This window comes from Lactuca saligna, chromosome 3, assembly GCF_052625555.1.
Source record: "Lactuca saligna cultivar CGN05327 chromosome 3, ASM5262555v1, whole genome shotgun sequence".
NCBI classification, from domain to species: domain Eukaryota; kingdom Viridiplantae; phylum Streptophyta; class Magnoliopsida; order Asterales; family Asteraceae; genus Lactuca; species Lactuca saligna.
In genome coordinates this window covers 216,297,574-216,361,706 of record NC_136419.1, presented here as the reverse complement: position 1 = coordinate 216,361,706, position 64,133 = coordinate 216,297,574, and the positions used below count along the sequence as shown (strand labels likewise).

At 37.6% G+C, this 64,133-nt stretch overlaps 2 protein-coding genes across 2 annotated transcripts; one reads left to right on the top strand and one right to left on the bottom strand.

The window, feature by feature from the left end:
* The first annotated feature begins 32,081 nt into the window (after positions 1-32,081).
* Positions 32,082-40,113, top strand: GC4 (golgin Putative 4). The gene is made up of 15 exons (XM_078986546.1): positions 32,082-32,515; positions 33,267-33,365; positions 33,896-34,003; positions 34,785-34,907; positions 35,026-35,164; positions 35,298-35,362; positions 35,529-35,696; positions 35,786-35,863; positions 36,523-36,660; positions 36,969-37,232; positions 37,315-37,380; positions 37,842-38,044; positions 38,138-38,192; positions 38,939-39,130; positions 39,659-40,113. Exons 1-15 carry the CDS (start codon positions 32,297-32,299, stop codon positions 39,878-39,880), a joined length of 2,139 nt encoding a protein of 712 aa, XP_078842672.1. The 5' UTR covers positions 32,082-32,296; the 3' UTR covers positions 39,881-40,113.
* A 5,704-nt stretch (positions 40,114-45,817) lies between these two features.
* LOC145037817 (Reticulon family protein) lies at positions 45,818-47,562 on the bottom strand. Its single transcript, XM_078986545.1, has 5 exons — positions 47,196-47,562; positions 46,809-46,989; positions 46,603-46,744; positions 46,438-46,507; positions 45,818-46,166 (listed from the first exon to the last, which is right to left on the bottom strand). Exons 1-5 carry the CDS (start codon positions 47,440-47,442, stop codon positions 45,997-45,999), a joined length of 810 nt encoding a protein of 269 aa, XP_078842671.1. The 5' UTR covers positions 47,443-47,562; the 3' UTR covers positions 45,818-45,996.
* Between the last annotated feature and the right edge of the window lie 16,571 nt (positions 47,563-64,133).

Here is a 64,133-nt window from a genome sequence, read left to right as displayed (position 1 = left end):
AAATCAGGCCACTCTAGTCCTAATATGTATACCTAGTCTACTAGCATGCGTATCATATCATATCATATCTCATAACACATATTGTAAGAGTATTTTGGGGATTTTTACCGTTCGGGCGCTGGCTGACCGTACACACTCTTTCTTCTTTGGTTGTCTCAAAATCACTTATCATTTATTTATTTATTTATTTATTAAAATTTTCTCAAATCCCCGGTTTGAGTTCAGTTACGCCCGAAGGTGTACCCGAATCCCTCAAACCAAGGCTATGATACCAACTTGTAACGTCATAAAATTTCAACCAAAAATTTTCATTTTTACAATCATCAAAACATGAGTAATAAGTTTAGGTTCCAATGTAACAATTTAATCACAACCGATTACATAACAAAAGATAACAAAATGGTTTCCCCGAGTGTGTGTACGGTCACACTGGCGCCTTCCCACGGTCCTCGCTAGTACCTGAAACACATAACACAACAACTGTAAGCATAAAGCTTAGTGAGTTCCCCGAAATACAACCTACGCACGTACGCCTTTCCAGGACTTGACCTTCTGGTCCATGTGTCTCAGGGGACTTTCGTCCCGACTGGGTAAACCTTCCGGTCCTACCCACGTCAACCTTACAGTCCATATGACCACGCCTTCCGGCCCATATCATGTTGCCTTCCGGCCCAAATCAAACATATCATACATGGCACATATAACGAATAACTTAACACACATAAGGCATATATATCATATCATATCCGACCTTCCGGTCACACAGTCAAAACCCTTCCGGGTACAGTATAGTGAGAAGACTCACCTCGTATGCCTCGCTAAGTCGCTAATTGTGAATCCTGGAATCACTCGGGCTCGAACCCTCGAGCTGCAATCCTCCTATGATATTATAAATCTATAATTATTACTTGTACCACAAAGGTGGACCATCCTTATCAAGTTAACACAGGTTGACTTGGTCAACAGTATTTAGTTAATTTGGACCGGACTCGACGAGTGCACAATAGTGACTCGGCGAGTCTACGCATTTTAACCAACTCTCAAGGTTTTTCCCCTTTGACTCGTCGAGTACTCCCCCGACTCGACGAGTTCCTCCTGGGCCTGAATCACAGGGCCACCGCGACTCAACTCGCCGAGTCCCAACCTGACTCGGTCCACCTGTCAAAACCTTTCCAACTCTCTGCGACTCACTGAGTCGCCCATAACTCGGTCAGGACTACACACAGGGTGGTCTCAAGGACAATCTTCAAGCGACTCGTCGAGTCTGTTCTTCAGACTCGGCGAGTCCATGCCATGCACCAGCTAAAACTGGCTTTTGCGGTTAGATCCGTTCCATACATACATAGATCTGGCCTTCCCAAGCTTATTTGTCACGTAAAGTCTCAGTCTTGGTTGCCATGCAATGCATACAAGGCTTATTTTGAAGAAACAACCTCTAATATGGCAAGTTTAGCTTCTAACTCAAAAGAATGGACATAAAGCTTGACATATGGGGTCTCCTGGACCTGCTAAGGTCCAGATCTAGGTTCCATATCTCCATGGGACCTCTCATACTTCCGATTCAAGCCAAGAAATGCAAGAAGAAACCCTAGATTTGGCACATCAACACAAAACACGAAGTTTGGCTCTAAAAATTGCCTCAAGAAGACTCCCTTGATGAAATAGCAACAGATCCAAGCTCCCCAACTCTTCAAGCTTGGTCCTCTCCCTCCTTTCCTTGCAATATCACACAAAATGATGAACAAATGGCCTCCAAACACACTCACAAGGGCTCACAGTCGTATGGGGGCTCTTAGGGTTCAAGGTGTCCGCAAATGAGGGCCATAAGGTCCTTTAAATAGGGCTTAGGACCGGAAAATTAGGGTTTCATTAAACAGCGCGGACTCGCCAAGTCCAGACGCGAACCCCCGCCCAAAACCGCGACCCGACTCGGCGAGTTCGACCTCCAACTCGCCGAGTCCCCTCACAGAATGTCAAAAAAATATGAAATGAAGGTACCTGGGGATCCGAGCTGTTACACAATGACACATTGGTCAAGCGCAGCTGCTAATCTTGTCACTTAGGAGCAGTTGTCATAATTGGGACATTTTCCATGAGGCGCTTCTGTCGGTATTGACCTTTAAACGCTACTATCATTGTCATAAGGCTCCCTATTAGGCGCAGTTGCCGATATTGTCCTTAGAGTGCAGCTGCTATGACGTTTACCGTAGATCTGAAACATCTACAGGTTGTGGCGCAACTGTCAGTGCTCATCTATAGGGTACTAGGTCCACTGCTGCCAATGTATACCTATAGGGCACCAGGTCCATGCTACTAATGTTCCTTTATTTCAGCTTTTATCCCTCATCACTCATCTACCCATGTTTTTGTTGGAATAGTGTCTAAGGCTGTAACTATATTCGGTTGTGCATGGTCCTTTTGGGTTGCCTTCACCATAGCAACTTGAAGGATGATTTGTTAAGAGAGAGTAAATATTATAAGAAATAATATTTAGCTATTTGATTAATATAAGTCATAAATTAATTGGTATTAATTTGGTGACTTAAAGAGATTAATTAAATAAGAGGGTATAAACTGTCAATTGTTTGATAGTTAAGCTTTAGACTGTAAATCCATTAGGGTTGACCTTGGACGGATTCTAGGAGCTTTAGGATAGCTCAAAATCGTCCATAGGGTTATTTATGGAATGAATTTGGATAGCCTTAAGAGAAGATTATCCAATTAGGGTTTAGAGTGAAACCCTTAAGGAGTCTACAAGTATAAATAGGCCCTTGGGATGTGGAATTCGTGTACAACCTTTCAGAACCTAAAGCAAGGAACCTCTGGCCGAATTCCATCCCCTCTCCTCTCTCCTAAATCATCTTGCTTGCTATTGGTGTTTGTAAACCATTAGAGGAGTGACAATTGTGACTCTAGAAGCTCCAAGACAACAAGATCAACAAGGAACTCAAAGGTATGATTCTAGATCTGTTTTAATGTTGTTGTTTAACCTAATTAGCCATTAGAAGTCTTGGATTCAAAAGCATGTTTATTAGAAAGCCTAGATCCAAGCAATAGGGTTTTGCATGCGCACATAGGAAAGTTCTTATGGCTAAAACCCAACAGTGGTATCAGAGCCTAGATTGGTTTTCTTTAAATTGTTGCTTGAATAACTGAAACAAACCTGCAAAATTCGAATTTTTGGGTTTTGTGTCACTGACTCGTCGAGTTCCAAGGTGGACTCGTCGAGTAGGCCTGACTCGGCGAGTCCCTTTGTGCACTCGGCGAGTCCAAGCGTCAGGAAGGGCCAAATTCGGGATTTCTTTGTGTTTATCTTATCCAAACTTTCCATAAACTAATTAGATCAATATGAATCCGTTTTCTTGATAAATATAAGTGTTATCTTGATCTAGTTAAAGGTAATTATCAACTAATTAAATATTTAGTTTCCTTATATGATAATTAATTAATTATTTTGATTATTTTTGGTAATTATCTTCAAAGAAATCAAAGATAAATCAAATAAAGATAATTAAGATATTAATTGTTAATTGAAATTATTTGTTATTTGATCCTCCATGTTTTAAATGTTTAAAACCTACCCTATAGTTTTGAAATTTATATTCGTGATTAAAAGTTCTAATTTAGACAACTTAAATTTCAATCCCTAGATTTTAAAAGTTTAAAATACAACCCTATACTAATATGATATTAATAGTATAATATATATATGTATAACTAAATGCTAGTCTTACCGTTAGTAGGCCTCATTCACGAAGCCGATCTATAAGGTGGGTATAAGGTTGCGGCCTATAAAATGGCGCTTAATGGGTGTACACTCACACCCACCGCTTGCTTGATTGGTGGAGGGTCGTTAGCCGAACGGGTAGGATAGGGCAACCTCATCCTCGCATTAAAAGTATAATAAAGAAATACGAAGTAACTAAACTTTCTTTTAAAATTTCCCAATCTTAGTTACTTTAGGAAAAGTGAATTGATGCAATCCCATGAAATTACACTTTGCACCTTGCTAAGATGTTAGTGGAGCGTGTGTGGTTTACCGGCACACTAATTGGTTCTAAGCGAAGGTGGCAAAGGGTGATTCATTGTTTATCATAGTTCGATGGAGCGTGTGTGGTTTACCGGCACATCGAATAGGTGATCGTAACAATGAAGGCACCATGTAAATTTGCATGGTAATTCACACCCGCTTTGTGATCCTCGGCATCCCAGTCACAAACAAGAGGGGCATATCGAGATTTAAACATGCCATTGAATAGTTCAATGAATCTCATCCGAACCTAGGAATTCTCAAAACACTTAGGACCAAAAGTTTAAGTTTTGTGTTGGAGAATTAGTGAATCGTCATTCACTTACCTTCAATTTATTTGCATGTTGGATTACGGCATCCCTTCTCTAGTATGTAAATGTTATTGTTGGATCCTAGCCCTAATTTTTCTTATTGGGTGATAATTAGGGATTCTTATTCTAATCTATCTTTGTCCTTTCTATAGATGTCAAACGCAAACAACGCTGCTGCTAGTTCTTTCACGTTGATGAGCCTTTGCCAAAAGGTCACCTTCGATGGAACGAACTTTGGCGAATGGATAAGATACATTCGCACCATTGCTCGCTATGAGGATAAAGAGTATGTCCTCGACGAGAAGCTCGAGAAAATCAACCCCGAAGTTGCTACTCCCGCCGAAATCACCGCCTTTGAAACCCATGAGCGAGATGCGACGAAAGTACATTGCATCATGATCGCCACCATGAACTCCGAGTTCCAAAAGTCCTACGAGGACATGTATCCATACGAGATGCATCAAGACTTGTTGGAGAGGTACCACCAAAACGCGAGACAAGAGCGTTACGAGATCTTCACTAACATGATTTCCGCTAAGATGGGTCATGGAGAATCTCTTACCGTGCACTTGCAAAAGATGCAAAGGTATGTCGACCGCCTTCGCAAGTTAAATGTTGACTTCGGCGAAGACTTGGCGATCGACATGGTGCTTCACTCTTTGCCTCCCATGTATAATCAATTTAGGATGACCTACCACATGAACAAAGAGGAGGTCACTCTAAGTAAACTCCAAGGTCTCTTAAGGGTTGCTGAGAGCAATTTCAAGGACAAGTCTGTTGCACCAACTCCCAATCCGTCTGCTGCTCTTGTCTTGGCTATTGGTCAAGGGAAGGGAAAGAAGAGGAAAGCTTCTTCAAATAACTATCGAAAGGTGAAAGCCTGAGATGGTTCCTCTTCTAGTGGGACCAAAGTTGATCCCTCTAAACCCTGCTCTAACCCGAAGGAGGCAGAGTGCCACCACTGCCACAAGATAGGACATTGGAAGAGAAGCTGCCCGGATTACCTGCAAGCCATCAAGGAAGGAAAGATCAAGCCATCTTTCGCAGGTATATATGCAATAAAATCTAACGATTCTAATCATGTTATTTCTTGGGTTCTTGACACCGGTTGTGGTTATCACATTTGTTCTAATGTGCAGGGACTAAGAAGAAGTAGGGATGTGGAGCAAGGAAGGATCAATCTAATCATGGGGATCAGAAGATCATCGCCTGTGACCAAGATTGGAGTGTATTCTTTAGTGCTTAAGAATAGTTTAGTTTTAGATTTGAACAATTGTTGCTATTCGCCAGAAATGGCTAGAAACATCATTTCATTTCATGGTTTATATAGACAAGGTTTTAGATTTTCTTTTAATAATGAGAATGGTTCTATTTTGGCTTATCTAAATGGTGTCTTTTACTTTGAAGCTATACCATGTAATGGAATATATGAAACTGTTATGATTGTTGATAACTTAGGAAATGATGTTTTGAATATTGATTCTTCCACTAGTATGGATAAAGCATCCTTGTGGCATTGTCGTCTTGGACATGTCAACAAGAAACGCATAGCCCAACTCCAAAAGGATGGAGTGTTGGAGTCATTCGACCTTAGGGAAGATGACACATGCGAGTCTTGTTTGCTTGGAAAGATGACTAAGTCACCCTTCACGAGCACTTGTGAGAAGGGTGAGGGTCTATTAGACCTAATACATACCGATGTATGTGGACCTTTTAGATCAACCACGAAGGATGGGAACCGCTTCTATGTGACCTTTACCGATGATTATAGTAGATATGGGTATATCTATTTAATCAAGCAAAAGTCAGAAACCTTTGAAAAGTTCAAAGAGTTCAAGAATGAAGTGGAGAATCAATTGGGCAGGAAAATCAAGATGCTTCGATCCGATCGAGGAGGAGAGTACCTAAGTCTTGAATTCCACGATTATCTCAAGGAGTGTGGAATAGTTTCGCAATTGACGCCTCCTAGGACACCGCAGTTGAATGGTGTGGCAGAAAGGCGTAATCGAACCTTATTGGATATGGTTCGCTCTATGATGAGTCGTGCTTCACTACCTATCTTCTTTTGGGGGTATGCCTTAGAAACTGCCGCCCATATCCTTAACCGAGTCCCTACCAAGAAGGTTGCCAAAACACCTCACGAGATGTGGACGGGGAAAGCTCCCTCGTTGGCACATATCAAGGTTTGGGGTTGCGAGGCTTTCGTAAGACGAGATACTCACGACAAGCTTGAACCTCGAAGTGAGCGATGTATTTTCATAGGCTACCCGCAAACTTCCTTTGGATATCTCTTCTATAGACCGAAAGATAATGTTATCTTTGTTGCGAGGAGAGGAGTTTTCCGAGAGCGAGAACTCATAAGCCAAGGAGACAGTGGGAGGCAAATCGAACTTGAAGAGATTCAAGAATCGATAGATGAAGGAACCTCTACCGCTGGCATTCAACCCGAGGAGGAAACTCCGGTTGAACCGATTGACGAATCCTTACCTCTTAGACGTTCCGATAGAGTTAGAGTTCATCCCCAGTTTTATGGTTTTCATATTACTACCGAAGGGGACACGTATATTAGTGATGGTACACTAGTAAATCTTGATGAACCTAATAGCTATAAGGAAGCCATGGCAGGCCCGGAGTCTGCGAAATGGAAAGAGGCGATGGATAGCGAGATCCAATCCATGTACGATAACCAAGTTTGGAATTTGGTTGATTACGTGCCCGAACGTAAGACCGTAGGGTGCAAGTGGATCTTCAAGAAGAAGACCGACGTGGATGGGAACGTACACACATACAAAGCGCGATTGGTTGCGAAGGGCTTTACTCAAACTCCCGGAGTTGACTATGATGAGACCTTCTCACCAGTTGCAAAGATTAAATCTATTAGAGTGATGCTAGCGATTGCCGCATTTCATGATTATGAGATTTGGCAAATGGATGTCAAGACCGCTTTCCTTAACGGAAAGTTGGCTGAGGATGTTTACATGGCTCAGCCAGAGGGGTTTGTGGATCCGAAGCATCCGAATAGAGTGTGTAAGCTTGAGAAGTCAATTTATGGACTTAAGCAAGCGTCTCGCAGATGGAATCTTTGCTTCGATGAGAAAGTCAAAGAGTTTGGATTTGTACGAAGCGAAGACGAATCTTGTGTATATGTCAAAGCCAGTGGGAGTATAGTAAGCTTCCTCGTTCTATATGTCGATGACATATTACTCATAGGAAATGACATCCCGACTCTGCAGGAGGTTAAGTCCTGGCTCGGGAAGTGCTTCGCTATGAAGGACCTCGGAGAGGCTTCTTACATTTTGGGAATAAGGATAGTAAGAGAAAGAAGTAAGAGACTAATTGGACTTAGTCAGAATACTTACTTGGAGAAGGTACTAAAACGTTTTAGTATGGAAAACTCAAAGAAGGGAGAACTACCGATACAAGGAAATGCCAAGTTGAGTAAGACTCAAAGTCCGAGTACCGAAGCTGAGATAGCAGAAATGAGCCGAGTACCATACACTTCCGCAGTTGGCTCAATCATGTACGTTATGACTTGTACTCGCCCTGATGTAGCCTTCGCTTTGAGCATGGTTAGCAGATATCAAGGGAACCCTGGCAAAGCACATTGGATTGCGGTGACGAACATCCTTAAGTACCTTCGGAGGATGAAAGAATGGTTCTTAGTCCTTGGAGGGAGTGATGACTTGAAGGTGCGAGGGTATAGTGACGCCAGCTTTCAGACCGACAGGGACAACTATCGTTCGCAGTCGGGCTGGGTTTTTACCCTAAATGGAGGAGCAGTGACATGGAAAAGTTCCAAGCAGGAAACCGTAGCTGATTCAACGTGCGAATCAGAGTACATCGCAGCGAGCGAAGCGTCGAAGGAGGCAATATGGCTGAAGAACTTCATCGGTGATCTTGGAGTTGTGCCGGCCATAAAGGAGCCCATGGAGATTTTCTGTGATAACGAAGGTGCGGTTGCCTTGACCAAGGAACCGAGGGATCATGGTAGATCTCGACATATCGACAGAAAATATCACTTCATTGGACATCGTGTAGAAGAAGGACAACTCGTAGTGAAGAGGATATCATCAGAAGATAACCCAGCAGATCCGCTTACGAAGGGACTGAGTAGGGTTAAGCACTTGCAGCATGCTAGGAGTATTGGGCTGAAGGATGATATTAGTATAGATTAGATAGTATTAGAAACGTATAATAGATAAATGTAATTAACATTTGATGATTAAATAAAGGAGTTTTATTTATGAGTAAAGTTACTGTCACATGTTAGTTGTTTAACTATTGTTTCACTTTGCATGTTTTGACTTCCAGAATAATTGAGTTTATTAGGAATAATCGAATTATTCAAATGGTCCACAATCGTTCATATGTTGGGAGTAGATATGAATGAAGATTGTCATGAATTGGTGTGTAGAATGTCTAAATGGTGTTAGACATGGCAAGGGTTGCTGCAACGTTCATGAGTGCTTATGAACTGGTTTTGAGCATTGGAATAAACCCGCGCTTGCTGGAATCACCTTATGGAATACGATATAAAAGGTGATCGCAAGATGATAATATCATATGGTCTTAAAACCTAGATATATGGTTTATTATTTGTTAATTGATTGTGCATTGATAATGCGAAAACGCATCAGTAACTTGATGTTATAAAACGCAATGTTGTGTATAGTTGGTTAATGAATAAGTAAATGCATATAAGTCGAAGTTTATCTGTAGATTTTATCTTAAGAGGATAGAAGAGATATCTTGGCCACTCGATGATTTGATTTGACTTTGTGCCGGGCCCGTTCAGAACTGAATTGATGTGTTCGATTAAGTTCTATGTCAAATAAATCGAAGATCGAGAAATCTAAATGCTAGACTAACCATTCCATAGGATTGTCAGCATGATATCTAACAGAGGACTGTACGATCCCTTATCTAAAGGACAAGATTGATTAGATCAGAGTTGACAGCGTCTTTGAGAGCTACGATTGCAAACCGAATTGTACTTGTATAGTTACTAGACTTATCCAAGTGGGAGACTGTTGGAATAGTGTCTAAGGCTGTAACTATATTCGATTGTGCATGGTCCTTTTGGGTTGCCTTCACCATAGCAACTTGAAGGATGATTTGTTAAGAGAGAGTAAATATTATAAGAAATAATATTTAGCTATTTGATTAATATAAGTCATAAATTAATTGGTATTAATTTGGTGACTTAAAGAGATTAATTAAATAAGAGGGTATAAACTGTCAATTGTTTGATAGTTAAGCTTTAGACTGTAAATCCATTAGGGTTGACCTTGGACGGATTCTAGGAGCTTTAGGATAGCTCAAAATCGTCCATAGGGTTATCTATGGAATGAATTTGGATAGCCTTAAGAGAAGATTATCCAATTAGGGTTTAGAGTGAAACCCTTAAGGAGTCTACAAGTATAAATAGGCCCTTGGGATGTGGAATTCGTGTACAACCTTTCAGAACCTAAAGCAAGGAACCTCTGGCCGAATTCCATCCCCTCTCCTCTCTCCTAAATCATCTTGCTTGCTATTGGTGTTTGTAAACCATTAGAGGAGTGACAATTGTGACTCTAGAAGCTCCAAGACAACAAGATCAACAAGGAACTCAAAGGTATGATTCTAGATCTGTTTTAATGTTGTTGTTTAACCTAATTAGCCATTAGAAGTCTTGGATTCAAAAGCATGTTTATTAGAAAGCCTAGATCCAAGCAATAGGGTTTTGCATGCGCACATAGGAAAGTTCTTATGGCTAAAACCCAACAGTTTTACCCAACATAATTTGTAGATATAAAATACTTTATACAATTTACATCATTTAAAACATGTATAAAAATCTTTCACCAACATAGACAGCAAATATTCAGACAATATGCACACATAGCACGTAAGTTATAATAAAATACTTCATATCTATGTGTAAGATGAAAGGGACCATGCACTCACCTGAAAGGTGGTGACTTAGTACTCGAACAGCGCTTCGATACTCTCAAAACAATTTCCGTCGATAAAACCTAGTACCAATACCACTAGGGTTTAGTCTAACGATAACCACGGCAAATTAATTAGTCTGACTATTATTATTATTATATAAGCGTTAATAACACTCAATATAACTCATAATAATAGCCCAAATAATTATTTTAAGGACCTAATAACATTCCTATAATTATTTAAAAGCTATATTAAAAGTTGCGTAAGCGTAGCACACTTACAACGAGTTTTATCGAAAACCGAAACTTAATTGGCGCAGCGTTTCGAAACCGAAAGACTCCTTTTTCTCGGGACTCCGGGAGCCTCAGGGCTTCCTTAAGGTGCTAGGGGTTCACCTAGACTTTAGGAAGGGTTAAAACCCTTAGAGAGAGAAAGTAGTGAGAGAAAGTGTGGAGAAAGGTGTGAGATTTCCGAGGGGGTTCGCATGGTATTTATAGTGTTGGAGCTGCTCGGATTACGTTGGGCGTACCGAGGCTACGCTGGGCGTAGTATCGGATATGGATGCCAACTCGCAGCTAGCTGTCTCGCACACCGGTGGGTAGGAAGCGAAGGTACGTTGGGCGTACTAATCTCGGATGCGGGGCGTAATTCGGGGGTGGCGTGTCGGTCATCGGATGCGAGACTGTGGGGAGCAAGTGAAGGCTAGGATCTTGCCACGTCATCACCAGCTTCGCAAACTACACTCTCAACTTCTAAAAATCGTAACTTTCACATACGAGCTCTGTTTTCGACGTTCTTTATATCCACGTGATATGTGCATATCTAGTGTGTATTAAGTATAGTTTTTTATTCATATATTAGCTAAATTATCGCATATTATGGACAAAAGGTACTTAAAAGTGTTAAATTATGTTTTTCAGTCCAAAGATGAAGCTCGGAAGCAAAAGGAAGCAGGAGAAGCGGTTAGGAGCTCGGGAATGGAATGAAGAAGAAAAACACTAAAAATGGCACCTACTCGTCGAGTCAGATAGCCTACTCGACGAGTCCGGTCGAAGAATCAGAAAGATAATGACTCGGAATTCCAGATAGTTATCGCAATACGGGGAATGTGAGAGAGACTCGACGAGTCATCACTTGACTCAACAAGTCGATTCGCTTATTTAAAGATAACTCCACAGATCAATTAGAGGGAGTTCTGGGACGATTCAGAAGTGTTTTGCTGCGATTGCGAAGCCAGAAAAACCCTAGAAGTCGACAAAGAAAGCTAGAATTCAATTCCGGTGAGTAATTAAGGCACAATTTCATCATTCTACTTATTCTTTTGTTTTATGAATATGATTAAGCAACTTGACTTTGTTTGTTTGCTGTTATTTACTTTAATTATGAACTAAAACCTTTAGACTTCTGTTTGGGGATACAAAGTTGACAATATGGTTTGATTGATTGGTAGGATTAATTTCAAGTTGGTGAATTGTTGTTATTTTAGCTTGCTAAAGAACCTTGTGTGTGAATAATAATTAATTTTCTGTTAATAGGAAGATAATTGATTAGCATGAACATCTATTGATTATCAACCTCATATGATATGTGACCACTATACTATATGTCTAGGATTAATGAATATGAAACTAGAATTAATAAGAAAATTGAGTAAATTCATGTGCAAGCTTGTAAGATGACCATCAAACAAGAGGTTAATTAAAAATAATAAATTAATTAGCTATTGCAAGTCTAACTTAACCCGAATAATTAATCTAGTAAATATAATTAAATTAAACAATTGGCCACTGTTTGAGTTAGTTTATTTGCTAAGGATTAGGGTAGTGAACATGAACCTAATCACTTGAATCGGTAACCAATGAAAGAATTAATCCATTGCACTATTACCTTGAAATCAACCATAGAGTTAACCAAGTTGAACTAAACAGAAGTTCCTTTCCAATTATTGAATCTAGTTAAGTCGTTATTTTCTAGTCTTAAATTAGTTATAGTTGGTAAGCTTCTAGTCTTGTAAAACTAGAGAAAAACCCCTATTTCTTAATTAATTTAGATACAATTAGTTTTTAATTTAATTTGTCGTTCCCTGTGTTCGATACCCTGCTTATTTAGCTATACCACAATTGATAGGTTCACTGCCTTTTGTGTGTTATTTGATAATTAAAGTAGGTTTAAAACTAAGTGAGTATTACACACATCAAATTTTTGGCGCTGTTGCCGGGGAACGGTTCTAAAATTAGCATTAAAATTCTAATTCAATCGATCATTTGTGTAAGATTCATCTTACACAAAGTTAATTTCTGTTTAAGTTTTTAGGTTAAAAAAAAAAAAAAAAAAAACCTGATTTTACCTTGGACTCGCCGAGTGCATTCGCCCAGACTCGGCGAGTACGACGCTGAATCAGATTTAATTTTTTTGTTCTTTTTACGCGTTTTCTGTTTTGTTTGTAGTTGTTTCATGACCCGAGGATCTGATATGCCTCTGGTTCCCCCTCTTGAAGATCCGGAAACCGCATTAAGAAGGAACAAAGGCAAAACCGTTGGAGAATCCGCTTCTTCAAAGAACTCACCACTCAAAAACCTCAAATCCGTTTTTAACAATAAAAGGAGCAGCAAATCAGGAGCATCCAGTGCATCGTTGATAATCGAAGACCCGATTCAAAAAGACACCGAGTACGAGACTGAGGAAGAAAACGAGCCCACATACGAGCACACATCCGAGTTTGAAGACGATTTAGCCACTGCTATGGCTAATATTGACGAAATCCCCATGGGGGAATGGAAGAAGAGGATGCGTGATGACACCGGCCCGGGACTTGTGCAACCCGCAATTCCCGCAACCGCTACTTTTGAGCTAAAGGGCCATATTCTCGCTCAACTCAAGGAGATTCCTTTTCACGGGAGAGATCACGAAGACGCCTATAAGCACTTGGATGAAGTAAATGATGTGGCAGATCACTTCAATGTACCCAATGTGCCTCGCGAGATCCAGCTTCTTCGCATGCTTCCTGTCACATTTAAAGGAGCTGCAAAAGATTGGTTAAAGTCACTCCCTCCTGGATCGGTCACCACATGGGCCAAGATGAAATAAGAGTTTATAGACCATTTTTGCCCACCTTCCAAGATAGCCAAGCTAAAGAAAGCCATTGCCAACTTCGAGCAACAACCCGAAGAATCTCTTTATGAAGCTTGGGAAAGGTACAAGAGCCTACTTAGAAATTGCCCACACCATGACCTTAATAGCCAACAAGAGGTCTCCATCTTTTATGATGGAGTTAATGTCACCACGAGGCAACTACTCGATTCACAAGGCCCGCTCACCAGAAAGCCACCTCCGAAAATAAAGGAATTAATTGAAGAATTCTCCAAGCATTCTAGAGAATACCAGAATCCGAGGAATGAAGTGAGTCGTGGAGTAGTGAACTCGGTGAATGATAGCATGGCGGCGGTAATAGCTAAACTCGATAGCCTAGACCGAAGAATGACGAAAATGGATCAAAAAATCCATGCTATTAGGGTAGGATGCGAAAATTGTGGCGGCCCCTACCTCACCAAGGATTGTGATCGAGACGAAAACGGAAATAAAAAGGCTAAAGTATTTTATTCCAGTGGCGATAGATACGATGAAGATTGGAGGAAACCGAAGAAGGAATGGCTCCCATACGAAGAATATAAAAAGGCTAAGGAGGAGAAATACAAACAGAGGGAGAGGGGATTCTATCAAAAGGAAGAGCCGGTGACGGAAAAGAAGGCCAGTTTAGAAGATATGCTCACAAGATTCATAACCGCATCCGAGAAAAGACACAATAATCATGATGCAACAATGCAAGAAACCATAAACATGTTGAGGAATCAGCAAGCATCCATTCTCAACATTGAGAAACAGCTGGGACAGCTTGCACATCAAGTGAATGAAAGAAGATCGGGTCAACTTCCGAGCAACACCGAACCCAATCCAAGAATGGAGAACGTAAGCGTAATAACCTCCAGCAGTGAAGGAAAATTTACAGAAGCACTAAGGATCTCCAAGAAGAAGGAAAAAAAGGTAGAAGAATCAGAGCCAACAAAACCCGATCCGACTCGCCGAGTCACTCCATTGGACTCGACGAGTCCATGCGAAATTGAAACACCTATCAGTTCTTCGAAACCTTATAAGCCTCCGCTGCCATACCCAAATCAAAGCCATGCCTGCAGAAAAAGTAGAAGCATACAGAACCTTCATGAATCATGTTAACGCTCTACAAGTTAATGTGCCATTTGTGGAAACAATACTTCAAACACCCAAATACTTCAACTTGCTTAAGGGCCTTTTTGCTGCTAGGAAGGATTTGGCTGAAGTCGCAGAAGTATTGATGAGTGAGCTACCTAAAAAGAAGGGTGATCCAGGAAATATTGTGCTTCCGTGCCAATTTGGTAATAAAGTCTTCACCCGAGCATTAACTGACTCGGGGGCAAGCATCAATATGATGCCTTTTTCATTCTTTAAGAAATTGAATTTACCAAAACCAAAACCGGTGAATATGAAGATCCATTTGGCGGACAAGACAATAATTCATCCACAAGGCGTTTGTGAAGATCTCCTTATAAAAGTTGACAAGTTTATTTTCCCAGTAGACTTCGTGGTAATTGATATGGAAGAAGACCCCGAAATTCCAATTATTTTGGGGAGATCCTTCTTGAACACCGCGTGTGCTTTAATTGATATATGTGAGTCTACATTAACATTAAGGGTGGGTGATGAGGCTGTGACATTTAAAGCTATTCCAGAAATTAAGCAAAAAGAAGAAAAGATTGAAGAAGTCTCAATGATCCAATTGGATGATGAGATATTAGAAAAAGAGCTTGCACGTTTGCTAAAAAAGGATCCAAGCAAGTTTGTGATACACTCTGAAGAAAAAGGAGATGTTAACAAGGACTTTGATGAATTAGAAAAGCTACTGGAAGGAGCCCACTCAGAAAAAACCCAAGAATTGATGGAATTCGTTCCGACTCGCCGAGTCACTTTAATGGACTCGACGAGTCCAGTCGACTTGGGCAAACACTTGGTCGACTTAGATCTGCTTGTTACTAGTTCTTCACATACCTTGGATTTCAATAATATACATGATTATTTAGAAGAACAAACAGCAGAAGGAGGAAAGGGAAGGAAAGTTCAATACACCGATGTAACATGTCTTGATACGGTTCATTTCGAGGATGGGTTAAGCACTGGAAAGGATGAAGAGATAAAGGAAAGGAGGGAGGAAGCTGATCACCTATTCACTACTAAACCTAAAGCACGGACCATCATGAAATGTGAAGTAATTAAATTTAAAGAGAAGGAGGTTCAAGAGAAGGTGAAAAAGAAGGGGGTAAAGAAGAAAAAGAGGAAAAGGGAAGCCCAAGCAGCTGAGGATGAGGCTGTGAAAAGGAAAATAAATGCATTAAAAAGGGCTTACAAGAAAAAGATCCACGCTTACAAGACCAAGTACAAATCACAAAAAGTTAGGCGTGCGTTCCCGATGGTCGGAGATGACGAAACGTAGATGGGAAGGAGTCTAGCTAATGACTCCTTAAAAAGAAGCGCTTGGCGGGAGGCAACCCGTTATATAGAGTTTGCTTTCTTTTACTTTTTAGTTTTTTTTATTATTTATTTTCCCTTCGTTTTTTGAATCTTAATCTTCCAAATCATCGGACATGTCTGCTTGAGAGTGTGTATAGGTTAAGTGTGGGGTGAAATGATTTACAATAAATAGCAAAATTTTGAAAATTATGCAATTTTTTTAAGCGACTCGCCGAGTTGACCACTACTCGACGAGTCCATATGGATTTCAGAAAAAAACATGACTTCGTGACCAGACTCGCCGAGTCTGACCACGACTCGACGAGTCGGTATTATTTACAGAAAAAAAAATTTGAAATTACTTTTACAATGGGTAACTAGGGTTTTAACCCTAAGAATCAGTTTTCACAAACATACTCGCCGGGTGCCGTCATTCTCTCTCTCTCTCAAGCATTCATCATTGTTCTTCAATTTTCTTTCAAATTTCTCAAGCCCAATCTCAAAAGGTAACAAATTTCTTCTTGTTTTCTGTTAAGAACATGATTATAAGGCCATCTATGGTAGCAATTGCATGGAAAACCCATTTTTGAAAAGTACTAAATTTTTAGGGTTTTGATTTTTTATGAATTATGTTGTTTTGAATGCTTATTTTGGCTTTAATACATTAATACTAAGTGCTTAGATAAAACCCTTGACAAAATTTCCAGGTTTTATGGTCTAATCTGCATCGACCCGTCGACTGACTCGTGCAGTTCGCGCGACTCATCGAGTCGTACCTGGACTCGACGAGTCCAGTCGAGTAACATATAGCAGAACTTTTTTTTTTTAATTATATTCTGTGTTTTCTGGGTTTTGTGTATTTGTTTTGCAGAAATCATGTTCAGAAGGGGACAAAGTTCCAGTGGCAACCAAGGGGATTTTCCATGGCTAAACTTCCCACAAATCGAGTCCGCTTCGACAATGCGGAAATAGAAGAAGAAGTTGGCTGATATCAAGAAGAAGGAGGTTTATGTGCCCAACCGGATAGATTGGGAGTGGCTGCAAAATGTTTGATATGAGGAGGAATTAACTCCTTACCTTTTGAAGGAGTTTCACCATGAAAGCGAAACAATGGTCTGTGACGGGTGGAGCCGGGTCTTCCGTATTCAAGAGCCGGTTTATTTGGAGCTTTGTTTGGAGTTTTTCTCCACGGTATCTTTCACCGGGGGAGTGGATGTTTATCACCCGACCAGCTTTAGTTTTTGTCTTGGGGCGAGTTTCATCAATGCTCTGTGGTGGATCTTGCCTGTCGATTAGGGATCTACGATCAGCCCTTGGTTTCAACACACATCTTTCGGGCCTTTTTGGCACAAACCCATATGGTGTTTCCCGAGGGAGTTATGAGTACAGGCTGGTAGAATATTGTTGGTAACAAAGTTTATATCCCAAAGTCTGCACAGGAAGGGAGCATCCGATCCCCAACACACCGCCTCATACACCGCCTTATTTCATCTACCATCAATCAAAGAAAAGATGATGACAAGGTTTCCAACCTCGATGTCTTCTATTTATGGAGCATCATTACACCCGGCGTCTTTTGCAACATTCCTTGGTGTTTAGCTTCATATCTCTTGGAGGGTGCGGTCAAAGATCGCAAAACCTCCTGAATTAATGGTGGGATGTTTGTCACCCGGTTGTCCAACTCATTCGGGTTGATGGACAGCGGTGCATGGAACTTCATGACATTAATCCCTACACCTCCGTTCAATCCCATTCTTTTCCGAAGAGCGAGGATTATTGAAGATTATGGAGGTGGCCATTATGTCATCCCGAATGATGACCCCGTTGTTGGTCCCGAAGCACCGGGAAGGAAGGTAAGATCAAGAAGAGAGCGGGATGTGGAGGATGAGCCGCCGGTGATTCCAGTTGAGAATGAAGATGTACCAATGGATTGGTACAATGTGGAGATGAGGCGGCTACAGGATCAAATGGCGTGGGGGTTGAATTTTAGCAACCAATCTCATATCCGACTTTTTGACCACTTCAATATCCCACATATTGATGGTGGAAATTACCCATTTATTCCGTCTTGGGATGAGGTGATTGGTGCGAGACGAAGTGGTGCCGGAGGAAGTGGAGTCGCCGCGGATGATGATGAGGAAGAAGATTGATTTGTGTTTTAATCAAACAATTTTTATTTTCTGTTTTGTTTTTTTTTTATTATTTGGTGTGTATGACTTGTTCAAGACTTTATTGTGTTTAATGATTGTATGCATTAGTTATTTTTCAGGATTGGATTAGGATTGCTTGCTTAGGAAGCATTTAGAGTTATAGCAAACGGGTGTTATAACAAGTGAAAGCGAGTCAAGGAAGCAGAACGTTAACGTCAAAGTGTCGAGTCCGGTCCCTAGGGGTATGAGCAATTGAGTCTAAATGTGAGGAAGAGTTAGAGAAGTTCTTAGAGGCTGAGACAGTTGCAAAATGCCAAATTTTTTTCGTTCAGTGGCCTACTCGTCGAGTGCACTTAACTGACTCGACGAGTCGCCTTGTATTTCCACATATGAGATGGCGCGTTGGTACTCGACGAGTCGACCATATTACTCGACGAGTCATTCATTTTTTTATACCGACGGACTGCTGATTTGATGCTGCCAAATGTACCGCTTGCTCACTTATTATTCCATATCCATTCTTGAAGATCTTACACCGATTTCCGCGTATTTGGAGCGACCCACACGACACGAGACACCCAAGGCATGGATGAGATGTTACCATGTCTAAAGTTAATTGAAGTTGGAGCTTAAATGACAGTGATCAACCTATCCACTGCTATCCAAGGGGAGTTTGTTCCAATTCCCTCTTTAGTTTTTTTTTTTTTTTTTTTTTTTTTTTTTTTTTTTTTAATGTTTTTATGCATAATATGCAATGAGGGCATTGCATCACATAAGTGTGGGGTAGGGGGTTGGTTACATAATAGTCAATTTTATAGTCAATTTTAAAAAATTTTGCATACCAAAAGTATTACTTAGGACTTAATTAGAAAATTTTGGTAAAAAATTAGGATTCCATGTTAGAATTGTGTTGATAATTGCATGAAAACCCAAATGTTTAGTTGAGCTTATATACGTTTTAGTGCATTTGTGGCTTCCTTATTCTAGTGAAATCATGAGACAAAAACACGACCTTGCTCAGCCTGAGGGATGCAATATGTTTAGCAGCCTAAACCTGAAATGTATCCAGGAAAATTTTTATCGTTAGCCAATAAAGGTTGAGATTGAGCGCCCCTGCTTAAGCATGTAGGGATTTGAGTGACAAAAGTGAGGTATACATGTAAAAAAAAGAGAGAATTACAAGAAAAGTTGTAAGAATTTTGGAGCAAATGAAGTGAAGATCTAAAGATCAAAATTCCAAGAAATCCAAAAAATTGAAGATACCAAAAATAAATCAATACAAGTTGGTGAATTCAAAGATATCAAAGATCAAATTATCAAGGAAGTGAAGAATTCAAAGAGCTCCATAGTGGTATCGAAAAGTTGTAATTCTAGAATATGTATGCTTGGGTTGCTCAATTAAAAATACCTTGAGGGTAAAGAGGTTTTCTGAGGATGGATTCGGAGGGTTGCATAAAATGAGCATAGTTCGGGGTGAGTGGACGAGTGTTTATGAGGATTGTGAGTATTTGGAGTATGGGGGGTTCTTTAGGAAAAATTTTAGACACAAATGCATGCGTTGCGGTCTTGGCATAATGGTTGGGTTAGATTGGAGTTGTCATACATAATTCTAATGTGTTAAAATTCAATATTGCTTGGGGGCAAGCAAAAGTCAAGTGTGGGGTATTTTGATATGTGCATATTTAGTGTGTATTAAGTATAGTTTTTTATTCATATATTAGCTAAATTATCGCATATTATGGACAAAAGATACTTAAAAGTGTTAAATTATGTTTTTCAGTCCAAAGATGAAGCTCGGGTGCAAAAGGAAGTAGGAGAAGCGGTTAGGAGCTCGAGAATAGAATGAAGAAGAAAAACACTAAAAATGGCACCTACTCGTCGAGTCAGATAGCCTACTCAACGAGTCCGATCGAAGAATCAGAAAGATAATGACTCGGAATTCCAGATAGTTATCACAATACGGGGAATGTGAGAGAGACTCGACAAGTCATCACTTGACTCAACAAGTCGATTCGCTTATTTAAAGATAACTCCACAGATCAATTAGAGGGAGTTCTGGGACGATTCAGAAGTGTTTTGCTGCGATTACGAAGCCAGAAAAACCCTAGAAGTCGACAAAGAAAGCTAGAATTCAATTTCGGTGAGTAATTAAGGCACAATTTCATCATTCTACTTATTCTTTTGTTTTATGAATATGATTAAGCAACTTGACTTTGTTTGTTTGCTGTTATTTACTTTAATTATGAACTAAAACCTTTAGACTTCTGTTTGGGGATACAAAGTTGACAATATGGTTTGATTGATTGGTAGGATTAATTTCAAGTTGGTGAATTGTTGTTATTTTAGCTTGCTAAAGAACCTTGTGTGTGAATAATAATTAATTTTCTGTTAATAGGAAGATAATTGATTAGCATGAACATCTATTGATTATCAACCTCATATGATATGTGACCACTATACTATATGTCTAGGATTAATGAATATGAAACTAGAATTAATAAGAAAATTGAGTAAATTCATGTGAAAGCTTGTAAGATGACCATCAAACAAGAGGTTAATTAAAAATAATAAATTAATTAGCTATTGCAAGTCTAACTTAACCCGAATAATTAATTTAGTAAATATAATTAAATTAAACAATTGGCCACTGTTTGAGTTAGTTTATTTGCTAAGGATTAGGGTAGTGAACATGAACCTAATCACTTGAATCGGTAACCAATGAAAGAATTAATCCATTGCACTATTACCTTGAAATCAACCATAGAGTTAACCAAGTTGAACTAAACAGAAGTTCCTTTCCAATTATTGAATCTAGTTAAGTCGTTATTTTCTAGTCTTAAATTAGTTATAGTTAGTAAGTTTCTAGTCTTGTAAAACTAGAGAAAAACCCCTATTTCTTAATTAACTTAGATATAATTAGTTTTTAATTTAATTTGTCGTTCCCTGTGTTCGATACCCTGCTTATTTAGCTATACCACAATTGATAGGTTCACTGCCTTTTGTGTGTTATTTAATAATTAAAGTAGGTTTAAAACTAAGTGAGTATTACACACATCACCACGCGAAGGTGGGAACGTACTCTACAACTTTTGTTTAGACTTCGTTGACAAATTTTGACTCGATTTTAAATTTTATATTTTTAACAGACCGGGACAGGATTGGTCCGTTAAATCCTCATAACTTCTTCATCTGACGTCCGTTTTCACCCATATTTTTCTCGTTACACTACTCTTAACGAGATCTTCGATTCTCGTTTAGGTTGTGTCGGCTAAAAACCGCTCAATCTAATATTCGAATTTCGGGCTGTACACTGCTAATCCGAAACTTCGAAAAATCATAACTTCTTCATACAAAGTCAGATTTGGGCGTTCTTTTTATCGATGTTCTTAGTTTAACATATTTTACGACTTTTGTTTAGATCGCTAAGGCTAAATCTCGCTCTATCGTAAATTCACTATTTACGCTTCCCGATATCGTACCGGTTCCGTCACGATACTTCAATGGGTCATAACTTCTTCGTTATAACTCGGATTTCGGCGTTCTTTATATGTACGGAAACCTTGAGACATATTCTACAACTTGGTTAAGATTATTTATTCTAAATAATCTTTTGTCGAAAAGTCGTTTTCGACCCCTATTGCCTCTAAATTGATTAGCCCGGATCTACTGGCGTTACAATGTGATCTTGAAGTTTTTGAGGAGAAAGAAGAGTATATCAAGAAGAGGAGAAGGAGGCCAAGCATTTTTGTGACATCTCAACATTTTCCTTGATGTATAGCTCGTTTCCCCTCTGTTTTCAAGCTTGTAGTCCCTAATAGCTTCATGAAAGTCCTTCTTGAGCCATTCTCCAAGCTTGTTTGTGCTTTGTGGGTTGTAATAAGTTGTTAGCATTTAGATCTAGGCATGATTTAGTCCCTGGAGCTTGGATCTACTACCTTTATGGAGTCGTATTGCATGAAAGTCCTAGATATACCCCTTTTGGTGCACTTTGAGCCCTAAAACCTTCATTGGTGATTATCTACACGTAAAGTTGGAAACTTTACGTGTAAAACAGGCCCTAGGAACCCAGATCTATGAATGACATGGACTGGATTCAAGCAAAATCGCGTGTATAGTTTTTGATTAGGCAGACTCGGCGAGTCGGGTCGCGAGTCCCCAGGTTGTTCCCATTTTCGTGTTTGTGAGTTGGAGTAATGAGTTATAGGGTATGACTCAGTGGGTTGGAAGCCAGACTCACTCATGAAGTCACTCGGCGAGTCAATGCCATGACTCAGCGAGTTCATGGCAATCTTCTTGTATCAAGAACAACTCGGCGAGTTGTTCATACAACTCGGCGAGTCACAGCTTAGAGTGTTCTTCGGATGAAGGCGAACTCGGCAAGTTGTTCATACAACTCGGCGAGTAGAGGACTATTGGACTTGGGTATAGAGAAAGGGACTCAGCGAGTTGGCAAGCCAACTCGGCGAGTCTGGTCAACTGGCAGTTGACTGTGACTTTACTCATGACTTGTTAAGGGTAAATGGACAATTTACCCTGAGGGCGGTTAGCAGTATTTGACTAAGTGTTTGGTGGGAATTACAGCCGGAGGATTTCTGGAGCAGCAGCAGACAGACAGATCAACAGCTACTATGAGGTGAGTTACCTTCCAGTAGCGGTGGGTCTAAGGCCACAATGTCGGCCCACCAGTAGGAGATGTATGATAGATGATTGTCTTTGTGATATCATCTAGGTTTGCTACTACCTCATATGTTATATGCTAGCATGATATGTTGTATGTGATAGTAGTAGAGTTCGGTTGTTAGGACCGAAGGGTAGTCAGACACCCCAGATACGTCTGACAGTATATGATGATATGTTTGCATGCTGGCTTTTTATGTTACATGCGGTAGAGGTAGTAGAAGGGGACTAGTCCCCGAGTTTGGTTGCTAGGACCGAAGGGTAGTTCAGGCACCCCAGATATATTTGATAATATGTTATGTTATGATATATGTGATAGTAGTAGTAGGGGGTGAAATAGTCCCCGAGGTTCGGTCGTCAGGATTGAAGGGTAGTCAGCACCCCAAAATGGCTTGACATGGGTAGTCAGCACCCCATAATGGCTTGACACGGGTAGGTCGGCACCCCAGAATGGTCGTACCGGGTAGGTCGGGCACCCCAATAAATGCCTGGCAATATGTATAATATGTGATTGTATGGTATGCGGTATGATGGGGGAACTCGCTAAGCTTCGTGCTTACAGTTTTCAATTTTGGTTTTAGGTACCTCTTATTCGAAGGGGAAAGAGTTGGCGCGGTAGTAGCCCATCACACACATGCTCTGTATTCCGCATCATGAGATCTTCCTGGGGATTTGTACTCTGACATTATTATGTCTTATGAAATGTTTTTCAGACATGCAATATCTTTATAAAATGTTATGATCAATAAACGTTTTAATTCGAATGTTTTGCTAAATATATATTTTCAAAAATGAAATTTTTGGCTCGTATTTTTGGGATGTTACACAAGGTGAGGAAAAGGGATACTAGTGATTTATATTAGTATATTATAAGTTCTAATATATTAATATATAATCATATTATTTAATTAGTATTGATCAATAATTAATTTATAATTAATTAAGTGATCAAAATGAACTGATTAACTATGGACTCTTAGATATGTATGTGTGATGGGTCAAGTTCATTTAGGCTGGGCTAATCTTTCATGAATAGTCCATTAAGTGTTTAACCCATGGATCATATGAAATGAATGGTCATGGGTTTAACCCTAATCTCCACACTAAATTTAGATGTCCTTGGTTGGTGAAATAAGCACTAGTGTATGTACACAAAAGGGGAAGGCCGATTTCACTAGAGAGAACCAAAGTATCCTTATTCTAAAGGTTATTCCAAGTGTTCATGGTGTTGTGTGAACCATTTGAGGTGTCACACTTGGGGCACTAGGCACTCAAGCTTCATGAAGACAAGCTACATCAAAAAATGTATGTATTTCTATCTAGTTTATTATTCAAGTATCAAAAAGATTATATGCTAGTTAGGGTGATACCTTGGAATATTCATATTTGCATGTATAATAGAGAAAACATAGATCCAATGTATTTAGGTTTGCATGTACACTTATGAGTGTTAGAATGCTCAAAACCCAACAGTGGTATCAGAGCCATGGGTTGTTTTCTGTTATATTGATGCAAATGTTTTATTTTCAAAGTTGGAAAAAAAAGGAAAAAAAAAAGATGACGTTTGTCAAATTTTAAGATAATTACTTGTTTTTGTGAAAACTAATTATTTGTAAAATTTGAATAAGTTGTTATATGATTTGAATTGTGTCAGTTTTAGTAAAAGATAAAATGATATTATTATTTTATTAGTTTTAAAAGTTTGATCTAAAGAGTTTTTTTTTAAACCTCCATAAGTTATGTGTGGCATCCCCATTTTCACGGTCAGAAAAAACCGATTTGTTTATGCTTTGTTTTATAAAATCAGAGTACTCTTTTAAAGAAAACAGTTGCGGAATTTGTTCCCAAAACAAGATATGATAATAACTTATCAAAACATTTCTCGAATAGAATGTATTTTCATTTAATAATAAAACCTCAGGATGTCATGTTCCGATACAGACATATAAGCATAAACAAAACTTACATTTAATTACACAATTGATTTATATCTCCTTTAAATCTCTCTGTGAAATATGTCTTCGTATTAATACCTGTGATACAAAGAAAACTGAGTGGGTCAGATTTGGGAGTCTGGTGAGCATATAGGGTTTTCATCCCACAATGTTATATCATATATTTATAAATATAGAACATTCAAACTTGTACAATTTCACCATATAAAGGCAACTCTTATCTCACCCCCATCGATCCTCACAACGACACGATCTAAACTCTCGTATCTAAAGTTTTCCTCTTTACCCGATCCCTACTCACGGATCTAAAACTATCATCTTCACCGATCCATACTCACGGATCTAAAACTAACCTTTTTCCCTGATCCATACTCACGGATCTAAAACTAACCTCCTGATCTGATCCATACTCCCGGATCAATAATTGTACCCAATCCATACTCCCGGAATAAGGACAATTAACTATACCTTAATCCTGATCTGATCCATATTTTTCTACCGGATCAATAACTGTGCCCAATCCATACTCTCGGACTAGGGATAATTAACTATACCTTAATCCTTATCTGATCCATACTCCCGGATTAATAATTGTGCCTAATCCATACTCCCGGACGAGGGACAATTAACTATACCTAAATCTTGATCTGATCCATACTCCCGGATCAATAACTGTGTCTAATCCATACTCCCGGACTAGGGACAATTAACTTAGTCTTAATCCATACTCCCGGACTAATAACAAGTTTTATCTCTTTACCTGATCCATACTCCCGGATCTAAAACTAACCTCTTGATCTGATCCATACTCACGGATCTCATCTACCCATGTCCTACCCAACATATTTGTAGATAAAAATATATATTTTTATACATAGTTTAAAACCTGTATAGAGTTCTCATTCAATACCTATTCCACATAACAGATAAGGCACACCCACATAACACGTATTTCATAGAGAATAAATCAGATCTATGAGATAGAAGAAAGTGAATATTCATTAACACACATAACAACAAAATTATACACATAACATGTACTTCGTATAAAATACTTCATAATTATGCGTTAGAAAAAAGTAACCACACACTCACTTGATTACAAGATGATCGGACAACACTACGACTTGCAGTAGTAGTAGTACTCGACAGATCTGGAAGATCTCCACAAAAACCGAACTTCTCGCGGGCAAAGCTTCGGCTCAAGAATCGCACTTCTCGGGATCTCGGGATTCGGGACTCGCTTTGGGTCTCGGGATGATATCGGGGCTTCAGGGGGGGGTTAAAATAGGGCTTAGAGGGTGTATCGGGAGTGGGAGAGAAGAGATAGAGCAACCAAAATCAGCTGACCCTCGATTTCTATTTATAAGGTCATTTTTCAACTCTCACGCCGTGAATTTTAAGTTCTTACGTCGTGAATTCAATAGTTATTAGGTGCGTCATCGCCACTTGCGTCTGTCAGGCTCCAGAAGTCGTAAATACTGAGTTCACATCGTGAACACTGTATTCACGTCGTGAACTCTGACAATTTTGGGGTTTCGCGCCCCGAACTACAAAAATTTATAACTTTCGCATACGAACTCCGTTTTCGACGTTCTTTATATCCACGCGTAGGTGAGATTATGTTCTACAACTCTCATTTAGACTCCGTTGGCTAATTTTGACTTTAATTTAAATATATTATTAATATGTTATTTTTAGTAGGCCGGGACAGAAAAACTTCGTTCGAAATTCATAACTTCTTCATCTGAACTCCGTTTTCGTCTGTATTTTTATCGTTAGACTACTATTGATGAGATCTTAAATTCTCATTTAGATTGTTTTGGCTAAAAACCGCTCGATCTCAAATCGAGTATTCAGGTTGCATTCCGCTAAGTCGAAACTTAGAAAAATCATAACTTCCTCATACGAAGTCAGATTTGGACGTTCTTTTTATGCACGCTCATGGTTTAACGAACTCTACGACTTTCGTTTAGATTGCTAAGGCTAAATATCACTCTAACGTAAATTCACTTTTTTACATCATTTAGTGTCGTGCCGCATCTGTCACGAAACTTCGACAGGTCATAACTTCTTCGTTATAACTCGGATTTCGGCGTTCTTTATATGCACGAAAACCTTGTAACATATACTATAACTTAGTTAAGATTATTCATTCTAAATAATCTTTCATCAAAAATTCATTTTTGACGCTTATCGTCTCTAAATTGACTAGCCAGGATCTACGGACGTTACATTATGGATATGAAAAGGTTTTAAAAAAAATGATTCAAAGTTTTATGGATTTACAAAATTTGGTATTAATGTTTTAAAGAATTCCATAACTTATTCTTAAGTTATGAAACATGAAAAGTTTCATCATAAAACAAGCATTTAACTCCATAAGTTATGGATTACCAAAAGTTTTATGTTTCCTTGATTTATGAGTTAGTTTAGATTAATGAAAAAAAGTGTTTTAGTTGTTTTGAATCTTAATTAATCTATAGGTAGTTCATAAAATGTGTTTTTGTAACTTGTCCTCAAGTTACATAAAAGGTCACATTTATGAATCTTAAAACTCATAAAAATGTCATAGGTTACATAAAAATGAAGAGTTTTTTCCATTAAATAATATTATGACTCCATAAGTTGTCCTCAAGTTATAGGTGTTTAAGAGTCACTTCTTTAAAAGTGTTATTAAAGAATAAGAGATTACATAAAAGATGAAGAGTGTTCATTTTAATGAACCAATAAACTCATAAGTTATGAAATGAAAAGTTTTGAATAGTTTCAAAACTTGTCCTCGAGTTTTGGAATTTGTAAAGTTTTCCCATGAATACTTTAATTCCAAATTAAGCCCTTAGAATTTTAAAAGTTAAAATTCAACCCTTATAATTTATATTATTATAAGTTAATAATATTTGTATATATGTATAAGAGCAAGTTGTCTTACCATTAGTAGGCCTCATTCACGAAGCCGATCTATAAGGGGGGTATAAGGCTACTGCATATAAAATGACAGTTTAATGGGTGTTCACTCTCACCGACTGCTTCCTTGACTGGTGGAGGGTCGTTAGCCGAACATGTAGGACAAAGACTATAATTCTCCCTTCATTAAAAGTATTAATGATAAATACTAAGTAACTAAACCTTTATAAATACCCAATATTAGTTACTTAGGAAAATGTGAATTTGATGTTAATCCATAAAATTACACTTTGTACTTTGTTTAAGTTGGTTAGTGGAGCGTGTGTGGTTAACCGACACACTAACTCGTATTTAACAAGGTAGGCAAAGGGTAACTTAATGTTTATCATAGTATCGGTGGAGCGCGTGTGGTTAACCAACACATCGATTGGGGGGTAAATATTAAGGGTATCAAGTATATTTGCATGGTTATTCACACCTTGTTTTGTGATCCTCGACATCCCAGTCACAAAACCTGAAGGGCACACTCGAGATTAAAACATGCCATTGAAAAGTTCAATGAATCTCAAAAGATTCTAGAAGTTTCAAAACCAATTAAAACCTAATAATACATTTCGTTTATCTTTGTGGAAATTGGTGAATCGTCATTCATATACCTTTAAATATTCTATAGCTTGGATTACAACATCCCACTTCCAAGTTATAAAATATTGTATTTGGTCGACCTAGCCTTAATATTTCATATTGGGTGTTATATTAAGGACTTTAAATCAACTATCTTGAATATCTCCCAAAAGATGTCTAGTTCAGAAATCTATGATCTTCCCAAATCTCATGAAACTTCACTTCCTCCATCTCCTCCAATTATTCTCCCTAACCCACAAGTTCAAGGTCATTCAAGCCCTATTGGCAAACAAAGTCTATGTGCGGTTTCATCTTGGAGATGAAGTCACATATTGACAAGCCGGTGAGTTGGGTGTCAAAGCCTTAAGAAAGTTGGATGTTCAATCACTTTCTAAGTCACGTAGTAAGTTCCTTTGTGACTCCTATGAATCAGACTATGACAAGACCCTTAATGATCTTATCTATTTGCTTGGTGTTGTTGAATCAGAAATGAACTGAAACACTAGTAAAGAAAATTTTATTAGAAGATCAACTTCCCAAAATTTTATGGACATTGACAATGATGACACTAGAAATCCAGAAAAAACATTCTCTTCCCAATGGAAAGGGATCGGCCATAGTCAATTCGGTTGACCAAATGGTAAAGAGAAAGGCTAAGTTTGAAATAGTCCCATATGCCATTACCAAGGGGTCCATATGGTTATATTTCCAAAGGAAGGGGCATTGATTGCGAAGCAGCCTACTTACCTGAAAGATCATAAAGGTTGATCAAGTCAAGAATATTGACTCTACTTTAGGTAAAGTCCACTATCTAACTATATTAAGTTTATATTTTAAGATTCTTGTTACATGATGTGACTGGGTCACATGTTGATGTTTTAAGAATCAAAGAAAAGTGAAGAAACTTAAAGGAAGAGTACGCTGAATCTGATTGTGAAGATCAGATTCTTGAGCTACTCTTAGGAGTTACGATAGATTGCTAGGAAACATGTAACAGTATAGTTTTCATTTAAAGTTGCATTGTAAGGAAAAGTTTTTTCCGTATTTTATAAATAAATAAAAGTTTGTTTTACTTTCTTTTTTATCTCTTTGCAATGGCATTTATGGCTCAACGTGTACGTCCAAGATTGCATTTTTATGAACATACAACTCTTATGGTCCTGAAATATGATAGATCTAGGCCAATGGAGACCATTTGCTCATAAAGTCTCCATCTTGGGACCTAAAACCCTAGAAATTGGTCGAAGAAGCACACAACACAAAAGACAATGCAAGTTTTGAGCTTTTAACATCATGAAGAAGCTCCAACCTCTGAAAAGCTCGGATCTACTCTTTCCCACAAACTTCTAGCCTCCAAAATGACCTATTCTTCTTCTCCACCACCTTGAAATGACACTTAGAAGCTTAAAATACCAACACACTAGCTAGAAACGAAGGAGGACTCTCTTTTAGGGTTTCACTCTCTGGAATGGAGGCTAAGGTCAAGGCCATAACATTCCTTTTATAGTGCTTAAGCCCCAAATTAGGGTTTGCACATAGGCTCGCTACGCCCAACGTAACTCTGGGTACGCCTAGCGTACCCAATTGAATCTGCGTCCAAATTAAGCGCGCAAGTACGCGCAACATACTCCTCTGTACGCCCAACGTACTCACAAGCCTAACTCTTTCCTAAAGGGACTTAACTGACAACTTGGAAAACGAAGAAGGGCTAATTAGCTTTACCTGAATTTCGGTATGTTACACATTGACTTAGTGGACTCGGCGAGTTGTTCTTGAGACACGATGAGTCGGGTAATGGTTCCCCGACCTTCATTGTTTTGAGGAGTCTGGTTGAGTCCAGAAGGGGACTCAACAAAAATGAATGTGACCATAGACCTGGAAATGATGGGACTCGACGAGTGTATGAACAAACTCGACAAGTCCAAGACAATCTCCCAACCCATGAAGATGGACTTGACAAGTTGTTCATACAACTCGGTGAGTCATAGACTGAACACATTCTTATGAGGGAGATGAACTCGACGAGTCAAGGGTGAACTCGGTAAGTCGGTTGAAGATGGTCCCAATATTATGGTTAAAGGAGAACCCATCAAGTTGTTGCTAGACCCGACGAGTGGAGTCGGGGGTTGAATCATTTTGGAGGAATAGGGACTCGACGAGTTGGTAGAGTAACTCGGTGAGTCAAGTCAACTGGAGGTTGACTTTGACCAAATTTGACTTTGGCCTGGATTTGAGTTTACCCTTGTAGGGGTTGTAAGTACGAATTGATAACTTAGAAGAGCTGTTGTGTAGAGATTGAGGAGTCGAGGAAAGTTGATTTTCATGCCGGGGACAATTCAGACACTACGCGACATTGAGGTGAGTTACCTTCCAATAGAAGTGGGTCTAAGGCACCAAGGCCGACCCACTAGTAGTGATTACAATTGAGATGATTGTCTTTGTGATAATTGTCCGATTTACTATTACTTGATATGTTCTATGTGCCAATATGCTATGTTCTATGTGATAGTGGTAGTAGGAGGGGAATAGTCCCCCGATCGGTTGTTAGGACCGAAGGGTAGGTCGGACACCCAAGATATGTCTGACAACATGTTTATGATATGTTATTATGTGATAGTAGTAGGGGGTGAAATAGTCCTTGTGACCGGGTGAGATAGACCGAAGGGTAGACAGACACCCCATAATGGTCTGACATGGGTAGTCAGCACCCCAGAATGGCTTGACACGGGTAATCAGCACCCCAGAATGGCTTGACATGGGTAGGTTGGGCATCCCAGAACTGCCCGACAACATGTATGATTGTATGGTATGTGGTATGATGGGAGAATTCACTAAGTTTTGTGCTTACAGTTTCAATTTTGGTTTCAGGTACCTCTTAATCCAAGGGGAAGGAGCCGACAGTGTAGCAGCGCATTACACACACATGATTTCCGCATTGAGTTTTTCTAGGATTGTACTATGATTTTATTACTATTAATGATATGGTTTTGAGACACATTACGGTTTATAAATTGATATGACATTGTCAATGTTTTGGGTAACCTATTTTATAAGTTACTTAATTAAAAATAATTTTTTTGGTCTCGAAAACTGAGATGTTACATGACACATGCATGTATCGCTGTATACCTTGAACCCATTGATTTGAATGCTTTTTTGGCCTCATATGTACTACTGTACATTTCGTTTAATTCTGGTAACATATTTTTGATCAAAACTAATAATTCTGTAAAATACTTATCTGATACTCCATACTTACTCTTCAAGTTGAGTAGTTGTATGATTGCAAATAACTTTGTGAAGTTAGGACACCCTTTATATGGGGGCTTCTCAACATCTCCTATCAGTTCTCTAAACTTGTCAACGTCCCCAAATGAAAATTTCTTTTGTAGCTTCAACCATCTCCACTGTTTCTGCAACATATGTTGACATTTATCTTGTGAAGTCCGTTGATTCAACAACGTATGATGTGTCCATGACAAAATCCTCTTTATAAACATAATTACTTGGTGGTTCCTCTTTTTCTCCAAGTTTAGTCCAATTCGTGTAGGTTTGATTATTTCCACTGTTTAATATGTAAGCATCTTCCACACCCACCGAATGAGATATGTGATTTACACATTTAATACACGGATATGAAATTATTATTATTTTTTTTTTTTGTATCTAGATGATCGATATTCTTAGAAATCTTATAATTGTTTACTGTATATTTCAAAAATTCTACAACACGGTTTATATAATTTTTTTTTTTTTTTTAGATCAAATATGAAATAAAATAAAACTATTAAGGACTCGTCATGAAACAAAATAAACAAAATTTTTAGATAAGACTGTTACGTTTCCCACTTTCAACAAAAACTCAGTTAGAGACCGAATAAAATACAAGGACTATTTATATATTTATTTTTCTTAAAAAATAAAATAAAATAAAATTCCTCATTACTTACCTTAATGTTGTTATTCATCGGAGTAAAGACTGTTACGTTTCCCATTTATCAGATCTACCGAACGTTCGTTTGATAGCCGAAATCCGACCTCTGTATCAAAAACACACGAATCTTGCTTAATCTCACCGACAATTTTGCTCGAATTTCTCGTTTGGAAATCTTCACTAATAAGTTTTGATCATTGTTCGGTTTTTGATCTCGTTTGATCGGAGGAGATACGATGTGGAGCACGAATCTTGCGAATTTGAAAGAAAACCTAAATAAAATCGCATTGGATGTTCACGATGATGACGATGAGGATGAAGCCGATGATTATGAGAAGCTATCGGAGATCCCTAATTCTAGAAACTCTTCGTTTTTTGATCGGAGAGTTTCTCTTAATCATAGTCGTAACTTTTCCCCCATCGCCAATGGTCTAGATTCGACTTCTAATTCAGAGGTGATTGCAATAAAACTTTGTTGTGTGTCAAATTGTATGGTGTGCGAGTTTTGTTGGTTTAGCTAACTCTGAGTTGGTTACGGTTTATTTCTGTTTGAATTGATTTACTACAACATCTGTTTCTGTATACACATAGTTAGGGTTTCTGAGAGGGTTAGGTATCTACAGCCTTGTGAACTTCGATTACGCTTGTGAGTGAGGTTACAGTCGAAAATCTAGTTGATGTGCTCAGAAACGGAGGGCATTATGAAAATCTCCTTGCTTGAATACCATGTGCATTTTGTTGCCTTTAGCTTGTTTTGTTACTTGATGTTTTAGGTATGAGTTTACACCCTAAATGTGTAGCTTGTATTTTCTTAAATCCATGGCAGAATAGCAGCATAGTAGCAAGATTTGAACATCCCATTGCAGCATTCCATGTGACAGTTTATGGGAATGTTAGTTCTATAATGGTAGTTTGGATCTAGCAGGTGAAATTTCTTGCCGGATAGATTGCTAGTGATTTGGACTGTCACAAGTGTTGAATCCATTGTAAATGCTATGGCTTCTCGAGTTCACATGAATGTTGTAAAATAGAATCCACAGTTTCCTTGAATGTTGTTAAATGCTATAAGCTTATACGCTCCTGAATTTCTGCACATGGTACAGTTTCATATGTATATCTTGTTATGGGCATTCTGTGTCACTTCTCTGAAAAATCGATTTTCTTAAGCAGACGTGCCTTTTGTGTTTAAATCATTTCATATTGCAGATTGAACAATACAAAGCAGAGATCAAGCGGCTTCAGGAATCTGAGGCACAGATCAAGGCATTATCAGTTAATTATGCAGCTTTACTGAAAGAAAGAGAGGTACTATTTTGTTTTTTTTGGACTTGTTGTATCCAAACTACCATTACATTTAAAATAGTATGGTCTAGCTTGTTACGTGAAGTCTTGAACTGTAGTATGTCATGTAATCCATGACTAAATGATGTGACATGGTGGATAGTGTTAAATATTTGTTTCTTCACAAGACCTAATCTTCTCTTTCATAAGCACCCATATTTAGGATGTGTTTTCTTAGGGTGTGTTTGGTTTGATGGAATGGAATAGAATGGCCAAGGTAATGGAGTAAATAGTGTTATGGACTGGGTCAATGGTCATTACATTCCATGAAAGTAAGGAATTACAGTTAACAAATTGAAAGTAATCAGATTCCTTCAGGAATGGTCCATTCCATTCCATCAGGCTAAGCAAGCAGCTTTTTTATTCCGATGGATTCTCTACCTTAGTGTTTTACCACTCCCTTGTTGTTAGGGTCATCTTTTCACTTGTATTTATTTGTGAAATTACTTTACTTTTAAGAGACTTTTAAAAAGTGATCATTGTTCCATTCACAGGATCGTATTTCTAGATTGAATGATGAAAACAGTTGGTTGAAGAAAAACCTCGATGCATCTAAAAGCGAGAGTTTGAAGTCTTCAGCAAATAGCCCGAAAGGGTCAAAGGTAACTTTATGAGTTATGATTATTTACTTCTTTGCTTTCTTTAATATGTTAAGTGATACAATTTATCTATTATATTGGCTTTTAGTATTCACAACTGTGCGTTTAAATATATATATATATATATATATATATATATTTATTTTCATTTTTATATACCCGTTTAAATATATATTATTTTCATTTTATATGAATAACTAGTTTCTGGTTGTTTTTCTTTGAACTTTGAACAATTATTTAAGTTTGCAAATTATTTACCTAAGTCTAAGCATTTTTATTCCTTTATGTGAAGTTTGAAATTTAAATGGTTCAACCTGTTTATCTTATATATCAAGTTGGGTTTGGAAAATTTTAACCTATTTATATAAAACCCGAACACAACCTGACCCTAGCCACCTCTAGTTTTGAATTTGAAAAACCCGATTATGTTTTGACTTTTGGTTATTTTGTTGGTTTTTTATTAATCTTGTTTTCTTTCGTTAACGATGTTGATATGATTAAAAAAAGAAACAAGTAGTTCACTAAAAGTTAATACAAGACTACGTAAAGGCATGTTCACTGTTTTAATTTTCAATCGAAACTGTAAAGACATGTTCATTATTTTAATTTAAAAAATGCTTAGTCAGTTAAAGTTATGCATAAAACGGCATTTGGCTTTGTTTTTTTTTTGCACACACATGGCTCACCCATTCTTTCTTGCATGTTTTTTTCTTCATTTTCCTGATTTAACCTTTTACTTTTAAGGGTAATTTGAGTAATTTGTAACTTAATTAATTGATGGCAGAAAAACCGTTCATTTGGAAAGAAGGTGGTGCAAAATGGTGTGATGTTAAAAGAAGATGCATCAGGAAATGGAGTTTCACACTCGAATAAGAATGGGAATTCAAGCAGTGAAGGCAATGAAAAGGTAACAAATAAATGCTCGTACACTTGTGTTGATAATTAAAGTATGCATCCTTCAGTTTCAGGTAGTAAGTACATAATGAATGAATGAATTTAACGACAGATATATGAATAACTTCTAGGAGCTATCTGATTTGCTGGAGGAGAAAAACAAATCTCTTGCAAGACTTCAATTAACACATGACCAAAAAATAAAAGGATTACAAGAGGAACTTGATAAAGAACGTGGAAAGCTGGCAAGTTTGCACTTCAGATTCCAAGGTATTCTTGTCTAATGCTGGAATTGAATTTTGACTAAGTTTTTTAATTAATAGGCACAAACTTTATATTGGAGTTTTTTGACATTTGCTCTTTCATTAATTGGATATTGTCTGATGCCCTAATTCGTTTCTAGAGGAACAGAAGTTGAACAGATCTTTCCAGGATGAACAGAATACCTTAAAGGCGGATAAAGAAAATGTAAGGTTTATATGTATTTATTTATTTAAAACAAACAATAGTATATAAATAAATCGTTATATAGCATTACAGAGTAATGAAATTGAATTCCATTCCATTTCCTGCCAACTAAACATGTGAAAGATTCCAATTCCTTTCTTAAATGAAATTTGTTTTCTTTTTGTAGATGCTCACAGAGATGAATAAAATAAGAGATGAGCTGAGCAGAAAAGTATCTGAAATAAGACATTTGCAGATGGAATTAAACAAAAAGGAAAACACTGAAGCAAATGATGCTACAGAGCGTCTTAAGAGAACAGTGGCAGCCCTTGAAAAAGAGAACATTGATCTCAAGGTAAAAAAAATTTCTTTAATAAAAGGACAATAATATATATATTGTTTATTACTTCTCATTATCTTTATACATTTTGTTTTCTTTCATAGATGGAGAAAAAGGAACTCAAGGTTGCTTTGGAAGTTGCTAATAAATCTGCAGCTTTAAATTCAAATGGTGTACATGAGGTTGGTTTCTTGTTAGCTTTAACACCATGGTGCAAAAAATATATTATTCACTTTTTTTTTTTTTTTGAGTAAAATACAAAATGGTTTGTTGTCCCTGTGCTTTTGGTTTTTTACCATGTTCAGTCCAAAATTAAAACATTTTTCAATTTTGGTCCTTATTTTAAGATTTCATATCCATTTTGGTCCCTGGGAATTTCTGATATTGGTCATTATTTCAACTTTTTGTATCGATCTTGGCCTTTAATTCAAGGTTTCATATCGATTTGGTTCTTATTTTAAGGCTACAGGGACCAAAATGATATTAAACACTGTAAAAATCAGAAAGCAGAAGGACCCTTTTTTGTAATTTTGAGTAAATTAGAGAAATGGTCCTTGTGCTCTCTGATATTTTACATTGTTTACTCTAGTTTTAGTCTTTATTTCAAGGTTTCATATCAATTATGGTTCTTGTTTGAAGTTTTTAAGTCCAAAATCGATATGAAGCCTTGAAACAAGGACCAAAATTGAAAACTATTTCAGTTTTAGTCTAAACACGGTAAAAAACAGAAATCATAAGGACCATTTCTGTAATTTACTCTTGAATTTTATTTATTTATATATATATTTATGCCGGACCTACATTCTATACTTTTATACAACATGTTTTTTTAATGCTTCAGGTATCAGGAAGTTTTCCTGGCAAAGAAGAAATGGAGTCCTCTTTGCAAAAACTGAAAAAAGATCTGAAAGAAACATCAAATGAAAGGGACAAAGCATTACAACAATTAAACCGGCTTAAACAGCATTTACTGGAAAAGGTTTTTATTTTTTTCTTTTCTTTAAATCTTAAATCTAATAAAACTTTTGAGTGAGTTACATATTTTGGTCATTCAGTATAGCTGATTTTTCACTTTTGGTTTCTGAAAGTTATCTCTTGCAGGTTTGGTCCTTATTTTCAGTTTTTATAACGTTTTTGGTTGCTGTTAGCTGTTACAAATGAAATGACTATTTTTGCAACCAAAATTGCAAAAATCAGCTATACTCGGGGACCAAAATGTAATTTACTCAAAAAAAAAAAAACAATCTACAGATTATACTCACTGGATGACTGTTTAATTTTGTTTAGGAGTCTGAAGATTCAGAAAAAATGGATGAAGACAGCAAGATAATCGAAGGGCTACGAGAAAACAATGAAATTTTAAGAGCTCAAATAAGACAATTGGAGAGATCTTTGAATCAGGCGGAAGAGGTTAAGATGATAAATAGCAACGAACTTTTGAAGTCCAGGGAAATAATTAATGATTTACATAAAAAAATAGATGCGAAAAATATCGAACTGTTAAATCTCCAAACTGCCCTTGGTCAGTATTATGCTGAAATAGAAGCCAAGGTAATTTAGTTTTTTTTTTTTAAAAAAAATGGTGTCACATGTTTGAATTTGTGTTTATCGTTTCTACTTGTATATGATACAGGAACATTTGGAAAGGGAATTGGCTTCTGCAAGAGAAGAATCTGCTAAACTTTCTGAGCGTTTAAAGGTTGGTTTTAGAGTAGGTTACAAATTTGGTCCCTGTGGTATACTCAAAATCACAGATTTAGCCCAAGTTCCACTTTTGCTTCAAGTTTTCCCTTGTGGTTTCATTATGTTTAGGGTATGGTCACTATTCAAAAAGCACCGTTAGAACTTATCTCGCAAGGGCAAAAAGGTCATTTTACCACTCTCTCCTACGTGGAGATATATAAAATGACCTTTTTGTCTTATGTGTAACGCATGTGACAAGTTCTGACAGTGCTTTTTGAATAGTGTCGGTTAGAGGGACTGTATTTGCAATAAAATGAAACTACGAAGCAGTAACAAAAACACAACATGGACTAAACATGTGATTTTTGAGTACACCACAATACATGGAGTAAATTTGCAATTTACTCTTGGTTTTATATCTCATTGTGTACATGATGTTATTGGTTGAATCTAATTTACCGTTTTGCCCTCTTCCAGGAGGTGTATCAACAAGTGGAGACAACAAAGCAGGAAAAGGAGGAAATAATGGAAAAACTTTCACATGCTGAAAGAGTCTTAGCAGAAGGAAAAGGGAGAGTGAATAAATTAGAAGAAGATAACAGCAAACTACGCCGTGCTCTTGAACAAAGCATGACAAGACTTAACAGAATGTCAATGGATTCTGATTTTTCTGTTGACAGGTCATTATTATTATTTTTTATTCATTTTCTTTCACAAGTATAATTCGTTAAATATATTGTATTTATATGAATGACTTTGTGTGTTGACTGCAGGCGGATTGTGATCAAATTGTTGGTGACTTACTTTCAGAGGAACCATAGTAAAGAGGTATGGAAAATCTCTCTTGGGTAGTGTTTGATTTCAAGGAATGGAAATGAAAAAAAAAGAACCTGTTTGTTTAGCATAATGGAATATAATTCCTTCAGTTTTGTTTACTTTTATTCCTTTGTAAGGGGGTATTCTTTTGTTATTTTTATTACATTCCATCATATGGAATGGTGTAAAAGATGCAAGATAATTCCTTTTTATGTATGTAAATCTTACGATATTTTTTCCAACCAAAACATAATCTTTTTTCCAAGTTAACCATTTTAAGTTTATATAACGAGTCAAAATGGTTAATTTGAAAATTACTGTTGAAACCAGATGTAACAATGGTTATTTTGGAAAAATGTCTAAAACTTTTATGGTTTGATCGGAGAAAATAAAGTATTGGCGGTTTAAACTACATAAGTTCCCAAAACATTTTTTTTTTTTTTTTTGCAAATTACCCTTTTAGTTGCAAGTTATTTTGGTTTTTACGAGCTTTTATTATGTTCATTATTTTTTTGCACATAAAAGTTATTTATAATTAAAATAATGTAATAGTGTGGAGTTTATCTACATATAACATCAAAGATCAAAAGTTCATTCCATTCCTACATGCCCACCAAACATGATGATGGAATGTAATGACTCATTCCATTCCATTCATTAACATGGTTATTCATTTTGCATATATATATATATATATATATATATATATATATATATATATATATATTTTGTGTGTGTGTGTGTGTGGGTGGTTTTAGGTTCTGGATCTTATGGTACGCATGCTAGGATTCTCTGAGGATGAGAAACAGAGGATCGGGGTCGCTCAGCAAGGAGCAGCAGGCAAAAGTGTTGTCCGTGGTGTTTTTGGTCTGCCAGGTCGTCTAGTTGGTGGCATGTTAAGTGGGGCCACATCCGAAAATTCTGCCCACATGGCAGCAGCAGATAATCAAGTAATTCTATCCCCCCCTCATTTTGCCCTCTTTCTTTTCTTTATGGTTAAATATTGTGTTCCGTTTAATTTTGTAGCATTATTTATATCTATTCAAATAAACACCGTTCAGTTTTCAACAGCTCTTAAATGAACAGTCATTTTTAATTCAACATTATTTTAAACAGAAGGGTAAAATGGTCATTTACTTGCTTTCATTCGGTCTAAAACAAGAAACAATTTCTCTGTGTACAACACCTACTCCGGACAAATAAACAGTGGTTTATAATTTCAATTTATAACACTTGTTAAAATAAACAGTCATTTGTTATTGTGCTTCACTTCTAATTTGAAGGGTAAAATGGTCATTTAGTCTTCGCTCTTTATAATTTATATAGACTATGTTAAACATTTCTATCAACAAGTAAAACAAAATACAAGTATGTTGCTATTATGGGTAAAAGATAAAGTACATTGCTTATATAGATAGCAAGAGTAAAGTAGGTGGTGTTATGGTTATGGAGTAATTGTAAGTTTGTATGTTTTCCAGTCGTTTGCGGATATGTGGGTTGATTTTCTATTAAAAGAAGGTGAAGAAAGGGAAAAGAGAGAATCCTCCTCCTCTCAAAACAATGTTGATGGAATTGGAGTTAGTATTAGTAATCCAATTCCTGCAAACCACATTTCACGCAATTCCGAGTTTTCAACAGTTCCTCTCGCATCACCAGACAACAATCCAAGTAGATTCTCAAGACAAATTCCAAGATACTAAAGTAAGGATTTTGGCTTGTTTGTTTGTGTAGTTTTTTTTAGTTACTTGCTTACATATGATATCTATAGTTATATATCCATGTTCATGTTCAATTTATTCTTTTGATTTATAAATTGTGAGAGTGTCTTCTTGATAAGATGATGATGATGATGTTGCATACATGAAATATGCTTATTTGTAGACTTTGAGAATATATGGATGAATTCCATTAACCACTTTTAGTTTCCCATAAATATTAGGGTTGTTAACATAAAAGCACAAAAAAGTGTCATTTGGGTTTTAATCAAGTCTTTTCAACCTCTTGGACCGTTCAAAATTTAAATCAAAATTTACGTAACAATTATATATTTTTTACTCTTTTAGATTTGTGCTACTTCATTCACTTATATTTGACTCTTGTTAAATGATACGTAACCAACTCACCACTACCATCCAAATCTAGAACATATTCGAGCCTTAAAGATGCTGCTTTATCGATAGATATCTTACCGAAACTCTCTTCCTTTATTCGTAAATTGTGAAACACACACAGATACTCAGCACACATTTGTATTGGGGGTAAGTCATCAAGCTATTTGAGATAAATCTATCTTGTTGCTGCTACACATGAGATCTAATACTAGTAGGAGGTGCTCTCTTGAACTTTATCTTCACCTCCACTCTATTTACATTAGAGTTTTCCCTTCAATTTGAGAGTTATACCTCCTAATGAAACCTCTACCAAAAACTTACAATAACTCCATCAACCACTTTTCCTTTCATCAATATTCGATCCCTCTTTTTAGCTTACAATCTCCCTTCCTTCTTGTTGGATCTCTCTCTCTCTCTCTCTCTCTCATGATGCACACAATGACGCATTACTCAATTATTATTGAAAGCATCATTGAAGACACATGTCTTTTTGTTGTGGAAAGATGTATTTTATAATTTGTATCTTATCTGTATTTATCGTTATCGGTAGAATAAATGTCATGTGTCGATAGGTTATATATTGTCTATCGAATATGATGTATAGTTTGGATGTGATATCTAGAATAGGATGTAGCGTTCGTAAGATGTGAGATAAAATGTCGTCATATTCGATAGACAACATATAACCTATCGATACATGACACTTATTCTACCGATAACGACAAATACAAATAAGATCTCTCTCTCTCTCTCTCTCTCTCTCTCTCTCTCTCTCCACTTGACCCCAAGTAACTGGTAGGCCGCTTCTTAAGTCTGAAAATGATATAATTGACATTTAATTTTGACTTTAATGGTCTAAGAGGCGCAAAAAAAAGTTCAGGGACCAATTAAACGGAAACATGATATATATATATATATATATATATATATATATATATATATATATATATATATATATATATATATATATATATATATATATATATAACTTCACTCTTTTAAAAGTTTAAATACTTATACTTTAGGGTAGGCATGCAAAAACCGTTTTTTTTTTTGAATCGGACCGGTTCAGAAAACCGGTTCGGTTCTAGTCAACGTAGTCAAAACCGGTTCACCCCCAAACCGGTTCACCCCCAAAAATATCCGAACATATGTAAACCGGTTCAGCAAAAACCGGTTCAAAAACAGGTTCAAACCGGTTCGACACAAATAAGGTTTTCTAATTTTGTTTTTCTTTTTGGCTAATAAGTGTAAAATAGGAATGGTTTTTTTTTTGTTTAGATTATATTGCACTAGAGTGTTATAAACCAAATTTTTTTTTGTCTTCACATTAGGTGGATTTAGGAATTGGGGGATTGGGAAGGCTTATAAGCCTTACATATATACACACACATACTGCACGTCCACGTCCATATGGACCATTTTGCCATAAGGTTTTTTTTTTTTTTTTTTTTTTTTTTTTTTTTTTTTTAATAATAATATACATATGTTTTCATGTATTAACTTTTTTTTTGGTTTTAAATTTTATGTTTGTGTATATGTAGAAAAACATAATGTATGTAAAAAATTGTTCAACTTGAATCAACACATTTTTTGGAGCAATTTTCAACATTTTTTTCATTTTTTTTTTTGTTTTTTTATATTGGAAATACATAATACAACTTCAAACATAAAAACAGAAAACATCCAAATTGTCAAACTAATACATCTTCAAACATAAAAACACAAAACATCCAAATTTTTTTTGTTTTTGTTTTTTTATTCGTCATCCGTCATGTTGTTGCGTAATCCTCTCTCATACTCGATCTCTTCTAGAGTGAGTGGCACCGACATTCCCATCGTTACTTCTTCCTCATGTACTCGTGCTTCGGCATGCAACGATGTGCCTTCTAGTACTTCAATGTCTTGTATCCTTTCCACGCCATCAAGGTAGCATTTCAAGCAAATGCACACTTCCACCGACAAAGGGGTTAGTTTTGTTCTTCTTTGTGATATTACCCTGCCACTAACAGAAAAAGCCGATTCCGAAGCTACCGTAGAAGCTTGGGAGCTTAGTAGATCACGGGCCATAGCGGCTAGAATCGGAAATTGGGTTTCCTTTCCTTTCCACCAAGCCAAGATATCAAAATTTTCAAACTCTTGAATACTCATTTGAGACAAGAAATCAGAACCAATGTACCTCCCGAGCTCGCTACTTGGGGTGTTAGACCGAGCTCGTTTGAAATTTTCGTTCCTCAAAGTATTATAAAGCCTAATTGTTTCGTTATTTTGGTGAGAAGTGGATTCGGATGCCCCCGTATTTTGCATCATGTCATGAATGCTTGTTGAACCATATTTTGTTAAATAAACTTCAAACAAATTTTGAAAAACTTTGTTAAATTTTGAAACTTCCTTTGATGCATAATCCATGTCATCATCCATTAAACCCAAATCGTAACAAATATTTTCAATTAAAGTCTCAACCCCCCAACATTTAGAGCCGGATTCAAAGCGGCGGAACAAGTAATAATGGGAGGCATTTCTTGAAAATATTTTTTTAACTTTGCTTTCATCGGTTTCATCATATTAGCAAACATTGTGCTCCTCATTTCAAACTCATTTATTTTCGCACATATTAAAAAAATTTGGTTTAAAACTAAACAACTTGTAGGATAATAAACCCCCGATAAAAAAGTAGTTGCTTTTTTAAAAACATCAAGCATGTCCGTAACAAGTTTGATAGTATCCCAACTTGATTCCGGATAAGCCGTAACCTTATTACGGTCTGCAAGGTTGTCATGAAACATTTTTAAAGTATCTTTTTGACGTAATGCACATTCAAACATTTTGCAAGTGGAGTTCCATCGGGTATTATTTTCCCAATTCGGACCTAAAAAGAGGGCATTCGCATCGACACAAAATTGCATATAATTATGATATCGAGCGTTACTAGAACTAAAAATATCTTTTAGCATATCTTTGAAACCATCTTTTATAGTTTCAATGCTAGTTAGTCCATCTTGCACAACCAAATTAATGATATGTGCAACACATCGACTATGAAAAAAAACACCATCGCAAATTGGTTTATATTTTAGTTTTAGTTGTCCAACCGCCACGGTGTTGTTTGAAGCATTATCAAAAGATATAGAAAAAATCTTTCCTTCAAGTTTATAAGTTTTGATCACACAATCTAAAATTTTAAATAAATTTCTACCGGCGTGCGGGTATTCAAACAATTCAAACGTAATCGTACGCTTCATCATTACCCAATTAATTGGATTAATCCAATGAGCGGTAACACAAAGGTACGCATCGGGTGAACCGTGAGGAGCCGTCCAAACATCACAAGTTAAATTCACACAGGTTTCTAAAGATTGAAATCCTAAAATCAATTCATTTTTTGCAAGTTTCCACATATCAATACAATCACGTCTAATAGAAGTACGACTCACATGGCAATATCGTGGTTGGAGAGTATCTTGGATGAGTGAAGTCAATCGTTTGTTGTCGAAGTGGTCAAAAGGCAAACATTCTTGAATCACGAACTTCGCCATCCTATCCCGAACTTTACTCAAATCATAACTCCACAATGTTGCATCATTCGTCATTGTTGTTTGATTATGTCCCGGCCCAAATTTCACCACGGAGCATCTTTTTGTCATATGCGTTTTCAATATCGAATTCCCTTCTTCATTAAAAAAAGCAACACATTTCTTGCATCGCGCTCTTTTTGTACCGTTCGACATTACACACAAATCATAGTTGCACCAAATAGTCGGATTTCTATTTGTTTCTTTGATGCTAACAACGGTAGGATTGTTTGATGAATCTCCAATACCAATGGAAGCCGAATCCATTGTTTGAATTAATAGCGTTTTTTAAAGTAAGAGGTTTTTTGAGGTTTGGTTAACCCAAAACATCTAATAGCTATTTATACTATCAAATATTAGGGAATATGGCCAAAAGAGACCAAAAATCGAGTGTCTAACAGCCATAAACGGCTATATAGCCGTTAGAATAAGACAAAAAAACGGTAATATGCAAAACCGGTTCAAAATCGGATCAAAAAACCGGATCAAAAACCGGTTCGAAACCGATCCTAACAGTCACATTATCGAATTGGTTCGGTCCGGCGATTCGGTTCATCGGGGGTTCGGTTCAAAGCTGAACCGGTTCGGAGGTAAACCGGTTTTCGGTTCATTGACCGGTTCGGTTTGTGAACCGGTTTTTTTTGGTCACTGTCTACTTTATGGTGTCATTTTGTATTTTATCATCCAATATTCTAAAAAAAAAAGTAATTAGCCTAAAAAGTCAAAGTTGATAAAGTTCACATTAGACAAATGTAAAAAAATTTTTTTTTTTTTTTACGGTGATATTACAAAAAAATATATATTGGAAAGAATTTTATAAACTCGATGAAATTAATGTTAGTTTGAGTAGTTTTTTTAAAACTTTTGAATATGTTAATTTGAATTTGAAGACGGTGTGGGTTTTGGATTAAATGCCAAAATTGCCAAACAGAAGAAACTAAAAGTGAACCGCGTGAGTGTAACTGTGACGGGATACAAGCAGTTTGGTCGGACTACGGGGCCAAAAGAGGGTCCCGGTAATTATGGATTTATGTTCTTTTTCTATGAGATAGACACTCACTTCTTTTTAATATCCATTTAATATACATAAGAAAATTACTATCACTTTGACATTTTTTGAGTTATGGTTTAATAATTATATGAAAATAATTTCTATTATGATTATTGTAACCTTTATTTTCAATGATTTGTTATTTACTTATACCATATTATATGTATTTTATGAAATACCACCTTACTCTGAAATGACTTCAAAATTTTTTGTTTAACTTGTTATCCACATATTATGTAGAAAGTCCTTGATGTCATATAGGTTAACGAAAAATCATGCTAGTTTTAGCACTGTTAAACAGAAAATATAAGGTCAATAATGGTCTTAGTGGAATTGTTTCTTTCAAAAATGGATGGCTTGCATTGACCGGGATAATATAATGGTTAAATACGTAAAATGAAAGTAAAATACAATGGCTTTTATATTTATTGTCTTTTAAAGAAAGATAAATTATCTAGATATTTATGTCGACTTTTTTAGAAAGTTTAGCCACTATATTTATTTCGATCAATTATTCTTTTTAAATCTACTACGACAATTATGACCCTAAAGCTAATATAACTTCTCATTAACTTACATAGCACAGTAATGGCACCATAGTCCATATATGCTTCCTAAAATAACACCTAACTTTTTAAAATGGTTTCTCACTTACCAATACCTAACATGATGTGTATAGTATGTTAAACCAACAAATAACAGGTTATTTCAAGAAGAAAGATGCACATATGTATCAGATATCATATCATATAGATAATAAAAAAAGCCATTAAACTTCCAACAACAATCATTGAATTACTTAAACCGCAAAAAAGATCCAGAGATAATGACTTATGCATATTGCTCTAAAAATATCAACATTGACATTAAATCAAGAAAAGCAACATACTTTGTGAAAGCTAATAACAAGTTAAAATGGTCCCACATGCACATTAGAATCTTTTGATCAACACAAACATGAGTTAACTTAGTACATGATGTACAAACAAACTCTCACTACTAAACCATCACAACAAACACACTAACCAAAATGAAAGCGCAAATCACATACAACAACAAACAACAACCAAGAACCCTAAATCTCAAGCTCTTTTCTTGTCTTTCAATGGCCCTCTTGGGATTCTACTCACAACCTTTGCATCAAACACTTTGTATTGTTTCTTAATCTCAATCATTGCTTTTTCTGCAAACGCATCCACTTGATCCTCGTACTTCTCGTATACAACGGGAATCGTATGTAGAAGCACAAATACTGTTTTCCCAAAACAAAAATTCAAATGATTTTTTAAAATATACTCAACAAAATATAGCAATGTACTTGAGTAATTCCATTCATTTGTTTATTGTAGCATCCGAAAAAACAAAATGAGGTAAAAAGTTGGAACTTTAGTCAAAAAGAAACACCCGTATATAAAGACATGTTTGCAAGTCTTATATTCAATTTGTTCATTTAGATGAAGATTTGGTGGGAAAAGATGTAATTAACATGGTTATGAGAATCAAAGAAGAGATATGGACATTACTTATATAGAACAATGTCAAGAAATTGCACCAACTCCCAACAATGGAGAGAACCCAGAGTCCAGCAACAACCTGTCCCAACAGTATGAAATTAACAATCAAGTTAGCATAGAAAGAGGGAAGAGGGAGTAAAACTAAAGGCATGAGGATCAAATCAAACAACATACACCAAGAAACTTCTTTAAATCCCTTCCAGATGCAATGTTCCTAAGCGTGTCAAGACCCTGATTCAGTTCATTCCTTAACCCAGCAGCAATCTGAAGAAACTTGTCTTCAGGAATTCGAACTTCAGGGATACGTGGAGGAGATCTGTAGTTAAATCAGTCAGTAAATGACCCTCAAAACATGATAATCTAATCAATAAAAAGCTTACTTGTTGATGAACTTAGAAGCATTGGACCACAGGAAAAGAACTGCAAATGCAAGGATCAAAAAATGGCAAACCAAAGTAAGCAGATGGTACTCCAGCAATTCAAAGAACACCCACACCGCAGTTGCACCACCGAGTACACTGGCTGAAATTTTCTTGTTTCTCCATAAGAACACATCAGCAGCTGCATAAAATCATCACAAAACAAGAAATTACGAGAATAGAGTAAACAGTAACTAAGTTTTGTCTTTGAAATTAAAGTAACACTATCAAAACAGGAGTAGAAACCGATAATTTCCTCTTAACATAGCAAAAATCGACAGAAAATCACGAAATCAAGGAAACTTATGAAAGCAAAAACTTAAATAGTTACTAACTATTTCTACTTACGTTTTCCACCACCGAAAACCTTGTGAACCGGCTTCTCCCTACCAAACAATCGGTAGATCTTCGACTTCATCGAAGAAGTCGGCGACGGAACATCATGATGCTTCTTCTTCAACTCATCATCGTGCTTCTTCTTCTTCTTCTCCGTATCAGAATCCGACGACGAAGAATCGTCTCGCTGAATCTTCTCTGTAATCTTATCCATAAACGACTCACCTTTCTGCTCGATTTCGTCTCCGTACTCCGCCATATCGCTCAAAACCTCTGATTCAGAACCCTAACTGTTGAATCGATTGATTTTTCAGCAGCAACAAATGTTACACACAGTAACTACACACAGTGAATATAGCTATGCCAGATGATTTTGCCCAAATTGGTAACAGGTGGATGCGTGAGGGATTATATACGTGTACGAACTTCGAGAACAGAGTACCCGAGGCTGAGGCTCGGATACAAATAAAAGTATTTGAAAAATATGTAACGCCGTTACTTGCCGTTAAGTATTTACTTTTTTCTTTTTTGGTAAATTAATGTTATAATTGTGTGTGTGTTTTTTTTTTTTTTTTTCTTTCTGTAAATCAATTTTTTTTGACAAAACTGCAAATTTGGTCCTTGTGGTTTGCAAAAATCTTTGGATGGGATCCAAAAAGTTTCCAGCTTGCACAGAATGTCCAAAATTAAGGTTTTTCTGGGTTTTTGGTCCTAAACTTAAGAAATTCTTGTAGTTTTGGTCCATGCAGCACTTGAATTGACTGTTTTGCCCTTTAAATTTCTTTTTTTGTATTTTTTATATTCTATTTTATAAATATTAATGCAAAAAGGAATTAGGTTGGTTCATCGCATCTCTCTCTCTCTCTCTCTCTCTCTCTCTCTCTCTCTCCCCACCCCATCGGAGCCCTCCCCCATTCTCTTTCTTCTTCTTCTTCTTCCTCCTCCTCATCTCTCTCTCTATCTCTCTCTCTCTCTCTCTTAAAATAAAACGCCATGGTTGGACTTGTATGATTTTTTCTTGCTTGAAAATAAAAACAAATCCACATAAACCAAACACATACACATACATTCCAGATTACTAATCGTTTCTGTCTAAAAGCTCTTATTAAAAAACCCAAATATGTGGAAAAAAAAGAGAGCTTGTGTTTCATCTGGGTTTTGTTTTGAGGTTGTGAAAAATTCCAACTAAACACAATCACCAACAACACCAAATTCCCCCAATTGATGAGTTGATGATGAGATGATGAACTGGTAACACAGGCATCGATGATGAGATGATGAACTAGAATATGAGGAATGCACACTAATTCCCCCATCCATTCTTCTTCTTCTTCTTCTTCTCACCTGCACACACCGTTGTTGAGTTCCAGCTATCAAAGTTTTCATTTGCTCCATTAGTGTCGTCATCATCATTGCTACTTCTTTGAATCAGAACCCTAACCTTTGGTTCAACACAAACCTGTGTAAGGGATTCCATATATGTTGTTCATCATCGGACAACCACCATCAAAGAAATTAGGGCTCTTAAGAAGTAAGGGTTGATAAGTAACATAAATTGAAGCACATTTCCACAAATAATCAAAGATCTGACATCTGGGTTCAATACACATAGTGAAAAACTGAAACACACACACACACACTCGAGAAAGAAAAAAATGGTGTAAACTCGATTGAAGAAAAATTAACTTGTGTGTGTTTTCTTTCTGATTTGCAGGTCGTGTTTATGATTGTGGTGGTCGACGGTGGTGTGTCCATGGAGAGAATATGGTGAGAAGATGATGGAACTGTGGGAAGAATCGATGGAGTAATTGGGTTTTTGGTCATGGGATGAAAGAGAGAGAGAGAGAGAGAGAGAGAGAGGTGGATTGGGGTCTATCTTTTTTGTTTTTTATTTTTATTTCATAAAGTATTATAATAAATACGAAAAGAAAATATAAAATTGAAATTAAAAGGGTAAATCAGTAATTTCAAATCTTTTTGGACCAAAAACCTAGAAAAACCTTGATTTTGGATCTTCAGTGCAAGCTGAAAACTTTTTGGACCCCATCCAAAGATTTTTGCAAACCACAATGACCAAATTTGTAGTTTTGTCTTTTTTTTTTTCTAAAAGGACCTTAGATTTTTATTTTTATTTTTATAATGAATTAAAAATCTTTAAAATTAAATCCATTTTATTTAAAATGGCAAATAAACCCAATTAATATTTTGAAAATTGTATATATGGTTTTGTTGAACCTTGGTTTCAAATAAACAAAAATATATGTCGTTCGTGGTGATCTTATTTTATCTTTTTTAAATAGAAAATAAGTATTGACATTTATATTTTAAATAAAATATTATTATTTTATTGAGTTAATTTCAAGCAATAATTAATATATTGGTTCGTTTTAAAAAAAAGCACAGAAAATATTTATTTTTCCAGTTAGATGGCAACCATGAATTCATGTTCTAATTTTGCATTTTTAGTAAGTTGATATGTTGGTTTTTAAATTTGACGTCTCTTTTAAAAATGTATTAAAATATAATATTATTCTTTGAATTAATCGTCATTTTATATAGAAAATATTTGGGTATGTGGCTTTCGTGTCAATGGGAAAACATAAACCTAAGACCATAGGAAGGACGGTGGGTTCACGTACTTTATGAGCCTATGACGACCGAAGTGCATTCACAACGTGTCTTGATCTGGACCGTTGATTGAAATTGTGGAAGATCTTTCATATTTTGGTCTTCTCTATGGACGTTTGATATTTGATAAGCAGCTTTTAATGGACTTTGATGCATCACTAGGGGTCCACCATGAATCTTCATAGTCGGCAACAACATTTTCCTGCCACGTAATGTTTTGGAAACAATTTAAAATCCAATACTTTGTTTTTTAAGTTGGCATATGAATATATAAGGGTGGTAATAAAAAAACCCTAAAAGAATTTTTAAAAGGGATTTTTATTATTTTGTTTTTTAAAAAGTCTAATCAATTATTTATAATACTATTAATTTTGAGTTCTCTAATGCACAACATTTCTCTATGATTGTTTTTTTTTTTTCTCTTGGGTTTTCTTTTGTTCACAGCCACTTTAGTAATATATATATTTTTTTTAACACACGAAACTCGGTGTGACTACACATGTGTCTTCCATTTATAATCCACCGCCTCTACGATCTAATAGCATGCCGCCAATATTTTTTTTTGTTAATGTATCCCATTTCGGTGTGGCATGGTCTTACAAGTGTCTATATATATTGGAGCGCCCCTTCTCTCCACAAGAGCTCTTTTGGAGAGAATCCTGGGCTCCATACATATTTACATGGTATCAGAGCCGACGTCTTGCACCCCTGTGGTTCAACACATCCCTATTTATCCTTATCGAACCTTCGACTCTGAAGGGGAGTGTTAGTGTATCCCACATCGGTGTGACACGGTTTTATAAGTGTCTATATATGTTGGAGCGCCCATTCTCTCCATAAGGGCTCTTTTGGAGAGACAATCCTGGGCTCCATACATATTTACATGCTATCAGAGTCAGCGTCTTGCACCCCCGTGGTTCAGCACATCCCTATTTATCCTCATCGAGCCTTCGACTCTAAAGGGAGGTGTTAGTGTATCCCACATCGGTGTGACACTGTCTTATAAGTGTCTATATATGTTGGAGCGCCCATTCTCTCCACAAGGGCTCTTTTGGAGAGACAAGCCTGGGATCCATACACATTTACATTTTTCATCACCGCCTCGATTTCTTTAGGATACCGATCGCATCTTGTTTTTCTTCTCCCGTTTCTTATTCTTTCCAGAAACCTCCGATAGATTGCTTCTCACAAAGAAACTTCCTCTTTCACCGGTGGCTTTCGATGGCGGTGGTTTGAAGGAGTATGGGGAGAAATCAGTTCAAATGGAAATCAGAGTAGAAAAAGAAGTAGTCGGTTGGTGGAGTGGCGACAGAAGATGGAGTGAGCGGTGGAAGGATCGGAAAGTGAAAAGCTTTTGTTCTGCCTTCTGCTTCTGCAATTTTTATGTCGCCTCTCACCGCCAACCTAACCTCCTCAAAACGTTGAATCACAACGATTACAAGGCCGCCTTCCGGATGTGTGGTTTTGGGTATGATATTGCTAACAGTTCATCTATCTTTGCGAACTTCAACTCTTACTAGAGCTTCAGGTAGATTCTTCATTCAAGCTTCGATGCATCATGAAAGATAGTTACTACAAAGCATCTAAGGTTCATCGATTAAACCCCTCTATATTTTCATCTCACGTTATTATCAAATTGAGCAATATTATCATTTGTTCTGTAACGACATAAAATTTTAACCAAATTTTTAAATATCAAAACACATTGATTTTTAATAAATAACCATAAATTGCCATAATGTCAATTCACCAAAACTCATGTTTAATGAAAACAGTTTATAAAAACTCCAGGATCCTCTAAATCATAAAACAATCTCCAGTGTGTGTACAATCAGGCCGATGCCTTCTTGTGATCTTGAGAAGTACCTGAAACACATAACACATAACACGGTAAGCACAAAGCTTAGTGAGTTCCCCAAAATACCATACACGACTCATTAGTCACTCTAGGCCACAACTCAATAAGACCCTCCAATCAATGTGTCTCGGTGGAACCCTCCGGTCCCAACTCAGTAAACTCATAGCAACAATATTCAGCAATAATCACAAGACATAATGCAAAATATTACAATACACAGATTGTAACGCCCCAATTCTCAGGTATTATTATTATGGCTTTAATTTACAAGTTTCAAGGTCTACTCGATGAGTTGGATGCCCTAACTCGTCGAGTAGTAGTGGGATTGGGCCACGAGTTAAGTGACCAACTCGCCGAGTCGGAAGAGTGACTCGACGAGTTGGAGTTGGAGGGTGAAACCCTAAATTTCGGGGTTTTGCACCCTATTTAAGGATTCATTAGCCTCTTCTTAGTCCCTTATAACCTCCGAAGAGTCCAACAAACCTTATTTCATGTGTGAGCTTCATTTGAGTGCGTTTGAGCTTTGAAAGGAGGAATTTGTGAAGGAAGCTTGAAGGTCAAGTAACTAGCAACAAGAAACCCGTGTGGATCTACAAAGCCTGCCTCAGTTAGCTTCATTTTGAGGTAACAATTCGTGATCTTAACATTATTTCCTTCTAAATCTCATATAGGTGAAGTTAGGGTTTTGCTTTGAAATGGAGTTACTATGGTATATGGGCTAGATCTGAAGTTGCAACTTTAGATCTGAACCCTCCTTGGGATTTAGGTTCATAAAGTTTCTAGATTGGGCATGTATGAAAACCCACTTTTTGTTAAACCCTATTTCAAGTTGGATTTGGCATTATGAACCATTAGAGCCTTGCATACACGTAAATTTTGCAACTTTACGTGACAAGTATGCCCTGGGAGCTTAGATCTATAATATAGAGTCTTTACATGCATTAAAAAGCACATGTATGGATACATACCCATGGGAACTCGACGAGTTGCAAGGTCGACTTGGCGAGTCCTATGAAGATGGCCTTAGGCTCGACGAGTCCTATGAGAAACTCGACAAGTCTAATGAAGAATGTCATAAACCCGATGAGTAAGGCGTTGACCCGGCGAGTCCGATGAAGAATGTCATACACCCAACGATTCAGGTGTTGACCCAATGAGTCTAATGAAGATTTCCTTAGGCTCAGCTTGTCAGATGAGTGATGCGACGAGTTGGTAAATTTTTCAAGGAACTCGGCGAGTAGCTAAGGGTACTCGACGAGTTGAGGTCAACATGGATTGTTGACCTTGATACTTGACTTTGAATTTGACCAAGGGTTGACCAGTTGAATTCTAAGAGCGTTTTGGTAAATTAGATAATTATAGCAAAGGTCTTTGGTGAATATAGGTGTTGGATTTGGAGCTAAATTTGGAGGAGTTTGACATTACTTTCCGATCTACTTACGAGGTGAGTTACCTCACTATACTAAGGGGTCTAAGGCACCAAGGCCGATCCATCGGATATGTTATCCTAGCAGTGTTAGTATGTTGAGTATGAATTCAGTGTTTCATGCTAGTGGTTATGCTAGTTAGGTAGATCTGTAGGACTACCTGTGTTGTTATATGATTATCTGCATGCGTAGTGGTTATGTTATATGTTGATATGTTATGTGGGATGGGTTGAGGTGATACTGCTCCATGCGGTAACCAACAAACCCGTGAGCATTCCAGTTACGGGATAAGGGAGACTCGTACTATGGGCTCGATGGCAATCTAGATGTGAGTTGTGGGCCCGGAAGGCAATTCAAACTCATACTATGGGCCCATGGGTAATCCAGTTTGTAAAGTTGTGGACCCATTGCATGCTGTTTAGTTTGTTATGTCATGATATTGTTGACATGGTTATGTGGATTGTATGTGTATCGGTATTTTGGGGGATTAAGCCTCAGGCTTACAATTTCAGTTTATTGTTTCAGGTACATCAGGGGATCATGGCAAGGCGAAGGCATGATCGTACAACTCATTACGTCTTGTCTATGTTTCTGGGAAAACTCTGATATTTTACATTTTAAAACAAAGTGTAATGATTCAAATGGTTTGAAATATCTCTTTTAAAGAATTCAAATTTGGTTTAATATTTTGTGTGCTACAAGTTGGTATTAGAGTCTTGGTTTGAGTGAATTGGAGGAACATTCGTGTGAATCCAGTCTCAAATCAAGGAAGGATTTTCACAATAATTAAAAAAAATGGTTTTCAAAATAAGTAAAAGAGGATGCAGGGTGTACGATCAGCCGGAGCCAGTAAGTAGACCCCAGAATACCATACAATTATCTGTTCATGTGATATGCTAGAACAGCATGCTAGCACTAGGCTAGGGATCTTCAGGAATTGTATGATAGAATTGCCTGATTACATGATGCCTATTAGCCTAGGGTTTTCCTTATATGATATTGACATCATTACTGTAGTTACTTGTGTATGCATCACAACTGTATATAATTAAGATCTTATAGCCTAAGAATGTTTGATTTGGCCTTATGTTCTGTTCTCATTGATTAGGGCTTAGGGTAGGATCGGATATTCGAAAGTCTATAGGGTCCAGCGTTATGTATGGCTAGCATGTGCAAGTGTTGTAGGGTTGGTGGAAGTTTCATGGATGGGTGAGTAGTGTGAAGCCGGTAGGCTAGTTACAAGATATTTAGCATTCCTCTAGGAGTGAGGATTAAGCACTCGCTATGATTATGTGTATTGTTAGGGTGTTGTGGTGATACGTGAGACAAATATGGGTAGGTGTGGAAGGTAGTATGGGCCTGTACTACTGAAAGCACATGACCCATACGTGTAGCAAGGAAGTCACAACCCTTAGGGTATAGTCGAGAGTTGGATCCTAGTTGTTATGTGGATTATTTGATATCGTTTGGTATGTTTCAGAATGGTGATGACGAGAAACTTTGTGACATGATCCGATTCTGGATCAGGAGCAGGAGACGGAGGCTAGGAGGGGTTAACAACACATGAGCCTGTGGTGCAGATGGGTATAGAGGAGTTGGATGCTAGGATTCGAGAGATCCTGAATGATGAGGTTGTTGCTACGTTCTGGGCACAACTGCCAAAGATGTTTAGGTCTATTAAGGCCGTTATGGTTGAGTACTTTGATGAGCACTATGCAGCCCTTGCAGAGATGGCTGCTGCAGCAGCTGTTGGGTTTTGAACATACTAACACTTCCTAAGTGTACATGCAACCCTAATAACCTTGGATCTATGTTTGTCTAATTATCATGCAAAGTTGAATTCCAAGGCTATATTCCTATCTAGCATACATGGGGAACAATTTTAACTTGAATGATAGATAGAATAACTTACCTTGTTGTTGCTTATGTTCCTTGAAACCTTATGAGCCTAGCACCCCAAGTGTGATGCCTCAAATGCTTCACACAACACCAAATGCACTTGGAAAGACTTTTGAGAGAATGCACACTTCTTGAAACCGGCCAAGCCCTCTTGTTTCCTTAGTGTAGCCGATTTTGGTGGAGACTATGATTCTTATATAGTGTTGACACATTTAGGGTTACACCATGTAAACCCTAATGTGTCATGACTCTTCATTTCCATGACCCATGGGTTTGTAACTCCCATGGAGCATCCATGGAGCATCCTATGGGTGGAACCCAACTTGATAATCCATGGAGCCTCTTAGCCCACTATACAAGATATGGATGATTTACATAATCAACCCATATATTTAATTAGTTCTCTTTTGATCACTTAATTAACTCTAAATTAATTATTGATCAAACTAATCAAATAATATTATTAATATATTAGAACTTATAATATATTAATAATCTCCAAGTGTTATTTCTCTCATTTAGTCTATCCAATTGCATGGTGCCATGCAACCTAAATGGACCATGCCGGGTCGGGTCAAGTACATACCAGAAATAGTTATGGACTTAGACACCTTATCCAACAGTCTCCCACTTGGATAAGTCTAATAACTATTACTGCAAGTATGACTTTAGGAACTGATCGGCAATCGTAGCACTTTTCAAGGTTTCTCGGAACTGAGAAGATGATGGTACGCCATTTAAGATAAGTGATCATATAATCCTTTGTTCTAGATATCAGTCGGACAAATACATGGAACAATGTCTTACTTATTGTCCAACAGTTTGTTTCCCGATTTCCGATTTGTTTGACAAAGAACTTAATTGAACACATCAACTTAGTTCTGATCGGGCCCGGTACATGGGTCAAAACAAAATCATCGAGGGGCCCAAATATCAGCTTCTAATCCAAGAAGGAACAGATAAACTTCAACTCATATGTTTGTTCTACCACTCATTGAATTACACACAAGAGCACGATTTATAACATCGAGTTACCAATGCGTTTTCGTACAATCAATGCATAAGCAACTTGTAAGTAACAAATCATATCTCTAGGTTTGAAGACTTATATGATATTACCGTCTCACGATCACTCGAGATAAATTTCCATGAAGTGATTCCAGTGAGCGTGGGTTGAGTCCAATGCTCAGAACTTTTGAGCACTCATGATTGTTGTAGCCTTGTCCAAGACCTCTACAACCAAACATGACAGTCTTGATTCATACCTACTTCCGACATATGACCGACTGTGGAGGTTTGAATAATATGTTATACCAAACATACATTATTCTGGAAGTCAAAACATGCAAAACAAATATAGTAAACGATCGACAAGAGATAGCAACACTTTACTCATAAATAAAACACTTTTTTATTCATCATCAAATGTCAATTACACTTTACAAATTTCAAGGTTATCTAACTACTAAATCTAATATCATCCTTCAGCCCTATGCTCCGAGCATGCTGAAGATGCTTAACTCGAGTCAGTCCCTTCGTGAGGGGATTTGTCGGATTCTCATCTTATGATACCCTCTTTTCCACGAGGAGTCCTTCGATCCGATGTCTGATGAAATGGTATTTTCTGTCGATGTGTCTGGATCTCCCGTGATCCCTTGGTTCCTTGGCTAAGGCAACAGCGCTTTCACTATCACAGAAAATTTCCATTGGTTCTTTAATAGCTGGTACAACTCCAAGGTCTCCAATGAAGTTCTTCAGCCATATCGCCTCCTTTGCCGCCTCGCTCGCTGCAATATACTCTGATTCGCAAGTTGAATCAGCCACTGTCTCTTGCTTGGAACTCTTCCAAGAAATTGCTCCTCTGTTTAGAGTAAAGACCCAGCCTGACTGAGAGCGGAAATTATCCCTATCAGTCTGGAAGCTTGCATCACTATACCCTACAACTCTCAAGTCATCACTCCCACCGAGGGTAAGGACCCAGTCCTTAGTCCTTCGTAGGTACTTGAGAATATTCTTTACCGCAGTCCAGTGTGCCTTGCCAGGGTTCCCCTGAAACCTGCTAACCATGCTCAGGGCAAAGGCTATATCAGGTCGAGTACACGTCATTGCATACATGATCGATCCTACAACCAAGGCATAAGGTATTCGACTCATTTCTGCTAACTCAGCCTCAGTGTTAGGGCTTTGTGTCTTACTCAATTTGGCGTTACTCTGGATGGGTAACTCTCCTTTCTTGGAGTCCTGCATGTTGAATCTTTTCAGCACCTTTTCCAAGTAGGTACTCTGACTAAGTCCAATTAGTCTTTTACTCCGATCTCTTAAGATCCTTATCCCTAAAATATAGGCAGCTTCACCAAGGTCCTTCATAGCGAAACACTTCCCAAGCCAGGACTTTACTTCCTGTAGGGTTGGAATGTCGTTTCCTATGAGTAATATGTCATCCACATACAATACCAAAAAGCTAACTATACTCCCACTAGCCTTGACATACACACAAGATTCATCTTCACTCCTAGAAAAGCCAAATTCCTTGACCTTTTCATCAAAGCAAAGATTCCATCTGCGAGGTGCTTGCTTTAATCCATAGATGGATTTCTCAAGCTTACACACTTTATTAGGGTACTCGCTGCTGACAAAACCTTCTGGCTGACTCATGTAAACATCTTCAGCCAACCTTCCATTAAGGAAAGCGGTTTTGACATCCATTTGCCAAATTTCATAGTCATGAAATGCGGCTATGGCTAACATAACCCTAATAGATTTAATCTTGGCTACTGGAGAGAAGGTCTCATCATAATCTACTCCAGGAATTTGAGAGGAGCCCTTTGCGACCAGTCGAGCCTTATAAGTGTGTACATTACCATCCATGTCGGTCTTCTTCTTGAAGATCCATTTGCACCCTACTGTCTTACGACCTGGTACATTCTCAACCAAGTTCCAAACTTGATTGTCATACATGGATTGTATCTCGCTATCCATAGCCTCTTTCCATTTAGCAGACTCGGGGCCTGCCATGGCTTCCTCGTAGCTGTTAGGGTCATCTTAACTTACTAGTGTCCCATCACTAATAAGTGTCTCACCTTCTGCAGTAATATGGAATCCATAGTAATGCTCAGGTGCACTCCTAACTCTCGTGGAACGTCTCAGAGGTACAGAATCGTCAATTGGCTCAACAGGAGTTTCCTCCTCAAGTTGAGGGCTAGAGTTTGAAGTTCCTTCACCACTTGACTCTTGAAGTTCTTCAAGGTCAATGTGCCTCCCACTATCTCCTTGGCTTTAAACTCGCTTTCTCAAAAGACTCCTCTTCTTGCTACAAAGACCACATTATCACTAGGTCTGTAGAAGAGGTAACCAAAGGATTGCTGTGGGTAGCCGATGAAAATACACCTCTCGCTTTGAGGTTCAAGCTTATCATGAGTCTCGTGTCTCACGAAAGCCTCGCAACCCCAAATCTTGATGTGGTCTAGTTTGGGTACTTTACCAGTCCACATCTCGTGAGGAGTTTTGGCAACTTTCTTTGTAGGGACTAGATTAAGGATATGGGAGGCAGTCTCTAAGGCATACCCCCAGAATGAGATTGGTAGCGAAGCTCGACTCATCATGGAACGAACCATGTCTAACAAGGTTCGATTACGCCTCTCAGCCACACCATTCAACTACGGTGTCCTGGGAGGTGTTAATTGTGAGATAATCCCACATTCCCTTAGATAGTCGAGGAACTCTGAACTAAGATACTCACCACCTCGATCGGATCGAAGCATCTTAATGTTCCTGCCCAATTGATTCTCGACTTCCTGTTTAAATTCCTTAAACCTCTCGAAAGTCTCTGACTTATGTTTGATTAAGTAGACATATCCATATCTACTGTAATCATCAGTAAAAGTCAAATAATAATGATTAGCATCCCTTGTGGCATGTTTGAATGGTCCACACACATCCGTGTGTACAAGGTCCAACAAACCCTCACCCCTTTCACACGAGCCTGTGAAGGGTGACTTTGTCATTTTTCCAAGTAAGCATGATTCGCAACTATCATCTGACTTCAGGTCAAACGACTCCAAGACTCCATCCTTTTGGAGTTGGCCTATGCGTTTCTTGCTTATATGTCCAAGACGACAATGCCATAATGATTCTTTATCCAAGTTATTATTATTAGTAGAATCAATACACAAAACATTATTTCCTAAGTTATCTACAACAGACACAGCTTCATACACACCATCACAGGGTAATGCTTTAAAATAAAGAACATTATTAAAGAAAGCATCAATAGAACCAACTTCATTATTAAACGAAAAGGTAAACCCTTGTTTGTACAAAGCATGAAAGGAAATAATATTTCTTGCCATTCCTGGCGAGTAACAACATTTATTCAAATCTAAACTAAACCCACTACTTAGCGATAAAGTATAAACTCCAATCTTGGTGACAGGTGAAGCTTTCCTATTCCCCATGATCAAGTTTATTCTTCCTTGCTCCACATCCTCACTTCTTCTTGGTCCCTGCAAGTCACAACAAATATGAATACCACAACCGGTATCAAGGACCCAAGATTTAGAATGGGGTGAGTTATTAGAAATGATAGTGTAAGTACCTACATGGTTGGGTTTGATTTTCCCATCCTTCACATCCTGCTGGTACTTTGGGCAGTTCCGCTTCCAACGAGCCTTTTCATGGCAATAGAAGCATTCAGCCTCTTTTGGGTCAGAAGAAGGAGTAATGAAACCTTTCTTGGTTCCAATTGAAGAAGAGCCATCAAGGGTCCGAGCCTTGGTACCCTTTGAAGATCTCTTTCTCTTCCTCCCTCGACTTTTCCCGATTGCCAAAACCGGAGTTGAGTTTGGAGTAGGAGTGTTAACAACCGACTTCCCCTTAAGACCTGATTCTGCGGTCTTGAGAAGTCCCTGAAGTTTGCTGTGTGTGACCTCTTCCTTATTCATGTGATATGTCATGCGGAATTGATCATAGCACGATGGTAAGGAGCGCAAAATTATATCTATTGCAAGCTCCTCGGGGAAGTTCACATTAAGCTTCAGCAATCGATCCACATACCTTTGCATTTTCTACATGTGGCTCGTGACGGAATCCCCGTCCTTCATCATGGTTGTTATCATGGAGCAGATGATTTCGTACCTCTCTTGTCGTGCACTTTGATGGTATCTTTCCATCAAATCTTGGTGCATTTCATAAGGGTAGAAATCCTCATAGGACTTTTGGAGCTCCGCTGTCATCGTGGCCATCATGATGCATGCTACTTTCGTAGCATCCCTTTCATGTGCCTGAAAGTCAGCGATCTCCTGAGGAGTTGCAGTGGTCTCATCAATCTCCTTAAGTTCCTTGTCAAGGACATATTCTTTGTCCTCGTAGCGGGTAATCATCCTGATGTTTCTGATCCACTCATTGAAGTTGGATCCATCAAAAGTGACTTTCCCACACAAGTTCATAAGGGTAAAGGAGCCATTAGGATTAGAGCCAGAAGCAGCATTGTTTGAAGACATCTGAAGGAAGAGGACAAGATTAGTTTAGATATTAAGAGAGTCCTTAATAAAACACCCAAATGTAATATTAAGGCTAGAATCCAATCACAATATATTATAACTTATAAGAGGTATGCCGTAATCCAAGCTATAACATATTTGAAAGGTAGGTGAATGACGATTCACCAATTTCCACCACGAAAACCGAAATATTAGATATTAGGTTTTATGATTGGTTCTTAGAAATTCCTAGATTCTTTGAGATTCAATGAACTTTTCAAAGGCATGTTTCAATCTCGAGTGTGCCCTCCAAGATTTGTGACTGGGATACCGAGGATCACAAAACGAGGTGTGAAGTAACCATGCAAATAACTTGGTACCCTTAAAGTTTATCACTTAATCGATGTGCCGGTAAACCACACACGCTCCACCGATACTATAATAAACCTTAAGTCACCCTTTACCTACCTTGTTAAGTCCAAGTTAGTGTGCCGGTTAACCACACACGCTCCACCAACGACTTAGACAAAGTGTAAAGTGTAATTTCATGGATTAGCACTTTATTCACATTTTCCTAAAGTAACTAAGATTGGGAATTTAATAAAACATTTAGTTACTTTACAATATTCATCATACTTTTAATGAGAATTTATAAGTCCTTGTCCTACCTGTTCGGCTAACGACCCTCCACCAGTCAAGCGAGCGGTGGGTGAGAATGGACACCCATTAAGTTGCCATTTTATAGGCAACAACCTTATACCCACCTTATAGACCAGCTTCGTGAATGAGGCGTACTAGCGGTAAGACGACTTTGTTCTTATACATATATATAATTATTAAATTATAATAATATAAGTATAAGGGTTGAATTTTAACTTTTAAAATTCTAAGGGTTGGAACTAAAGTTTTAATGAGACTTTACTTGTTCCAAAACTTGAGGTCAAGTTTTGTAACTTTCAAAACTTTTCATTTCTTGTAACTTATGAGTTTAATAGAGTAATAAAATGAAGACTCTTCATTTTTCTAACTCTTGTGTTCTTTTAAATGATTTTAATTCAAGTGTGACTCTTGGTTTTCCATAACTTGAGGACAAGTTATGGACTCCATTAAAACACATTATGATCAAGAATTAATCTACCACATAAGTTACAAATAATTCCTATGATCATCTAAAACATCATAAGAACAAGAACATGAATATGAACACATTCATAAATCAAAATTACACTTAAAACTTTGTAATTTTGATAACTAGTTGTTGTAAATGAATTAGCAAAGACATTACACCATCTAAAACAAGTTTTCAAGTACCAAAACAGTTTAGGGTAATGTTTCTAATCCATTTCCAGCAACTAAAGTCGAAAATCTACACTCTGTCGACCCTACTCACCGAGTGCATTAACCTACTCGACGAGTAGGTTGAAGATACAAGTGAACTCGATGAGTCCCCCCATGGACTCGACGAGTCCATCAGTCAGACATCAAGTTTTTCGACTTTCTTCAACTTTTTAGCACAAATAACAAACAAACAAGCCTAGGCTCTGTTACCACTGTTGGGTTTTGAGCATACTAACACTTCCTAAGTGTACATGCAACCCTAATAACCTTGGATCTATGTTTGTCTAATTATCATGCAAAGTTGAATTCCAAGGCTATATTCCTATCTAGCATACATGGGGAACAATTTTAACCTGAATGATAGATAGAATAACTTACCTTGTTGTTGCTTATGTTCCTTGAAACCTTATGAGCCTAGCACCCCAAGTGTGATGCCTCAAATGCTTCACACAACACCAAATGCTCTTGGAAAGACTTTTGAGAGAATGCACACTTCTTGAAATCAGCCAAGCCCTCTTGTTTCCTTAGTGTAGCCGATTTTGGTGGAGACTATGATTCTTATATAGTGTTGACACATTTAGGGTTACACCATGTAAACCCTAATGTGTCATGACTCTTCATTTCCATGACCCATGGGTTTGTAACTCCCATGGAGCATCCATGGAGCATCCTATGGGTGGAACCCAACTTGATAATCCATGGAGCCTCTTAGCCCACTATACAAGATATGGATGATTTACATAATCAACCCATATATTTAATTAGTTCTCTTTTGATCACTTAATTAATTCTAAATTAATTATTGATCAAACTAATCAAATAATATTATTAATATATTAGAACTTATAATATATTAATAATCTCCAAGTGTTATTTCTCTCATTTAGTCTATCCAATTGCATGGTGCCATGCAACCCAAATGGACCATGCCGGGTCGGGTCAAGTACATACCAAAAATAGTTATGGACTTAGACACCTTATCCAACAGCAACTGCATCAGCTATATATGCGGCAGGGGGAGGAGCCAGTAGGGGGTTCCAGTATTGGGACTTCAATAACATGAAGCCCCTAATTTTGATGGGATTTAGGATCCCATCAAGGCTATGAGGTGGATCTCAGATGTGGAGGGGTGTTTCTTTACCTGCTCATGACCTACTGACCAGAAGGTTAGGTATGCTCTGAACCTGCTAAGGTTCGGGGCCAAGGACTAGTGGAGACTGGTGACTGAATCGTACACTGATGATCAGAGAGCTGCTGTTAACTGGGAGCAGTTCAGAGATATGTTCCGTGCCCGATACATTCCTCGGGTTGAGCAGGAACAATTGTCACAGGAGTTTTTGAGTTTGAGGCAGGATGGGGAGTCGGTGACGGAGATCACCTACATGTTTACAAAGAGGGCAATGTTCTGCCCAGAGTTTGCTTCCGAGCAGATTCAGATGACCCGATATCTGAGCATGATCAAGACTAACATCCGTTAGTTTGTGTCTACCCAACGATGTGATACTATTTTGGAGTTGCAGGAGGCCGCTAGGCGGCGTGAGTTGGAGATTAAGCTGCAGTTGAGGGAGCAGTGGTAGGCCCCGACACAATTGCAGCCGGCGTCTAAGCAGTCTAAGACCGCTGATTCTTGGACCAGGAGTTAGCAGAGCCGCATTTGTGGGAAGTGAGGCAAGGGTCATTCGGGGGTATGTCAAGTTGGTAGTGGGTGCCACAGATGTGGCAAGGAGAACATTATGCGAAGGATTGTTGCCAGGCCGCCCCGGTTCATGGTATGAGGTTATGCTACCAATGTGATCAGGTTAGCCATGTGAAGGCCAACTGCCCGTTGGTAGCTGCCAAACCGGTGCAGGTTCCAGCACCAGATACACTGAGGATTGCTGATGGGAGGCTAGTTAAGGCCGAGAATCTGAAGGCTCAGGGGGGTGCCTTCTAGCTTATGGTGGAGGAGGTCAGGGCAACACCGGATGTGGTTGCTGGTATGGTTCTCTCCTTTATCTTATTTATTGTATCTGTGTTATGCTTATTTGTTGTACCTATATTTAGATACGTTTTTAGTGAGCTCCTTTCCTGCTTTGGTTTTATTTGACTCGAGGGCGAGTCGGTCCTGATGGGTTTTTGGTCATAAGACATCCTATGTGCTCATACAAACCCTAATGCTTGGATCTAGGTTTCTCTATTGTACATGCTTTGAATCCGAGACTATAAACCCTAATTCTAGCATTCAAGTAATCATATTAATATGTAATTAGGTTTAAGATCATACCTTGATTGTTATGTAGCAATAACAATCCCAAATCTCCTTGTAATGACTTTGGAATGCTTA

What these genes read in the sequence shown, in the direction of transcription:
- GC4 (XM_078986546.1), top strand. Translation starts at nt 32,297, where the DNA reads ATGTGGAGCACGAATCTTGCGAATTTGAAAGAAAACCTAAATAAAATC. An exon ending in AACTTTCTGAGCGTTTAAAG is followed by an intron (nt 37,381 to 37,841) that starts GTTGGTTTTAGA and finishes GCCCTCTTCCAG; the next exon opens with GAGGTGTATCAACAAGTGGA. An exon ending in AGAGGAACCATAGTAAAGAG is followed by an intron (nt 38,193 to 38,938) that starts GTATGGAAAATC and finishes GGGTGGTTTTAG; the next exon opens with GTTCTGGATCTTATGGTACG.
- LOC145037817 (XM_078986545.1), bottom strand. Translation starts at nt 47,442, where the DNA reads ATGGCGGAGTACGGAGACGAAATCGAGCAGAAAGGTGAGTCGTTTATG. An exon ending in GGTTTTCGGTGGTGGAAAAC is followed by an intron (nt 46,990 to 47,195) that starts GTAAGTAGAAAT and finishes GATTTTATGCAG; the next exon opens with CTGCTGATGTGTTCTTATGG. An exon ending in ATTTAAAGAAGTTTCTTGGT is followed by an intron (nt 46,508 to 46,602) that starts GTATGTTGTTTG and finishes CTGTTGGGACAG; the next exon opens with GTTGTTGCTGGACTCTGGGT.